The sequence below is a fragment of the Lygodium microphyllum genome, chromosome 4, assembly GCF_053477565.2.
Source record: "Lygodium microphyllum isolate KBCC chromosome 4, Lygodium_microphyllum_v1.1.10, whole genome shotgun sequence".
In the NCBI taxonomy this organism is placed as follows: domain Eukaryota; kingdom Viridiplantae; phylum Streptophyta; class Polypodiopsida; order Schizaeales; family Lygodiaceae; genus Lygodium; species Lygodium microphyllum.
The window spans coordinates 10,244,624-10,306,098 of record NC_141138.1 but is presented as its reverse complement, the minus strand read 5'-3'; the positions used below and the strand labels follow the sequence as shown (position 1 = coordinate 10,306,098).

Below are 61,475 nucleotides of genomic sequence, written 5' to 3'. Positions count from 1 at the left end.
AGGTGGCATACTAACTGAACCACGAACTAGAGTAGATAAGGATAGATGTCATGTAGCTATTATTCATGGGCGGTGTACCAACTGCATCTGCAACTAACAAGTCGGTGACATAAATGCACAACGGTCACCCTAGCATATCACGAGTGGAGCTCGATATCTCAACAGAGCCGATATTTTGCCCGTTTGGCTGTGCATGGTCTCCAAGACCGAATTCGGTCTTTTCCAAAAAGACGTAGGATGGCTCGCGTTTAAGAAGGCTCTTCGAGAATAATTTTTTCTTGAAGATTCTGGCCTTATGACAAAGAAAGTTTTCACTGAATGGGTCGAAAGGCCCAATAAGGGTCTAACCGCCACTGCTCTTCATCACGAATTTGAAGGCAAATTTGCTCAACTAGATCCTGACGATCAACAAGGTATGGAAAGCCAGAAGATTGAATTATTTCTAAAGGCTGCAGATCCTTTCCTTCAAGAGAAGCTAACTGATCGACTTGAAGATCCTGACTCTAAAACGAGATTGAAGACTGCTTGGAGTGATATCACTGAAGCAGTTAATATGATTACTCGAAGAGAGCGGTTGCGCCTAAGATGAGGATCAACCCTTGCAACAACTGAATCCATGAAGGAGCCTGTTCCTGTTTCTCGACCTCCTGTCTCTATGGCTGAGCAACCAAGAAATTCTGTTGTTCCATCTCCAAAGAAGGATGTCATGGATGAGCTAATTAAAAGCATGCGAGATCTCCATCTTAATCTAACGGAGATTAATTCCAAAGTGGAAAGGCTTGATGTGAAAGTGGAAGAAAGGGGACGATCAACTGCCCAAAGACCTGTACGAGAAGGCTTCAAAAGGCGTTGTATCTGGTGTGATAGCCTACAACATGACAAGAGGGAGTGCGGTGCATTCGGTGAAGCTGAAGCACAAAAATTAGTCTTTTGGAAGGATGGTAAAATTCATGCAACTGAAACCGGGCTTCCTCTTGAGCCAAATTTCGGCAACGATGGCATGAAGAAAAGATTGGAGGATTTGGCAACAAGAACAGCCTATGCAGCTGTTGATGCAGCAACCTATGGGCTGCAAATTGAGCCAACTAATGAAATTGTTAAAGCATGTAAAACTAATGCAAAATCTAAAGTGTGGATGCAGGCCTTAGATCGCATGGAGCAAGGCAAGGCAACCAAAGATGATTTAACTACTGCCAGTCAATGCATCCGAGGAAGAACCGGTTGGACCGAACCAGTTGATTCATTTTCAGCTTTTTCTCGATTAGCTGAAATTAATAATCATGAAGCCATGATAGAAGAAAAGAGAAAAAGAGATGAAGATGTTGCCGGTCCATCTTCTTCAGGGCCAACTAAATGCGTAACAAGAAGTAAACCAGACCAACAGAAGGCTGCTGAAAATCCTCCACTGCCAGAGCTTGATATGAGAGATGCCCCTCAAGCAAAGAAGGCAGAAGGAAAAAGAAAAAGCAAACATCCCAGTTACAAGTTGCAGTCTGACATAGAGACCACAACGGATCTTAAACGGATCCTAGAAGAAAGGATTCTTGGAAGTAGAATTGAATTTACATTAGGTGAAATTCTCGGAATTGCAAAATGAGGATTTCATGATGTAATAATTGATGTAATTAAATGAAAAAGATAATATGTTGGTGAGGAAACTGAAGAATCTATGCATGCTTTTTTGCAAGCACTTCATGTGTATTTGCAGGATGAAGAGAAGCTGAAAACTCAAGGGATTCGATTGGAGGCCATCAAATAATTGATTGCAGCCATAAAAGCCAAAGATGAAGACATCTATGAAGCAAAAACTGAAGAAGCTATTATGGTGGGACTTCTCAATCTAAAGTGCAACCCATGCTTAAGGAAGAAGCTCATCTTCACAACATGTAAGAAGAAAGTGGTGCTCACTCTATTCCTAGTAGTCACTACTCCCGTACCCATTGGGCAAGGGCAACCATTGAAACCATTGTTAAGATCGGAGAAAAAGAAACTCCATGCATTGCCCTTATAGACCATGGCTCGGAGATTAATGTCATGTCAAGAAGTCTCTACGAGAATGGTGGATGGCCCATTGATGTGGACCCAGGATGGCGCATGAAGGCAGCCAATAACTCTTCTGGAGATTTTTATGCGGCATGCCCTTACGTACAAGTTATTATTGGTAATGTAAAAGATGAATTTCATTTCTTTGTTCAAGATTCCTGCATCTATCCTATCATTCTTGGACAACCTTTTATTTCTGAGTCTCGTTTAGAGACAAAGGCCCTTGACGATGGTCCATCATATGCTCGGATAAGAAGCAAGGATAATGACAGAACTGTCCAATTCTTGACTGTATGTGTAAATCATCACCGGAATAGGGATCGATTGAGAGATCATCCTGTTCCTCCTAATGCCCGAGAATTTAAGGGTTTTTGGGTAGCGCTGCTATAAGTGGAGGCTATGGCAGTGCATCAGGTCATAAAAAATTGCCTCCACATATAAAGGAGGCAAGGTAAAAAGCTGACTTGCAGGTTTTTACAGCCAATAGTGTGGGTTGTTATAAACAGTTTTCAGCCATGAATAGGGCTGAAAGAAAGCATTTGTGTCATGTGGAACAAGAGCTTAAGCAAATTGATGTTTTACCTAAAGATGAAGAAATTTCAGGGCTATTTTATGGGCTGAATTATAATGATACAATGGCTAAAATATATGCAGTTGTTCATGCAGAAAATCAAGTTGAAAATCAGTCCATACAGGTATGTACATTAGATATGTATGACATAATTCAAGAATTTGCAGATCATGAAGCCTTTGGACAGCCAAACAAGGATGAAGTAAGAGTAGAAACAAAGTATAAAACAGTTGATAAAAAGGTCAAGCCGGTGGCTACTCCTCTACCACCCGAAAGCGAAGGACTAGCAGAAAGGGTATCCAAACAGCCAAGCCTTCGTGATCCCAAAGATATTGGTCACCAATTTACAGCAGAAAGTCTACAAGAGCTGAAAATTGGTGAAGACTCTTTTCTCTTGCCAGCTGAAAAGTAAATCTTCATGCAGATGTTAAAGAATCATGGCAAAGCTTTTTCATTTCAGCCACATGAAATTGACTGTGTGGATCCAAGCGTTGTGGCACCAATGGTGATTTTTACGGTCCCACATGTTTCTTGGAATCTTAAACCAATTCCGGTACCAAGGGCTCATTTGCCTAAGTTATTAGAACTTCTAAATGAAAAGATAAAAATGCGAATATTGGAGCCATCTTCAGCTCCATATTCCAACCGATGGTTTACCGTGCCTAAGAAGAATGGATCTTTGCAATTCATTCAAGATTTACAGCCTGTCAATAAAGTCACTATTAGAAGGGTTTGACTCATGCCTATGCTCATAAAGGAGTGTCCATGATCCGTAGTAGGATACAAGGACACTTTTACTCTCCATACGAGAGGTTATTTCCCCTAATCATGTTATTTTCTACTTTGTGTGTTTATTCAGTCACTTACTGTACTTTATACCTTTCGGATGTGAATGCACCTTAACAATCCTAAGTTCTGAGGATTGTACTTTGTACTTTCACTTATACACTTGAAAATTGCATTAGGTGTCATGTTGTGTCTTCACTCTTGCTCTCTCTACTGTCTACTATGTACTCTTAGCTGAGAGCTTCATCTCCGATCTCACATTTGGTATCAGAGCTCAAGCTCTATCAGCCCCAAGCTCATCATCTCCTGCATCTCGTCTAGGGGCAAGGGGCAACCTAACTACCCCAACAGCAACTGTCACCACCTCATCCCCAGCCCAGCCCACCATCTACAATGCTAACCTTGGTCTAGCACCACCATCATCAACAAAGCCAACATTACCTATGCTACTTGGCCACCAACATTGCTCACCCTAGTCTAGTCACGATGCAATAGCCCTTGTGCCACCTCCAACCTATGCTAGCTTTGCCTGGCCCTCCTATGCCGCCAGTGTAGCTAGCACCTCTAGTGCAATTGCCACCAACTATGCCACCACCATCCCATCGAGTCCCGCTAGCATCACCCCCTAGTCTGTGTCACCACCCCTATTTGCCAAGCCCACTAGCATCCACTTGATCCACCAAGTTGTCAACATCCTCTTGCCCCCACCAAGCCACCAACATTGAAGGTTAAAGAGACATTTAATTGGGATTTTGGATGTTTAGCAAACATTTGCACATGTACTGAAGATTCAGTTTGAAATAGAATGAAATTGTGCATTTTGGACAGCTAAATTTTGGGGCTTTTGCATTCGTTGTGTTGCTGAGCATTGTTTGTGCATGACACAACATGTACATTGGATAGTTGTGATCAAGTGTGACACAATTTTGCTAATTACAACTTGGTGTATGCTATAATCTCTAGAAATCTGCAGATTTTCATGTTGTTTCAGCTTTGGTTCTTACTCTTGTGTTTTTTGAAACAATAACATTTATCATGGCCAATCAAGGATAGAGTGATGTATTCACCTATGTATCCAAAGAGGGTAGATTGGACAACAATAACTATTCTCTTATAGTCCTTCGTGATGAAGAATGTGTTGATTGCAAAAATCTTTTGGACTATGTTAGTGGTGAAGAAGTTTGTCCTAGAGTTGTGGCTTTTACAACACCTCCCCAAGGAGGACGTGGTCAAAGGCCAGCTCCAACTCCAACCACTTTTCCAAAGATCAACCTGCACCCTTCTACAACAATTTACTAAAAGAAGAAATGGACAACAAATTCTACTTTATCCCTAGCACATATAATGCATCTAGTAAATGGAGAGTAGAGCCATCAATGGCTTTCAAGACAATCTCCCCAACACCTCTAATAGGGAAAGATGCATTGTTGGCACATTGCATAGATTTGCTAATAGGAACCTCAATAACAGAGAAAAACAAATCCTTGTTGTGGGATATAATGTGCTTAGAAGCACCATTGCCAATGGACCAAGTGCTAGCATCCTCAGTAGAGCTAAATGCTCTATCAGCCCAAGACGAATCATAACCGCAAGTGTAAAATTAGTAGTCACAATCAATAGATGTGGACTCTACAGTAGTAGAAGTTGCATCAAAACTAGACATCCTTGACTCCTTCTCCTTAGTAATGTGCTTTTTACATTCCATGATGTAGTGACCTAGCTTCTTTCAATAACGGGACTTGCCCTTCTTGGCTTGGGTGCCCCATATTTCTTGTTGCTTTGTGAAGTACCTGAACTTCCAGAACTCTATAGAGCACTTCTGGACTCTAGCTGTCATTGCCCTTTTGTCTTGCCATAAAGGCACGTTTAGAGGCTACAACATCCACCCCACTATTCTTTTTTGGTTGCTCCTCTTCTAGGAGCAAACTAACCAATTGAAGAAAGGTAAGTGGCTGCGAAGAAATTCTCATGGTGAGATTCAAGGATGTATGAAAGGCCAAATAAGAGGGTGGCAAGGAATTCAAAGTAGTAGAGATCATATGTGCATCAAGAGAATACTCATCTACATTCATTAACTACTCATGCAACCTCTTGAATTTTGTTAAGATGATCCTTCATGGCATCACCTTCATCCATCTTAGGAAGATTTGGTCACTCATTGAGATAGCTAGATATATGCTAAAAGTTAAGAATCTGTCACATGGCTTTTGGATGGAAGCAGTTATTTGTGCTTATCACATTTTGAACAGGTGCCCTACCAAGGCATTGAAAAATGTCACACCTTTTGAGGCTTGAAATAGCCAGAAACCTTCAGTTGGCCACTTTCATACTTTTCGGTGTCTTGTATATGCTCATATTCCCAAAGTGTTAAGAAAGAAGTTGGACAACAAGGCTATCAAGTGCATTTTTGTAGGGTACAACAGTGAGAGCAAAGGATATAGACTATATGGGGGAAGGGCAAAAAGTGAGTTTTTTGAGCGAGGTTTTGAGCAAGCTTTTTTGGGCAACCCCTCTATTCTTGTTCCACATAGTTCACTTATTCCACCCTTAGATGTACCCACCTCCAGTTCAAAACACATAACAATGCCATGTTGTCAAGACCTTGCAACATGACCCGACTCAATACAATCACATCTTACTTTGTGCAATTTTGATTGCTCATGACTTACCATATCCATTAGAACTAGAGAAACACCCTCTATTAGAGAATATTCTTCTTGAAGAAGGACTGCATGTCACAAGTTGACTGAAAGGCCCATCTATTATGTTAACTATACCATGACCTATATTTGCAAGCTCCCTTGCCAGCCTTTTAACTTGGACACACTTACTGAGATCTAGTATAGTCCCAATTTTTATGAATGATGGCTCCCCAAGGATGCCATGATACTATCCACTCCTAAACAACACATCCACTTTGTAAATATACAATAAAAAATTTTCATTATAAACATGCATACTTGAAAATTGAATGCTACAAATCTCTAGCTAGAAAGTTGTCTATTGCCATGGGGGGGATAACCAGAATAAACAACAAAATTACACCAAAAATTTCAAAAAATTAAAACTATAATAATTCATATTGATATCTTGTAACTGTGATAGAATAGGGACCATATCAAAGCAATCCTTCCAAGTACATTTGTTTTCACATAATTCTCACAGTACTTTACAATTGTAAATGTGAAAATGATAAGACTTCTAGCTCCATCGATGGTGATCATTGATATTGATTTACCTTCCCTAATTAATGACCATAGGAATACAAATAAGATTTTGTTGATTATGGTATAGTGTAGGGAGTATGACTTACAACCCACCAGTTGGGGCATAGGTGACCTCAAGCTTCGACTCTTGAGAAACTTTGAGGAACTAGTTAGTAAAACTAACATCGCCAAAAAGCTTGTAGAATGATGTGGGCTACAATTCTATGTTGAAATATACAACAAAATTGCTTATTTGACCACATTTTTGAACTTCATTCAAGACTATGAACTCAACTAAAAAACTAGCGTATTAGGCTATTGGGTAAGGGGAGAACAAAAGGTCCCAATAGTGACACTTACACCATTGTTAATATGTCTTGCCCTAGGAATCAAACAAAATGAGAAAACATAAGAGAGACTTGCACAAACACCCATAATCTCTCAAAAATAGAGAAAACCAACCAAAATGGACTATTGTTTAGTGTTAGGGTAAACAGTAATGGCCTACAACTGGATGAGTACCCCTTATATACATTTACATTGTACGTTGACATATAAGTGAGGATAACAAAGAATAAGGGTACCATTCATTTTGTACCCACATAACTATCTTGTGCTCTTCTCTCTCTCAACCCTTGTGCTCTCTCTCAACCCTCTTGCACTCCATCGTTTCTACTTTGCATGCCACCATTGCTTCTCTCTCAATTGCTATGAGAGTGACATTTGATGTTTGTGGGAGCTTGTGTTTGGAGCGAGGAGTGCAATGACTGAAGCTTTTCATGAAGGTTGAGGGTTCAAGCTTCCATTTTGACATTAATGCTTGTTGCTTATACATTTATAAAGGTACTACTCTCCTCATTGGGATCTAGATCTGAGTTAAGTAGATGCTTCAACCATTGAGGCTTGATTTGGGGCTACAATAGTTCATTATGGTACTAATTTAGCAGCTATTTGTGGTTAGGTTTGAAGAAAAATAGCTTGGCTCTAGATGCTTCAGAAGAGATCTTGGTATATGGTTTTGATATATGGGCTACTTAAGCATGTGGGCGACTTATTTTTTGGAAGCAAGGGGTCTACTTGGACCTAGTAGGGAGCCTTCTTAAGCTCAAGCATTTCTTGTTTTGAAGGAGGGGGACTTGCTTGTGTTTGTAACAAAGAAATAGAAAGAGAGAGAGACTTTTTTTGAAGGAGGGGATCTACTTGTTTTTGTAACAAAGAAATAGAAAGAGAGAGAGGACTTGATGATTTGTTGAGATAGTGATGTCTATGGGTTGTGCTACTAATCTAAATGCTCCATGAGGATGTTTATGATAAAGATGACATTTGTTTATGATTTTTGGTGATTTGATTTACTCACTACATTTTCACACATTTTTTAATTATTTGGAAGCTATATGGCATCAAATTTATCACAAAAACATTTTTCTAAGGTTTAAACATTAGTTGGTAGTGAATAGTTTACATAGGGAGGCTCGTGGATTACTCGCAGAACATCAATTTTATGTTGGCTTGATATTTGGATAGCTATTTCTTTGCATTATGGGGCACTTTCTTTGCATCCCATTGGCCTATTTTAAGCTTGTAGCAACTATGTATACCTTGTTGTTTTTGGTGTGCAGACATACTTTTAGTGTTATGGCTTCTTAATTGAGTTCAGAAAATGCATTATTCGATATTGATGAAAAGCTTGAGGGTACAAACTTTTCATATTGGAAAGAGCAAATATAGAATATATTAGTCCATTAGAAGTTGGTAAACTCCATCAAATGTAGTGGGATTAAGCTGCCAGAGGACATGGATGTCGATGTATGGGAGGAATTAGATGAGTTGGAATGTTCTATTATTATGTTAACACTCTAAAAGTTCATGCATTTTAATATGAAAGACGCAATAGATGCATATGATGTATGGAAAAATATTGGTGACTTGTATGAAAAAGAAAGTGTAACCTAATATATTTATTGGCTGAAAAACTCATTGATCTCTACGCGCATCAAGAGGCCTGAGAGGTGTCTGCGTCTCATAAAAGACAGCATCACGACTACATAGAACCTGCTGGGCATCTAAATCCCAAAACCTGTAAGCCGTAAAGTCACCATCTCCATAACCAAGGAGTATGCATCTGCATGACATAGGCTCATGTGGCATACTGACAGTGGCCTAGTAGCCAAATATCCTCAAGTGATCATAGGAGGGTCTCATGCCACTCCATGCCTCATGCGGTGTAATACCATCCAAAGTCAAGTACGACATCATGTTAACCAAGTAGACTGCCGTCATAAGGGCCTTAGCCCAAAAGCCATAAGACAATCCAACTATGGCAAGCATAGCAACAACCTTCACCTGTAAGGTCAGGCACATGCCATGAGCAATCCCATAATACCATGGGCATAAGAAGTGAATGCATATTGCTGACAATAGGACTGAAAGTTGGGAGAGAAAGCAGAACTCTCATAATCCATTTGCAAGCATCTAGGCCTACTACCAACGGAATCCATAAACCTGTCAAGCATGAAACTCCACCAAGTGACTGGGAAGGCATAGGTCCATATACTACGACATGGACAAGATCTAGAGGAGCATGCCTCACATGATTGCCATAAGCTAGAGAGGCTTTGCAAGGACCAAGAGTACAAGAAGAGCAAGCATCAAGATCTGCATGTGACATAGTAGGTAACAAAGTCCTACGAGACAGGATCTTCATCTCTCTGTGGTGCATATGGCCTAGGCGGTAATGCCATAACAATGCATGTGGTATCCGAATAACTTCAACCATAGAATCTCCCACATAAGAGATATGCACTGGGTAATGAGAACCATCTCTAGAACCTCTGCCCAAAACCAAGCAACCACGACAGATCTTCCATGACCTATCCTGAAGATAAATAGAGTAACCTACATCATGCAACTGACAGACGGAGATCAAGCTCTTACTGAGCATGGGAACATGTAAAATATCCCTAAGCATAAGAGAAGTCCCATCAGGCAAAGCAAGGTGTATGCCCCCTATACCAGCAATGGCATAAGAATGCTCAAGGCCCAAGTCAAGACATCGGTCAACCTCCCTGTAAGAAGAGAACCGTGCTCTGTGAGGGGTAACATGACGAGATTCCAAACAATCCAAAAGCCAAGCATAGACAAAGGCCTGATCACTGAGCAAGTAAGCTATAGGGAAACTAGATGATAGGAGTACATGCTCTACTGCATCATGATGGGTAATCTCATGTACCTCACCACTAGTAACAGTGGTAACACCCGCTGCATCTGTTGTATCTCTGACTCTCTACTCAATGCGAGTCCGTCTCTCTGCTCTCTAATCCATCCAAAGCATTTTCTTTTAACATGCCCAAGCTTCCCACAATGGAAGCAAACAACATCGGAAGAAGTAGAATCTATAGAAGACGATGAGGAATCCAAGTCATCAGGAATAGGGGTATCCATATCCATGAAACTCGAAGAATCTAGGGCTGTCCCAACATAAGGAACCTGCTCATCAAGAAGATTATGGGCATAAGCACAAGTGGCAGAAGCATGCTGCTGCAAGGTCTCATCCATCCGTAACGGAGAGGGGAACATAGAGGCATCAAGCAAAGATGCATAAGATACAAAAGCTCCCACATGAACAAGAGTCGTAGCCAAATGCATGACATAACCAGCCACAATAGTATAAAAGCCAAGACATCTATCAAAAGAGCATGTGGCTTGTAGCCATAAAATCAACCCATAACCATACGCATACGCATAGCTTTGTAGTACAATATGCCATCGAGGAACATCAAGTCAAACCAAGATCGGCAAGCGCCAAATCCTGCAAGAGCCAAGCTCCAGGAAAAGCCCAAACATCTATACGACAACATCCAAAGAAGCGGCTCTGAAAGGTATATGACAGTAGACCATGTGCATAGATGGGCAAGCATACATAACATCTACTCTCTAACATGCACAGGCAACAAGAGCCCAACTAGCATAGAGGCTAGGCAACAAAGGAGCATAAAAGCCATAACTGTAGCCCAAGCACTGGCAAGTCCATTGATCAACCAAGTAGCCTGCAAAAAATCCAAGAACCAAGTGAGCTATCAAAGCTCAAGATCCAACCACCAAGACAATGGAGCAATCACTACTCAAACATAAGTTTGCATCACCCAAACATCCAAGATCCAAGAAGATATCAATGGAGCATCATAAACCATATAGCATCCAAGTTGCATACGAAATAAGCCAACCAATGTCAAACTACTTAAGAGAATACTCAAATGAGTGTCAAGATGAGGCTCAAACAACTACCATCCACCACAGCCAGCCAAAAGCATTCACTAAGACATCATAACCCGCACTGGGTAGCCTAGGCATAAACCATGTCATGACAATGAAATGCCCGCTACAAGGAAGTGACAGTGAACTATAAAATCAAGCTCTAATCTTAGCTCAAAACAATTTCGGATCATAGAAGTACCATGTGGCATCATCCAAATGCGTGAATACATCAACCTAAGTCGCTGAGAGCACCTAGTATGCAATAGGCATAACCTGGCAAAGCATTAAATAGCTTCAGCCCTAAAGTTTCCAGCAGCATATAACTTTTGTAAACTGAGCAAAACAGTGTCAAATAAATCTCAAATCAATGGCCAAATCATAGGCATACATTCCCTGACATATAGGCACCATCCGAGCATGATCTGGCATCAAATGCCAAGACTTGTAAGCATAAAATCAAAGTAACAGGTGGCTGCCCTATTTTGGACAAATCTGGAACTATTCAAAATAGTCAATGGCTGAGCTAAATCAGCTCCAAATGCATCTCACATAAGAGGCATAACATTCACAAGTGATTCGGTACCAATAGACATCAACAGAAGCATCACATAAGATGTAGGCATACAAATACATGTTGTCTCAGACTTGAAATCTGTTGCAAAATATTCTGTCATCAGAATTTGGTGAATCCGACATCACCATCGTGTGCGAAGCATGCCAAAACCCCAACTTAGACTCTTACCTTGCCTGAATCGGGTTCCGAATGCCCGAGATATGATAAAAAGAGTGATTTTTGAGCCATTTTTGCAAACATGCGCAAATAAAACGTGAGCAAGGGCTGAATCAGGGTGGGTAGGGGCTAAGAAAGAGCCCAATGAAGGCCTACAATAGGCCTACACAAGCCTAGGACAAATCCAAGCAAGAGGTGAAGAGAACAAGCTTCAGTGATGGAAGCTATGGCTGCCTCTTCATGAAACCTTGCTATTCATGTCAAAGAATGGCTGAGAACAAGCTCATACCTCATGGGAAAGGTCGGAAAGAGACCAAAAAGCACTCCAACAATCAAGCTCTGATATCAATTGAAAGGGATGCAATGGCAATGGAGAAGGAGAAGTGGAAGATGCGGGAGAGAAGAGCACACACAATGTAGGTGCTGTCCAAACTATGTTATGACAGCTTTATTGCACTTTCATATATATATGAATAAAAAATATGGGCGGTCACTGTACAAGGGCAGGACCAAGGGCCTTTTACCCCAACACTTACTTGCCATGGATAATGGTATGTCTCAAATTTGGCTTATGGATTATCGAGCATCATTTCTCCACATAGGGAGTGGTTCTCTAATTATGATGCAAGAAAAGGAGGACGCATTCATCTTGGAAGCAACTATGCATGTAAGATTGTTAGCATTAGGGATATACACATGTCATTGCCAAATGGTTCTTCTTTTATCTTGCAAAATTTATGACATGTTCTACACTTGACAAAGAGTTTGATCAGTATAGGACAATTTGATGATTATGGTTCTTCTTTTATCTTGCTGAATATATGACATGTTCTAAACTTGACAAAGATTTTGATTAGTATAGGAAAACTTGATAATTGTGGTTAAAAAGTGATATTTGGTGATCATATGTGGAAGATTTGCAAGGGATCTCTTCTTGTGAAAGGGCCAAAATCTAGCACTTTGTATCCTTTGCATGTTTTTGGTGTTAAGAACCATATTGTAGCTACTATCGAATAGCCATCTATTTCTTTATGGCATCACCATTTGGGACATATGTCAGTCTCACTGGAATGGAAGCTTTATGTCATTTGAATTATCTTTCTTGTCTAAATTTTTCTAATCTTAGTTTTTGTGAGCATTGTCTCTTTGGAAAGTAAACAAAAACATCACATAATAGAGAAAGTGGGAGTAGAAGATTAAAGTGCCTTGATTTGGTTCATAACAATTTTTGTGAAACAATGCCCCTGGTTTCACTGGGCAAAACATTGTGCTTTGCCACTTTTATATATGATTTCGCAAGGAAGGTTTGGGTTTATCCTCTTTGTAAGAAGAGTGATGCATTGGATGCATTTCAAAAGTTATTGGCATTTGCAAAGAATAGATTAGGCAAGAAGCTTAAGTGCTTGAGGGTTGATAATGGTGGAGAGTACACCTTGTATGCCTTTATGAAGTTTTGTGTAAGCCATGGCATCAAGGGAGTGTTGACAACTCGTGAGAATCTTGGTCAAAAGGGTGTGGCTGAGAATATGAAAGGACCATTCAAGGAAGGGTCCCTAATATACTCTTGAATGCTCATTCCACTATTGGATTTTGGGTTGAAGTTGTAAAGACAACATTGCATTTGATCAATAGGCCTCCTAGCAAGCCAATGGATGGCAGGAGTTATGGTTTGGCAAAAAACCTAGTTAAAATCACTTGCATATTTTTAGCTGTGAGTTATTTATGCGTACACCTAGGGACAAGTGGAGTAAGCTTGATCGTAAGTCTAACAAATACAATTTTATTAGTTGTGGAGAGCTAGATAAAATGGGCTATTGCTTGTGGGATCTTAAATTTGGAAGGGTAGTATGTAGCCATAATGTCATCTTTAATGAGGATAATATACATAAGTAGCCTATCAAAATAGTTGAGATCTGCAAAGTGGTGAAAGGGATGCAGGAGATGCTGGAGAGAAGAGCACACACAATGTAGGCGTTGTCAACAATGTTATGACAACCTTATTGCACTTTCATATATATATGAATAAAGAATATGGGCGGTCACTATACACGGGCAGGCCCAAGGGTATTTTACCCCAACAACCTCCCACTAAAAGGCCAATGGGCCAGGGAGTGAAAAAACGAAACAAAAGAAAAGAGACAGGGCGAGGAATCATGACAGTTCACCCAATGCCCAATCGAAAAGCGAGGTGTGCAATAAGTAGTGGGAACCTCCTCACAAGAAGAGTCAAGCATCCCTGAGTCCATGACATCTAGGAGATAAGAGATCCCATAGCTCTAGACAATAGAGCAATCCATGATTGCTTCCCATGAAGCAAGCAACACAACTCATAAGTGCACAGATATAAAGCATTAGAGTGGCGCATAGCATTAGTGCAGCGCATAAAAGACAGTGGAGAGCATACAGACTCTCCAAGGTCAATCATCGAAAGAGGGACAACATCCCGAACAAACGGGGTCTCAAGACAGTATGCGGCCTCAGCAAAGCAAAAGACTAACATACAGTTGTACAATCAGCCATAAAGTGCACTGAGCGTGCATCAAGAGGCCTGAGAGGTGTGTGCATCTCATAAAGACAGCATGACAGCTGCGTAGAACAGGCTAGGCATCTAAATACCAAAACTTGTAAGCTGTAAAGTCACCATCTCCATAACCAAGGAGTATGCATCTACGTGACATAGGCTCATGTGGCATACTGATAGATGCTTGGCAGCCAAACATCCTCAAGTGATCATAGGAGGGTCTCATGCCACTCCATGCCTCATGCGGAGAAATAACATCCAAAGAGAAATAAGACATTCGATTAACCAAGTAGATTGTCGTCATAAGGGCCTCAGCCCAAAAGCCATAAGACAACCTAGTTGTGGTAAGCATAGAAGCAACCTTTGCCTGTAAAGTCGGGCACATGCCATGAGCAATCCCATAATATCGTGGGCATAAGAAATCAATGCCATATTGTTAACAAGAGATCTGTAAGTTGGGAGAGATAGCATGACTCTCATAATCCATCTGCAAGCATCTAGGCCTGCTACAAATAGAATCCATAAACATGTCAAGCATAGTAACAACATCCTCAATTCGTACCAAAGGGTAAGCCCAAACACGATGGGTAGCATGATCCATGAAGGTCACAAAATACGATGCTCCACCAAGTGACTGGGAAGGCATAGGTCCATATACTGCAACACGGACTAGATCTAGAGGAGCATGCCTCACAAGATCGCCATAAGCCAAAGAGGCTCTGCACAGACCATGAGTACAATGAGGGCAAGTAGCATGGGGAAGAGTAGGCAATAAGCCCATATCACATAAAGCATCCATCTCAGTGTGTCGTACATGGCCTAGGCGGCAATGCCATAACAATGTATGTGGTATTTGCATAACTGCAACCATAGAATCTCCCACATGAGAGACATGCACTACATAATCATTGCCATATCTAGCACCTCTGGCCAATACCAAGCAACCACAATGGATTTTCCATGAAGTATCCCCAAGAGAGACATAATATCTTGCACCATGCAACTGACTGACAAAGATCAAGCTCTTATTGAGCGTAGGTATATGCAAGACATCACGGAGCATAAGAGAAGACCCATTTGGCAAAGCCAAGTGTATATCCCATGTACCAATAACATGACAATCCTGCTCAAGGCCCAAAGAAATACATTTGTCAACCTCCCTACAAGAAGAGAACCAAGCTCTATGCGGAGTAACATGACAAGATGCCATACTGTCTGAAAGCCAATCAAAGGTATAGGCCATATCACTGAGCAAGTAATTTGTAGGGTAACACGATGCCAAGAGTCTAATCTCAGTTGCATCATCATGGGTAACTACATGCACCATACCACTATCAACAGTGGTCTCACCTACTGTATCACTAACTCTGCTCTCATGTCTAGTGCGGCACAATCTTTTCTACTCTCTAATCCACTTGAAGCATTTATGCTTCACATGCCTTGTCTTTCCACAATGAAAGCAAATAGAACCTGTAAAACCTGTAGAAGAGGACAATTGCTCTGTAATAGCATGACTAGGGTGTTCCAATACATCTAAGGAGCTCAAAGAATCAGGGGAACTCTCATAAGAGAGAACAGGCTCATCAAGAGGATTGTCTCCATGACTAGAAGAGCTGGAAGTCGTCATAGCATGCTGCAAAGGGGACTCATCCAAACCAGAAGGGGAGAACACAAAGGCATCAACCATTGGATGCAAAAGCTCCCACACGGACAAGCCTAGCAGACAAAAGCATGACATATCCAACCACTGTAGCTCACAGCCATAAAAGCACAAGCATGCCTCGGAGCCATAAATGCATAAGCATCCCCGAAACATAGGAGTATACATAACTTTCCAGTGTCTCATGCCATGTACTGACATACATGTCCAGCTAAGAACGGCAGGTGGAAAATAAACCTGCAAGAATCAAGCTACAATAAAATCCCAAATATCTGTGTGAAAGCATCCAGGTAAGAGGCTTTGTAAAATACATAGCAACAGACCATGTGCATACACGGGTGGCCATAAAGATCAACTGATTCCTGACATACACGGGCAATAGCAGCCCAAATAGCATAGATGCCATACAACAGAGAAGCAAGACGGCCATAACTGTAAATCCCAAGCACTATCCAAGTCCACTGATCAATAAGTATCCCACGTATCAAATGCAAACGAGCAATCATAGCTCCATAGGCAACTGCCAAAACAAGGGAGCAGTTCACTGCTCAATACTTGTAAGTGCATCCAAGTAATAGTCAAGATCCATAATCAAAGCATCAAATCCCATATAGCATCCAAGGTCGTAACGGAAAAAGCCAAGTCAATGTCCAACTGCTCAAGGGAATACTCAAATGAATGTCAAGACGAGCTCAAACAATTGCCATCCACAGCCAAAGCATAAAGCATTCACCAAGACATCATAACCCATTCTAGGTAGCCTAGGCATAAACCATGTCATAGATGAAATGCCAATTGCAAAGAAGTAGCAGTCAAACCCAAATTGATCTCTAATATCAGCTCAAAAGCATTCTGGAGCATAAAAAAGACATGTGGCATAGTCCAAATACATCATGACATCATACCGAGTAGCCAGGAGCACCCCATGACCAATAGGCATAACCCAACTGTAGCATAAATAGCTTCAGCCCTGAAGTTTCTAGCAGCAAATAACAGTCCAAAACTGAGTAAACTAATGCTCAAACCAAGCTCAAATCAAGTGCCAACTCATAGGCATACATTCCCAGACATGTAGGCACCAACCAGGCATAATCGGGCATCAAATGACCATGTAGCATGAGCATAAAATGTAATGACAGGGGGCTGCCCTGTTTTGGGCTGCCTGTGGACTATGTAAAATAGTCAATGGTTGAGCAAGATCAACTCCAAAACCATCTCACATGATAGGTAGACATTCCCACATCATTTGGGGAGCATTCGGGACCAACCGGGCGACCAATGTCAATGCCAATGTGGCCCAAACAAAAAATGCTAATGTAGCACTATTGTAAACTATTAGTGAACAGTCCTGGACTGAAGTAAATCAGCCCACAAATCAATGCCAAGTCAAATGCCAAGTGTCGGGGTCAAATGCCAAGTGCCGGGGGGTCCAATGGACCAAGATCAAGTGCCAATGAGTAGCCAAGTGTGTGGGGGAGCTGGAGAATGATCATGTGTTGTCCAGGACCTCCCAAAAAATGGTGCAAACTATCCTGAAGGGGGCTGATCATGTTTTTTATGAAGGGGGGGCTCAAGGGAGCCACAAGGGGGCTCAATAGGTGCCAATGAAGGCCCAAACAAAGCCTCAACAAGCCAAGCAAGGCGGGAAGCTTCAAGCTTCAAGGGGGAAGCTCATCAATGGCTGCCCCAACCTGTAAACCATGTTGTACCTGTGTGGACTGAAGAATGAGAGAGAACAAGTTCTCATACCTCGTGTAAATGCCGGGAAGAGCTTGCGAAGGAGTGGCTCTGATACCAGTTGAAAGGGATGCAGGAGACGCAGGAGAGAAGAGCACACACAATGTAGGTGCTATCAACAATGTTATGACAGCCTTATTGCACTTTCATATATATATGAATAAAGAATATGGGCAATCACTGTACACAGGCAAGCCCAAGGGCCTCTTACCCCAACAAGTGGTACTTCAGGAGAATGGATAACCAATATATGAGTAGATTGTACGATTTATTCCACATGATGCAAAGCTTGGACAGTGTACTACTGATGAGGTGGGAGTGCCATAAAATAGTCAACAACCTCATATCTTATAGAATAGATAGGTGGGACATCTAAAGGCTCGTGTTGAGCCAGCTATACATAGGTATATGAGGGGTTCTAGAGCATCAAATAGTTATGTTTTGTCTCTAGACTCTGTCATGGTCCACTGATTGTGGTGAGCCGTAAAGGGGATGCAATGCTAGTGGAGAAGGAGAAGAGGAAGATGCAGGAGAGAAGAGCACACACAATGTAGGTGTTGTCAAGAATGATATGACAACCTTATTGCACTATCTCATATATATGAATAAAGAATATGGGCGGTCAGTGTACAGGGGCAAGCCCAAGTGCCTTTTACCCCAACAACCTCCCACTAAAAGACCAATGGGTCAAGGAGTGAAAAAACAAAGAAAAAAGGAAAAGAGACAAGGTGAGGAATCATGACATCTCACCCAACACCCAATTGGAAAGTGAGATGTGCAATAAGCGGGAACCACTATGAAAGAAGAGTCAAGCATCCCGAGTCCATGACATCCAAGAGATAAGCGCCAAGAGATAAGCGATCCCGCAGCTCCATACAGTGGAGCAATCCAAGAATGCTTCTCATGAAGCAAGCACAACTCATGAGTGCAAGCTTGTAATGCATAAACATAAAAGTAGCACATAGCATTAGCATGGGGCATAGGAGACATCTGAGAGCACATAGACTCTCCAAAGTCAATCATAGAAGAAGGACCAGCATCCCGGAGATGGGGTGTCAAGATAGTATGTGGCCTCAGTGAAGCGGAAGACTAACATATACAGCTGTAGCATCAACCATAAAGCGCATTGAATGCGCATCAAGAGGCTTGAGAGATGTTTATGTCTCATAAAAGATAGCATGATGGCTATGTATAACCTGTTGGGCATCCAAATCCTATAACCTGTAAACCTGAAAGTCGTCGTCTCCATAACCAAGGAGGATACATCTGTGTGACATAGGCATATCTGGGATACATACAAATGCCTAGCAACCAAACATCCTCGAGTAATCATAGGAGGGTCTCATGCCACTCCATGCCTCGTGTGGTGTAATACCATCTAAAGTTAGACACGGCGTCCTATTAAGCAAGTAGACTGTCGTCATAAGGGCCTCGGCCCAAAAGCCATAAGATAACCTAGCTGCGGTAAGCATAGAAGCAACCTTTGCCTGTAGAGTCAAGCACATGCCATGAGCAATCCCGTAATACCCTGGGCATAGGAAATCAATGCCAGACTGCTGACAATAGGACTGAAAGTTGGGAGAGATAGCATGACTCTCATAATCCATCTGCAAGTACCTAGGCCTGTAGCCAGCAGAATCCATAAATTTATCAAGCATAACTACCGCATCCTCAATCCATACCAAGGGAAAAGCCCAAACACGGTGGGTAGCATGATCCACGAAGGTCATAAAGTATGATGCTCCACCAAGTGACTAGGAAGTCATAGGTCCATACACAATAGATAAGATCTAGAGGATCATGCCTCTCACAATCGTCATGAGCCAAATGGGCTTTGCAAGGACCATAAGTACAATCAGGGCAAGCATCAAGATCTGCATGTGATAAAGGAGGTAGCAATGAGTCTGAATGAGACAAGATCTCCATCTCTTTGTGGTGCATATGGCCTAGGCGATAATGCCATAACAATGCATGTGGTATCCGGATAACTGCAACCATAGAATCTCCCACATGAGATACATGCACTGGGTAATGAGAACCAACTCTAGAACCTCTGGTCAAAACCAAGCGACTACGACAAATCTTCCATGACCTATCTTGAAGAGAAAGAGAGTAACCTACATCATGCAACTTACTGACATAAATCAAGCTCTTATTGAGCATGGGAATATGTAAAACATCCCTCAGCATAAGAGAAGACCCATTAGGCAAAGCTAGGTGTATGTCCCGTGTACCATCAATAGCATAAGTCTACTTAAGGCCCAAACCAATACATCCGTCAACCTCCCTATAAGAAAAGAACCATGCTCTATGAGGGGTAACATGACAAGATGCCATAGAGTCCAAAATCCAATCAAAGGCATAGGCTTGATCATTGAGCAAGTAAGTTGTAGGGAAACAAGATGACAAGAGTACATGCTCTACTGCATCATCATGGGTAACCACATGTACCTCACCACTAGAAAGAGTGGTAATACCTAATGCATTGTTGACTCTCTGCTCATGTTGAGTCCGTCTCTGTCTCTGCTGCTCTCTAATCAATCTAAAACATTTTCTTTTAACATGCCCAAGCTTTCCACAATGGAAGCATACAACATCTATAAGTGAATAACCTCTAGAAGACGACAAGGAATCCAAGTCATCATGGATAGGGCTATCCATAGCATCCACGGAGCTCAAGGAGTTGAGGGCTGTCCCAATGGAGGGAACCTGCTCATAAAGACAATCATCTGCAAATACATCAGTGGTAGAAGTATGCTGCAAAGGCTCATGAAACCTCAACGGATGGGAGGACATAAAGGCATCAACCAAGAATGCAAAAGCCCTCACATGAAGAAGAGTCATAGCCAACTGCATGACATAACCAACCACAATATGGTAAAGCATAATACATCTGTCATAAGAGCATACATTATTCAGCCATAAAATCAGCCCATAACCATATACATAAGCATAGCTCTGTAGTACATAATGCCATCTAGGAAAAACCAAGTCAAGCCAAGACCGGCAAGAGGCAAAAAATCCTGCAAGAGTCAAGCTCCAGGAAAAGCTCAAGTATCTATACAACAACATCCAAATAAGTGGATCTATAAAGTACTTGACAGTAGACAAAATGCATAGCCAGGTAAGCTCAAGAGCAACTGCTCTCTGACCTGTATGGACAAAAGCAACCCAACTAGCATAGAAGCTAGGCAACACAGAAGTAACAAAGCCATAACTGCTAAACCCAAGCACTGTCAAGAAGTCCACAAATCAAACAGTAACCCGCAAAGAACCAAGCATCAATGAGTAATGAAAGCTCAATAATCAACTGCCAAGACAATGGAGCAAGCACTGCTAAAACATGTATCTACATCCAAGTAAATCCAAGATCCATAATCGGGGCATTAAGGGCCAAATAGCATCCAAGCTGCATAAGTGGTAAGCCGACAAAATGCAAACTGCTCCACAAAATTCTCAAATGCAAGTTGATTCAAGGCCAAACATCTGCCATACTGCATCCGAACCCAAAAGCATCCACATCAGACATCAGTCCCATAATGGCTAGCATGGGCCATAAACCTTGTCAAGTGAAATGCCAGGTACAAAGAAAATGATAGTGAACCAAGAATTGAGCTCTACTATTTGCTCAAAACACATCGGGGAGGATAAACATCAAAGTGACATCATCCAAATACATCAACATATCATCCCGAGTAGTCGAGAAAACCCCTAGACCATAGGCATAACCAAACTAGAGGTAAATAACTTATCAACCAAGGTAGCATAAATCCCAACCAACAATGAAGTGTCCACATCCAAATCAAGGCTTAATAGCTCTCAAATAGCATATTCAGTTATAAACCATGATGACTAAGCATCAATATATCTAACAGGACACCTAAATGTCAACAAAGAGCATTATGCACAAGCCATCCCTGATAAATCCTTGCTACCTAAACAATGTACAACAGTAAATCCTTGCATAAATCAAGCTATGGAAGCTCAAATCAAGTCCTAAAGCATCTCAAAAGCACATCAAATATCAAGCCTCGAGAGCATCACATAAGCTAAGATTGTGACATTTTCTTGCTGTAAATCAACTCAGATCTTGCCTAAATCGGGTTTCAGATGCCCGAGATATGAGAAAAAATGGGATTTTTGAGCCAAATTTTGAAACAAGAGCAAAAAAAAACACGAGCTGCTACTATGGGGCCTGCTGGTTATGCTAAGGATAAGGGGGCAAATGGGGGAATACAAGGTCCCCAATGAAGCTAAGGAACACCTGCAAAGAGCCTATGAGGGCCGAGGAAAGGCAGGAGATGAAATCTTACCTTGGGGGGAAGAAGCCATGGCTGGCATTGAAGCTCCAATCTCTAGGTCTTCAATCCGGGCTGAAGTAGGCTTATATATTCAACCAGGAGAAGAGGATTGACTTTAATGAGATATATTCTCCCCACTAGTCAAGATGACCACCTTTTGTATGATCCTTGCTTTGGTTGCTAGAGGGGATATAAGTTGGTTTAGATGGATGTAAATACCACTTACTTGCATGCAGATATTTATATGCCATAGCTTGAGGGGTTTGTTGTGGAAGTCAAGGAGCAATTGGTGTGTAAGATGCATAAGAGCTTATATGGTTTAAAATAAGCTCCCAGGATATGGTGTCATAAGTTCAATACCTTTATGCGGTCTCAGGGATACATTAGAATTGAGACCGATTACTACCTATACACGAGGAAGGATAAGGACGATAGTCTTATGATCTTGATTCTTTGTGTGAATAATGTGTTGATTGTTGGAAATTTAGTTATGGATATGGATGCTTTAAAGAAAAGATTCCATGAAACCTTTGGAATGAAGGACTTGGGAAATGTCAATATGTGCATTGTGCGAGATAGAGATGAAAAGATACTCAATTTATCTCAAAAGGAATACATTAGCAAGGTATTGGAGCATTTCAATGTGGAGAGATTAAGACTTTTGGTTCCATTGCCTCCACATTTGAAACTTAGCCAGGAGGACAACCCTCAGATGAGTAGAAGGCTGAAATGGCCAAGGTTCTGTATGCATCCATAGTTGGTAGCTTGATGTATGCCATGGTTGCTACATATCCAGACATTGCCTATGCAGTGGGAGTATAGAGTAGGTATATAGCAAACCTTGGCAAGAAGCATTGGGAGGTAGTAAAGATATCATGAGATACTTGAATGGAACTAGATCTATGTGCACATGCTTTAGAATGAAGGTTGGATTTGTTCTTGAATATATAGATGCTGATTTTATAGGGCATGTAGACTCTAGAAGGTCTACTACACGTTTTGTCTTTACTTTCACAGGTGATGCAATCTTTTGGGTCTCTTGATTCCATTTGTGTACGGCTTTATCTACCATTAAGACAGAGTATGTTATAGTCATTGAGGCTTGCAAGGTGGCTATATGGCTTACTCATCTAATGGAGACTTGGGCATTTTGGGCGATGTACCTACATTGCACTATGATAGTTTGAGTGCCATTTAGTTGGCATGTAACCCTCTTTTTCATGCAAGGACAAAGCACATTGCGTGAAGTATCATTTCATCAAGGAGGTGCTTAAGGGGAAGAGTATTAAGCTTATCAAGATCCATACATATAATAATCATGTAGATCTTCTTACAAAGAGTTTACCTTTTGAGTGCTTTGCATACTACACAGTACTGGTGGGCATTGGATAATATCTTCACTTTCTTCTTATACTCCCATAAAGGTGCATTGGCCGTTAAAGTGGAAGATTGTTGGGGTAAAGACTAATGTCCTTTAGACAAGTGGGTACCCCTTGTATACATACACAATATACAACGATATGTAAGTGATGAATATAACAAAGAATAAGGGTACCATTCATTTTGTACCCACATAACTGCCTTATGTTCTTCTCTTGCTCAACCCTCTTACACTTCATAGCTTCTACCCTGCATCCCACCATTGCTTCCCTCTCAGTTTAGTACCATTATGGAGGAAGAATTTTGTGTAACATCCCAAATCTTCTAGCACATGTTCACTTACACCAAGGTGACCTCTTTCACAACAATAATTCTTAAGAGATTTATGAAAGGCATACTAGTCGAGGAGATTGTGACTAGGAATTTACATGACCTATGGATAGAGGGAGTTTACAAGTCCATAGTCAAGGCCAAAAAGCAACACTCAAGATCCTATCGTGAGCTTTATGAAGCTAAAAGGGAGTGGTAGTCAATTTTGGGGGTTCACTCACTAAAGTAATCAACATACCACCAGGACTCTCCATAAAAGCACTATCACTTTGCGAACCATAAATCCTTTGATTAATGATGTTAAACCTTAGCTATTAACCTTAGAGCACCAAGTTTGTTTCCATGCATGATTCATTGCATTGCTAGATCCTCCAATAATCACACAATTTGTATAAAGACTTTAGTAGTCATCACATTGTCTTGAACTTGTTTAATCTTCCACCATAAACTAACAATAATTTAACCAAGATTAAATAGCACCCAAAGCAATGGAGAGATGAACATAAGAGAATTTGAGAAGCCAAGAGACAAGAGAGCATGACACACCATTGGGTATAATTTTCCCTTAAGCATGAGTGAGCACATCTATCATGTATGCACATAGTGTATTTCAATATTTTTTGTGCTCAAAATAGAATATTGCATCCATTTTATGCTCCTTTGTATGAATAGCCTTCCCTTTGCTAATAATTTCCTACTATCTAAATCAAATCCTAAAAGTCTAAATCATACATTGGTTTACAAAATAAATACCTATTTGTAGGACTACACATTACAAAAAATATTAAATTGTATTGTGCATAAGTATGCTCATAAATAACCATTTGCACAATAATAGTATCCAAAAATATTATTTGTAGGACTACACATAACAAAAAATATTAAATTGTCTTGTGCATAAGTATGCTCATAAATAACCATTTGCACAATAATAGTATCCAAAAATATTATTTGTATGTATCCGAGTGCCCTCTTGTTAAATATAAAAATAATGAAATCATTGCCTCTTAGATTACTAATGAATTGCTTACTAAAGACATGAAATATCTTAAATTCTCAGCTATCTATCTAGCACAATGCAACTGACATCACATGTTTGCACACATAACATGCCACCATTATGCAATGGATAAATAAAATAAATATCCACAATAAATCCAATAATTAGATCCACTTAGGTTAAATCACAATATAAAGCAAAAAATATTAAATTGTCTTGTGCATAAGTATGCTCATAAATAACAAATTGCACAATAATAGTATCCAAAAATATTATTTGTATGTATCGGAGTGCCCTCTTGTTAAATATAAAAATAATGAAATCTTTGCCTCTTAGATTACTAATGAATTGCTTACTAAAAGACATGAAACATCTTACATTCTCAGCTATCTATCTAGCACAATGCAACTGACATTACATGTTTACACACACAACATGCCACCATTATGCAACGGATAAATAAAATAAATATCCACAATAAATCCAATAATTAGATCCACTTAGGTTAAATCACAATATAAAGCAAAAAATATTAAATTGTCTTGTGCATAAGTATGCTCATAAATAACAAATTGCACAATAATAGTATCCAAAAATATTATTTGTATGTATCGGAGTGCCCTCTTGTTAAATATAAAAATAATGAAATCTTTGCCTCTTAGATTACTAATGAATTGCTTACTAAAAGACATGAAACATCTTAAATTCTCAGCTATCTATCTAGCACAATGCAATTGACATTACATGTTTACACACAACATGCCACCATTATGCAATGAATAAATAAAATAAATATCCACAATAAATCCAATAATTAGATCAACTTAGGTTAAATCACAATATAAAAATATTAAATTGTCTTGTGCATAAGTATTCTCATAAATAACAAATTGCACAATAATAGTATCCAAAAATATTATTTGTATGTATTGAAGTGACCTCTTGTTAAATATTAAAATAATGAAATCTTTGCCTCTTAGATTACTAATGATTTACTTACTAAAGACATGAAACATCTTAAATTCTTAGCTTTCTATCTAGCACAATGCAACCAACATTACATGTTTACACACACAACATGCCACCATTATGCAATGGATAAATAAAATAAATATCCACAATAAATCCAATAATTAGATCCACTTATGTTAAATCACAATACAAAACAAAATTCATTATCATAATACAACTACCCTAACTTCATGTCCTTGTTCAATTAATGGTCTGAAACTTTGCACTTAGAGCATTATTGAAGATTGATAGATGTGTTGAGTGTTGTAGATCATCAACTAACATATTTGATAGTTGCCAAGGCAAGCAAGTGAGCGGTTTCACCTTCATGGTTTATTGCTGGGTCAAGGCACATGTGTAAGTTGTTGCAAGAAGAGGTTAGGAGCATGGGTCGGCTGGTTAAGGCTCATGATTGTGGAGCATGGGTGTGTATGTTCAATTCCTAGTTCCTGAGAAAAATCGGGCTGTCCTCATTCTGCAAAAGGCATAACAAACACATGAAAAAGTTGTGGCAATAATCCAAAGTCGGGAAAACTAGACATTTCATAACGATGACATAAAATCTGAAGTGGCAAAAAACGAGCAATGCTCTAGCACGCGGGGGAATGAGTCGGGGTTGTCATGATCTTATTGCTCGAGTGTTTCATGAGAAGCATGTTGACATACATATATATGTGTGTGTGTAAATTTACTATATTTTTTAAAGGGATGTCATATAGCATGCAAAGCTTTTTTGGTACATGGGTCCAAAATTAATGTGGATATAATCCTGCGTCTGTAATATCATGCCAATATGGTGTAGTGGTCAATTTAACACTCTTGTGTTTGGAAAATTGGATGGAAACATCCTTCGTCTGTGTTGTTATGGTAATGTCGCCTAATGGTACTTTGCCGTGTAAACAGGCCTCAAAGGCAAAGTTTGCCCTAAAAGTGTAAACACCAGCTAAAATACTCAAGCCGTTCCTTAACAGATTTCTTTCGGTCGTCTGAGAGAGAAGGTAGGGTTTTGGCAAAGTTTGCCCCCCCTCTCCCTCGCCTGCAGGTGAGTCCTCGCTCCTTCCGTATCATCATCGATTCCTACGATCTGCTCTTCTCCTTTCTGCTCCTGACCGCTGTTCTTTCCCCCCCCGCAGAGATGAAGCATAACAATGTTGTTCCGAACGGCCATTTCAAGAAGGACTGGCAGAACTATGTCAGAACATGGTTCAATCAGCCTGCTCGCAAGAAGCGCAGACGTTTAGGTTGGTGTTCTTTGCCCCCGTGTTTTGGATAGCCATAGCTTGCGGATTTCTTACCATATGCCGGTATTTCCACTTGTTGATCGTAACTCTTCTGATATTCAATCTCAGTTCATGCTTTAATGATAGGATTTTAGATCATGACTTCATGTATGATTTTCCCCTTTTCAGCGAGGCAAAAGAAGGCCGTGAGAATATTCCCGCGACCTACCAGCGGGCCTCTCCGGCCTGTAGTGCACTCTCAGACTCTGAAGTACAACTCGAAGATCAGAGCTGGCCGTGGATTTACTTTGGAGGAACTTAAGGTGAGCCTCCATCTCCTGTGTGACTTGAACTGCAGTTTCATACGAACTACTGCTGCACACGGAGAATTCACTAATGCTTTATATTCGTAGTGGCCCTTAAAAGATTTTTGGACAGTTGCTCAGTATCATTTCCTTGAATATGTCGCACTTCTGTTCGTATGGCAGGCGATTCTGGTCAGCAAAATGTTAACTTTCGCTATGCAGTGCATGATGTGCCCTGCCAAGAGAGGGGTTTTGGTGTATATTTTGAAGAACTAGGGCAGTTGTTGTGCTGCATTCTATTCTTTTCTTGTTTTAGCGCTGCCTTTCATACAGTTAATGGACAGATAAATTTTCAAATCATTATTTGGATACTGACATAAGTGTTGGATGTGCTGACTGTTGTGCACAGTGAACTACATCCATTAATTCACCACTATGGAATCGTGTTATTGGGATTCACCACTATGGAATCGTGAATTTCACTATACCAAATGATTATTTATTTTAGTCGTTGAATTTTTGTTACTTTTTTGGATTTTATTTGAGGTCTATTGCTAGTCCTATAACTTTTGGGTGCAAACGTTACAATATGATAGCTGTAAGCTTGAACTTATTTGAAATCTTATACTATAAAGCTGTTTACCAGGATTGCTACAGAAAGACTGTGTTGATCTGCTTTTTGATGTTTGTCTATTGAAAAGTCTGATACAACTGTTCTAGACACTCTGATCTTGTTTATAGACAGAAGCTTTACAGTAGTTAGTATGGTTGAAACACATTAGAGATGTTACTTTTAAGTTTTTGTTTGCTGTTGTGAGGCTTCTCCTCATTGACCTCTATGTATGAACAGTCTGCAGGTATTTCAAAGAAACTTGCTCCAACTATCGGAATTGCTGTGGACCATCGCAGGAAGAACCGCTGCTTGGAAAGTCTTCAAGCCAATGTCCAGAGGTTGAATACATACAAGGCTAAATTGATTATTTTCCCAAGACGATCGCGCAAGATGAAGGTAATGATAGTCTTGGAGTTGTTGCCTGTTGCTGTCCTTTCTAGCTGCCATTACTGAATTTCTTTGATGGCTGCAGGCTGGAGATGCTAGCCCAGAAGATCTGGCTAATGCTATGCAAATTCAGGGTCCTGTTCTTCCTATTACAAGGGAGAAGGCACCTGTTGAGCTGGTAGCCTTGACAGATGAGTTGAAGGCAAACAAAGCTTACTCAAAACTTCGTCTTGAACGGATGAATGAGCGCATGATAGGAATCAGGAAGAAACGAGCTGCTGAGACAGAAAAAGATGAGAAAAAGTAGAAATGAGCTCTGCTGAGATAGATGAGCAAATAGTGGGAGGCTGTGATACTACTATTTTTGAGAATGTGTGCTTGGGTTTGAAGCCACAGGATTATGGCAAGAATTTTGTGTAGTTTACATTCTAGTGGATGTTTGACTTTTGGAATTACCATATTATGCAGCATGTGAATTGTTGCAGTGTCCCTCCTGTTGTCATGATAGTGGCGATTGCTACTGAAGTAAATGCCTCTTCTTATTTCTCAGGTCGTCTTTTTACCTGTTTGCAAAAAATATCCAAAGCAAGTTTTGTGGTCTAAATAAGCCGAAGGCTTATCAAACAACGGTTTTGGTCATATTGTATGTTTTGGATGTAGAGAGGTTGAAACCAATCTTTGATCGCCGCAGAAAGGGTTTGAGTTCTGTGTTCCTGTTACAAATTGGCATATTTGTTTGTTCTATTTTTATTAACCTTAAACTCGACGGTAAATTGTCTAGAGGGATTTGTCTTGTAATCTACACCATGTGCTTCATCATGCACGTCCTAGGGTTTGAATCACCTGGTATTTCTATCTGCAATACTGAACAATTCGTGGTGACAGACTACTCTTTTAAAGTAAATCTAAGTGCCTGCATGAGCTAGTGTTTGGCAGGATTTGCTGTGGGTTTTGTGATGGTTTATAATGAAAAGTGTGAACTTTCGAGTGTTACAGTCTGGAACTATCATTTCATCAAAGATTCTGTCAAAAGGAGTAGTACCAACTAGGAATTCAGAGGCCTGCAGAACTAGTTATCTTTCAAATTATGAGTGGAATTTACGTCTTGTATTTGCAAAGCTCTATCTTTGGAGGATTAATCTTGAGTAGGGCCTGCAGAATTAGTTATCTTTCTAATTATGAGTGGAATGTACGTTTTGTATGTGCAAAGCTCTATTTTTGGAGGATTAATCTTGAGTAGGGCCTGTAGTTGATGCACTCAAATGTTGCACGTCTGAAGCTTCAATAAATCTGGTGACCGGTTGGTTGTTAACTTGTCTTACTGAATAATTTGTGATGATAGATGCCTGCTTTAATCCGAAGTGCTAGAGTGCTGACACAAGCTTATGTTTGCCGAGTTTTGTGTTGGATTTTTTTTTCTTGATGGTAAGTTTCATATTCAACTGGCACAGTTTGTATCTTGCAAACAGTCAACTTGTTGAAGATCTTGTTGACTTAAAGTGGCAACGTCAAGTGGGCACTCAAAAACTTCCAGAATTAGGAAAGTTCCCCCCCAAAAATGACTTAAGAGTGATTTGTTATTGCAATGCTCACTCAAGGTGAAATTATACTAACTTGCTGGGTCCTAATGTATCTTGCAAACAGTCTTTAACTCATTGAAGATCTTGTTGAATAAAAGTAGCAATGCTAAGTGAGCATCCAGAACCTTGCAGAATCAGAAAAATTACGCCAAAAAATGAGTGCAGTGTAATCTGTTTTTGCAATGCTCACTCATGGTGAAAGTATACCGACTTGTTGGATGCTAATGCATCTTTTGCCTGGCATTCTGTACATATGCATTGCCGTTTTTGCACATGAAAGATCCTGGGAGTCGAATTTTCTCTGTTAACTAGCTATATATAGGTGAGCAATGCCAACCTGGAAAAAAGGGAAATCATTGAACTGAGCGTTTTGCAAAGAATAGTTACTATGCCGCAGATTGAGCAGCGGGAAAGTTGGTTATTTAGAATACCCACTACACATTGAATGTAAGAAACTAATGGAAATTGAAGTTGTAGGAATATGGAGAAATGAAGCTTTTTTTTAAAGGCAAGTCAAGCCTTTGGACTTTTAATTCAAGTTGAATGTACTTGAGCTGCCTTACAATATGCCATCTTCATCAGTTGTAAAATGCTTTGTTGCAAGGGGCTTTTCATCGATCTTTATCTAATGTCTACATGGATATGTTGTATTTATGCTGCTGCTCATGCAGTCCAGGTATATCATTAGAAGTTCTTGGCAAGTTGAATGTGTAGTATATACTTTGTGAATGCAGTCTTATGTGTTGTACAATTTCTTTTCTTTATTTATACATCAGCCTTGTGATTTTCCATATTGAGAGAGCTTTAGTGTTTAAGCTTTGAGCAAGGTATCCCTTGTGAGTAGTTAATCTATAAGTAAACCATTATGTATATGTGACTATCCTTTGTGATTTGCCAATGTATAAATAAACAATTAGGTAAATGTGATAACATCCTTTGAGATTTGTTAATTTGTAAATAAATTATTAGATGTTACATTGATTTTCTTGCACTTCATTAAACACATGCTTGTTTGGGAAAATTAAATTGTAGGAACCTTAATTTCCTACAACCTTCTACTTAAAGTTAAATGGCTCTAGTAAGGAGAGAACAAGAAAAAAGTAGAAGTATCGAATATACATAAGTACAAAAGGATAAGGAAAGATGTGAGATTATCTAACGTCCATTAACTTTCTAAGGCAAAATGTTTTGTTGAGGGACTCTTCATGAGCAGACTTGCAAGATTATGGTTAGTTGAGATCTTAACAAAGTCAACAAACTTGTTTTCATCTTAGCTAATTGGATAGCACTTGTAGAATTCAAGTGTAGTTTAAGGACCACATCAGTAATACCAAGGTTTGCCACTAGACAAACTAATGAGAGCCTCCTTGCAAGCGGAGTGACTACAACATACTTGGCCTCGAGAGTAGAGAGGGCGTGAAGCCATGTCCTTTATCACCATGTCCTTTATCTCAAAGCTCTTCTTGAGTTGAGTTTTCAAGGCATCCAACTCATCACGAGGTCTCCTAGCTATAAGTATATCATCTACATAAGAGTACCAAAACTATAAGGTTGCCATCACAAGCCTTCTTTGTGTATAAACACAAATCTATAGCATTACTGCTATATCATTTTGAATGTATGAAAGCATCAAACTTGTACCACTCCCTAGGTGCTTGCTAAAGGCCATAAATAAAGGCTCTTTCTCAACTTGCACACTAGGTATTTCTTAGCTTTTTCTTCAAAGTCCTCGTGCTGTTGCATATAGATCTCATCATGTAAGTTCTCATGTAAAAAAGTTATCTCTACATCCCTTTAGTAAAGGTTTAGATCTAGCTGGAGCAACCAATACTTATCGAAGTCAACACCATGTTCGTACTTGAAACCCTTAGTTACCAATGTGCGTTAGAAGTGGACTTGGGTCATCTAGGGATACTTTTTAGCTTGTATACCCACTTGCATGACAATGCCTTCTTACCACCAAGCAAAAGGAACCAAATACCATGTATGGTTAGTTTATAAGGAGCCAAACTTCGATTGCAAAGCCTTGTGCCATGAGTGGCTGTCATCTCTGTGTATGGTCTCATCATAAGTGAGAGGCTCTTTTGTATTTGTTACCATAACATAATCCATGGAGGATGTAAAGTGCTCCATGGATCAACAAACTGACGTCTAGCTCTAGTAGAGCGTTTCAAAACATGTTGATCTTGCACAAAAAGAGGGGCTTGGGCCATTGGAGCATTAGCTACTGAAGGTTGTCTAATTGGTTGTATGAGAGTAGGAGGCTCCTACTGAAAGGTCACCCTACATACTTCAACCACCTACTCAGGTTGCTTATGCATCTTTTCCTAATTGAAAATGATATCATGGTTACGGATAACCTTGCAAGCTTGTAGATCCCATAGGCGATAGCCCATCTCACTTGCATCCCCATAACCAAGAAAAATACATTTCTCGGACTTAGGATCCACCTTATTGCACTTGTCTTTGAAAACATGACAAAATGCCTCACAACCAAAGACGTGCAAATGAGCATATGATGCAGGTTTCCCAGTCTCTCGAGACTTCCTCTGTAACCTAGCAATCAATAGCAGTGCAAGGGGACTAGCTAAAGTGTATGATAGTAGTTAAGCATACTGTAGGCTCTCTTCGAAATCATCTTGTTCATGCATTTGACAATATCATTCGAAGGGGGGGGGGTAGGGGGTGGCGGTCAATTGATGCTTAATATCCCACTCATCACAAAATTACTCAAAAGGTTTTGAGACATACTCATCCACATTATTTGACCTTAGGCATTTTAACCTATGTCCACACTAGTTCTCAACAAGGCAAGCCAATGTTGAAAGGTAGACAAGATATCCGATTTCTGCTTCATGGGGAAAGCCTAGACCTTATGTGAGTAATCATCAATGAATGCGACACAGTACTTTGCACCACCTAGTGACTGACAAGGCATAATACCACATATATCCGAATGAACAAGTGCCAAAGTCTCATCCATGTGTTTTATGCTAGAACTTTTATGCATACTACATGTTTGCCTGCCATATAAAAAATGATCACAAGACTCAAAACACTTTGTATGGAGTAATTGGGTCAAGGGAAACGCAAGCAATCCATGAGAAGGGACTGGATACCATAAGCACAGTGGTGAGAAGTGCTACCTGCCAAAAGACTATAAAGCATTGTACTTATCTATCATTTGAATGCAAGGTCATTGTACTTTTTGTCCTTTCAGTTAGCGGCATTGTCTACACACACAAGATTGCGTTTATGAGTCCAGGCTTCCATCTTGGAACCTAATTCACTTGTGTGATAGCTATTGTCTCTAAGTTAATGTTATCATGAGTCTTCTTTCTCATCCATCCACCATAGCCATGCTCTAGATCCATGCATTTCAATAAAAACACAGTCAATTGACCTAGATACAAGCAAAGGATAGAGGGTATTAGACTTAGCACCATATCTAATAACAAGATTCCCATGGAAAATCTTCCATGAGGAATCACCAAAAGAGATAGTATAACCTGCATCATCCAAGGTGCCAACATAGATAAGGTTCTTCGTGAGAGCTGGTACATGATGCGCATCATGAAGAGTGAATATGATGCCTGAACCATGGACATTACCAATACCAACTATCTCCAATGCCATGTCATTACCCAATTGGGTAGATCCAATCATACTGTGATAGGAGTGAAATCACTGTCTATGAGGGGTCACATGAAATAAAGCCTCAGAGTCTATTAACCAACATTGAGTATATCCTAACAAAGCATTGGTCAGTTGTGAAGCATCGAAAGAAGAAGCTGCTAAGATAAGATCATTAGCTTGCTATTTGAAATCGTGCCTACAACTTGTCGTACGATTTGTTTTCCTTCCACGTAGTACAACTGATCTTGTGACCATAGGACAATTAAAGGTTGGTCCATGAGCTATCTCCCATCAAAGGATTCATCGAATGATTCATTCTACACATTATTGTGACCAAAAAACCAGGCCCCTATCTAATCCCTATCAGGGAAGCCATAGCCATTTCACTTGAAGCTCATTTTTCCCTTCATTTTCTCACTCCTGCCACTTGGACCAAGTCACTGTCACTTTGATTTGATTTACATTGAAGTTTCTAGCAAGTCTATACATCAAATCAGCAAAAGGAGGGGAGATTTGGAAGACCCAAGGAACAACATCAAATTTCAAACTAGTAACTTTTGATACTACACTGTCATTGCTTGTGTCTCTTGGCACATCCAAAGCTAGCTCATTACTACCCTAAACCTAAAAATTTTGGTGCTAATTTGCTACTGTTCTAATCGCGAAAAGACTCACTAACATGTCGCTTTAAAGGAGTTAGGTTTCGTACCCGACAAACACGGATAAAGCTTATTCTTATGAAGAAGGGCTTATGGGCGATCACCAGCGCTGGTGGTCATAAGAAGAAGAAGCCTCGAGATGCTGCTCTTGTAGCAGCTTGGCAGAAAAGCGACGATAAGGCTCAAGCCATCATAAAGCTTGAGTTAGATGATAGCTACATCCATCATGTGGATACTTGTGAAACCTCTCATGACACATGGGACCGACGGCTTGAAACCTTGTTTGGAACTCAATCCATATCCTCTAAATATGGGCTGTTAATTGAATTCTTTAGACTTGATATAAAGAGCACTACCTCTCTGGAAACTCACGCGAATTACATGGAAAGTCTTTTAACTTAGCTTGCAGGTATTAAACTTAAAATTGATGAAGATGTATGCATTGGTGTTTTGTTAAAAATTTTGCCTCCACATTATGATAATGTCTCCACCACCTTAATGAATATGCCAAATCTTAAATTGGTTGACATTAAGGTCTCTATGTTGGAAGAAGAAAAGAAGATCAAAAGCAAAGAAGAACCAAGTACTTCAAAGGAAGAACAAGTGTTGTATGTCAGTAATAACAAGTACAAAGGAAAAAAGGACCAGCTAGTTTATGACTTTTGCAAAAGGACTGGACATACTGAAAAGTTTTGTCATGCTAGAAAGAGGTCTCAGAAAGCCTACCTTGTAGTTGTGAAGGAAGAATAATGTTAAGAAGAAGAAGAAGATCATTAGGAGTAGAAATACAAGCCTCTAGTCCTTCTATTCGCACTACTTTGATCAACTTTTTTAGAGTCTTGTATGACCTTGCCTTAATGCTTCTATCATAAGCTTGTAAAAATCCTCATGTAGCCTATGCATAACATCCTCTACACACTTAGTGAGGCCTTGTAACAGCCCTTGGATGTTTGTCATGTTTGAGTGTACCCACACTTAGCAGGATGTTTTGTTTTCCATGAAATAGCCTCTGGATGCTTCACTTGTTTGTGGTATGCCCACACTTAGCAAGGTTCTACTCATGACAGCCTCTGTACACTAAGTGCTTTTTTTTAAAACGGATGTGATTGAGGAGGGGCATTGAGAGTTTGGCAATCACACCCGTTTGTATGCCTCTTTGTATGGAGTAGTGGGCAAGGGAAATGCAAGCAGTCTAGGAAGAGGTGCCTAAATCCCATAGGCACAGTGAAGGAAAAGGGAACTATCTTGCAAGTATAAAGCATTGTACTCGACTATCATTTTCAATTGAATGCTATTGTCCTTTGTCCTTTCCGTCAAGTGTTAGTGTCATTGTCCATATACACAAGATTGTGTTTATGAGTCCAAGTACTTAATCTTGGAACCTAATTTACTTGGTTGATAGTCATTGTTCTTGTCTATGTCTTAATGAGTTTAGTCTTTGTCTCTCAACCTCCATAGCCATTCTCTAGATCCATGTTTCTCAACATGAGAACCACTAGCCATAATGAGACCAAGCAAGTACAAAGAAGGGAAAGACAGGCTATTGTAATACCCTACAAATCAGCCCCAAAACCACTGCTAAATCAAGTAGGAGGCTAGAGATACTACCAAAGTAATGAGCTGTCCACAACGTGTAAGGAAAAGACTATCAAAGTCCAAGTGACCGCCCTTAAAAGGAAGAAGCTAGGAACAACCAGTGTACTCAAGACTATCACAACTGAACTGTGTTAGAAACCAGACATGCAATAGGTAGAAACATCATGCATAGGTATGTCTCAAGCATAAATAAAGAGAACTATTAGATGCATAACCCACTAAGTAAAAGCTCAATATATAACCACCCAGAAGCATATAAATACCATTGACAACATCGTGAAAAATATAAGTAACAGGTCCAAGCCAAGAGATCAAATCAGCCCATGATAGGGTAACTGCATCCAATAAATATCAAGAGAGCATGTACATGTCATAATAAGTCCCATTCTCTTATTGCTATAAGTTCAAGCCCAATTGTATAAACCAAATGCTTTGTAGTACATCCAAGTGTTAAAGTGGCTCAATACATAAAGTTGAATAGCTACCTTTGAAGTGAAAGTTGAATGCCAAATGAGCAAGCAAAGCTTCGAAAACTGTGAGAGTGCACAATGGAAGAAGGAACTCAAACATAGAGGAAGAGAGAGACAATCTACAAGAGAATAAGAAAAGGAACATGCACTGAATAAGGAACAAATGCTGAATACAAAAGGAGGAATGATCAGTCCCTAGATGCAGCCCACAATGTCAGTGTGAGGGCACCATATTAGGCTAATGAAAAATGACGGAAACATCGAAGATGGAGGAAAATGACGGAGTGAGAGTGTGCACCTGCCAAGGAAGGAGGGAAGATGATAATCTAACTGATTGCCAAGTGGGAAATGGCTATAAATAGGTGAAAAACCCAAAAATTAGTAGACCTTTGGGGTAAAAAAATGGTCGACTAGCATTTAATGTTGGTCCAAGCAGTATTTAGTGCTAGTAAAAATGCCAAAAATGCTCAAACAAGAATCCTGAAAAGGGTAGACAATGTCCAGCATGTGAGACAGACTGAATAATGTAGAAATTGCCCTGGGAAATGCACATAAAATCTCAATTGGAGGAGAAATGCATTGAAATGCAATAAACTAAGTGCTTTAGAATGAGCTACCTCCTCCGTCAAAACAAGTGTTAGATAGGTTAGAGCTCTTAAAGTTCTTGTCTGAATCAGACTAAGGCTCACAAAGGCAGGAGATGACAAGGCATGACAAACATGACTACTAACACCCCCTCTCAGATCCTGGATGAAATGGGCTACTTGGTGAAATCAACTTGGGTACCAAGCCTTGTAAGGCCGTAAATTGAGAGGAGTGGAAAGACCAAGTATAGAACATAAAGAGCCTATGAAAGGGAGCTCGACGCATGGTCGAGAAATAGAGGCAAATAACCAAGGCCACAAATAAAGACCAAGTATAGAATATAAAGAGCCTGTGAAAGGGAGCTCGATGCACGGTCGAGAAATAAAGGCAAAGAACCAAGGCCACAAATATGCATCGAAACAATGTCACCAACAATGATTGAACCCTTAGAAGAAAATAGATCCTGCGAAGGAAGATGACGGAGTTAGAGTGTGCACCTACCAAGGAAGGAGGGAAGATGATAATCTAATTGACTGCCAAGTGAAAAATGGTTATAAATAGCCAAAAAACCCAAAAACTGGTTGACTTGAAATTTGGGGCAAAAAAAATGGTAAACCAGCATTTGATGCTGGTAAAAATACAAAAAATGCTCCAAAAAATCCTAGAAAGTGTGGATAATGTTCAATAGGTGAGGAAGGCTTTGAAGAATGTAGAAATTGCCTCGGGAAATGCACATAAAATCTCGACTGGAGGAGAAAATGCACCAAAATACAATAAACAAAGTGCTCTAGAATGAGCTACCTCCTCCGTCAAAACAAGTGATAAACATATCAGAGCTCCTAAAGTCCTTATCTTAGGCTAAGGCTCACAGAGATGACAAGGCATGACAAACATGATTGCTAACAAGAATATCATGGTGATGACATCCAGACATCCAAGATCCATAGAGCATACATCCGGAAGCATAAACCCAATATATTCTTCAAGCTCATAAACTGCATAAGCTAGTGAAGCAACCAAGGCTTGAAACCATAGTCAAGATGAATATTGCCAATCTCAAAAGGACCCCATAGCATATTGGAGTGCATAGACCAATGCTGATGAGCATTAATACATGTATATGAAACTAATATTCAAGAGAAATAGGCATTTAGTGTTTCTTGAGAAAAGCTTACTATCCACTGTATCACAATAGTGAAATCTCTATTAAAATTGAGCCAATGCAAACTCAATCAAAGCCCAAAAGCATGCCAAGATATGTGTCAAGCATCCCCAAGTGTCAAATGAACATTCGAATATCAATACCAAGCTTGGAAAGCATCAAATGACAAGAGGAAAATGCTTTTCACAAAAAAATGACATTCAACCATGTTATTATAGCAATGAAATCTTTGAGAAAATTGAGCCAAATATGTGCTCAAATTAGCCCAAAAGTATACCCATACCATCTAGGCACCAAAATAGCATTCTTGAAGCATCAAACATGCATTATGGAATTTACTATTTGCTATATCCAAACTAGAATATTCTATTATATGTGAAACAAATAATGGAAAACTATTTAGAATCAACTCTATGAGTGCCTAGATTGGTAGCTCTCATTGCGCTCTTCGTTTTTGGCTATAGAATGCCTAAATCTGATATCGTATGCAAAAGTTATGGCCTAAATATGAAAGTGCTGTCAAGCTGCCATAGTGTCCATGACTTCTACAACATGCTCTATATCCACTCAAAATGGATAAAATGGCTCTGCCATGACACCTTGAGTTTAAGCTTTGAATCTAGGTTGAAGCAAAAGATAAAGAAGCTCTTTGAATGGTTTTCTCTAGCACCGGTTGAAGGAAGTGAGCCTAGAGTGGAAGCATGCAAGCAAAAGCAAGAGCTATGCTATGGTGGAAGGAGCAGGAGCAAGAGCAAAAGAGACACAAGATGTGGGAACTCTAACAGTCACAATGTGACTCGCCTTCCCTTTATTCAAATGCTATTGAAAGAATAAAGAATGAAGTGATAGTGATGGGTGCTCACCACTTGTAGTGTACAAGTGTGTGGGTACTGTAAGTGTAATATTACATGAGCGGCTAGGTATAGGCCCCTTTACCCCCAACATTAAGTGGTTGTATTGTCGAGATGGGTGACATCTCGAAAAGTTTTTCTTACAAGTGACCACTAGCTTCTTGTGTGCAGCCAATGGTGCCAATGAAGCCTTCGTAGCCCATTGGCAAGTATGCCAAGGCCAAGATGTTAAGGTTAATGCCTGGGTGGTTGTCTTGGTCATGAGCCTTGGTGGAATACTTTGCATTTGGCATTGCTTTTTTTTATAAAGTTTGTAAAAAGCTTTTCTTTTCTTTGAAGATGAAAAAAAAAGTGTTTAAAAAATGGACCCTTTAACCTTGACATTATTGATAATATCAATTGAAACTCTAAAGGTGAGCCTTCCCCTCTCCTCTCCTTTCCCCTCCCTCCCTCCCCTTTGGAGTAGTGTATAAATAGGGGTAGGGGTGTTATAAAACAGACAACTCTTGCAGGGATTCCATCTTGTTAGTGTGATAAAGTTGCTCACTTCTCCTCTCTCTTTTGCAATCATGCAAAAGTCATGTGGGAATCCTCTAAGATTTTTCTCTCTTTTTTTCTAGTACGTGGAAACTCTATTGAAATCCATTGAGCTTTTCTCTCTATTCCCCACATAGTATGGATGCTATGTTAGGTTTTGTCGTGTCTATTCCATGGCTCCCAAGAGACACAAAGATGCTGTGAGGGCTTCTGTCCATGACAAAGGGAACATTGGTGGTGAGATTCATTTAAAAGCTAAAGCACAACATGAAGTTGTTCTCAAATCCATTCAACTTGTAGAATTGGTCGTCACATTGCAACTCGAAATTGCGGTCATACCTCTCATAACAATGATGGTTGGCCCAAGGAGGATAATTAAGTTCGATGAAGGAAAAAAAGAAATATTTTTAAATATTTAAATTTTATCTCAAAGAATTTCATAAATTCTTTAATAAAATTATATGGTTATTTCATTATAATTTAAAAAAAGCTTGGATATTAAAAAAGCATGTAGGACAAGACTTTTGCTTCATAAATTGTATATGGTTAGAAGTACTTAAATTTACTAATAGGAAAAATGAAAAAATACTAAAACATATTTAAATAATATTTTTATGGATATATTTGATTTTGGATTTGAGAATGATGAGACGTATATCTTATGGATCTGTGCTTGTAACAGTTGGACATGTTATGGAATATGGTGGTTTAGGATGTTGGGATCCCCAGCCCAATGCTCCTTAGCACTTTGTGAAGTGTGGAAAACTCACTTGCACGTGGGGATCCTACACTCCCAACGGAGGTAGGTGTTTATTTTTTTCCCATCACTCGAGTACATAAGACGGCAAAGAGCTGAGCAATAAGCACCCCTATGATGTAAGATGGATCCTAAGGCACATGGAAACTTAGAGGGGATTTGAGCCATCAAATTCTATGTTGACTGCAAATGGAGTGCGATCACATACAACCCAATCTTGAGATTGGAAGGTCCCATCTTAGGTTGGACAATGTTTTTTGTGGAAAGGTGGTCTTATACGACTCTCAGAAGTAAATGCTTTGATTATTATTATGTAATAAACTATTTGATTTCTCAATTTTTTGTTATGTGCTAAAGATGGAGTTTAATGAACTCTATTTAATAGGGTAATAAAAGAAAGTTTATCTAATATGTTTCAAACACTGTGGTAGCATACTTTTCTAATAAAATAACTAAAGAAAATCCATTTGAGAAAAGTAGGAGACTTTGATCCCAATGATCTAATGCCTATGGCTAGGTGGACTCGATAAGTCGCTAACACTAGATAGAGTTGATTAGAACATAACCCCCCTAAATATTAATAGAACTAGTTTTGGGCCTAACAATATTTTAGGGGGGTTGGAGCTAAGATTTTACCATATGGATAGGAGGTAAAGTTACACCCTTGCCCATCTCTTACTCACAGTGTTAAGCTTGATCTTACCTCTAATTGATTATAAAGTGATTTAGGTGGGTACTAGATTGTTGTTAGGGGTGACTTGTCTGTGCTTCCCTTGCATGGTAGAATCGGGATTCTGATGTTTAACTAAGCTTGATGTTTTCTATGGAGAGATTGGATGACGTTGAGCATGGATATGAATTTCGGTTGCCTACTAGAGGACTCCTCTGGGCTTGATGGAGGAGGCACCTCACACACAATATTAGAGCCAAGGTTCAAAAGACCTAATGCTACATGATTAAGTAGTCAATAGATAAAAAGGATTAATGAAGTAACCACACCTATTTGAATGAATTGTTATTGGTTTGTTTTAAATTAACACACTAGCATAATGCTATGCCCACATGAAATTGGGGATGAGGAAGCTGCACGTTTGCGGGATATTTTTCCCTTAATGTATCAAATAGACTTAGGATCAAATAACTTTTCATATCATGAGACTATCCTTGAAATAATGGAAATTATGTACATTCCTCCAAATGTATTATGACCTCGTCCAAACTCATGGTACATGATAAAATTTTGGTCAAGGAATAGTCTGTTGGTAGGAACTTTTTTTTCCACTATGAATTATGGAGGATTCATTGCCCTAAGTAACTAAGATTAGTCAATATTTATATTTTGTTTGTAGCCTTTGGTGAATTGATTTTGGCTATTGAAAATGAGCGTGTACTTGTTGAGACATTATAGTCTGTTGACAAGTGCTACATATAGTACGACTTGAAAGAGTTACTATAGTGCCAAGAAGGCCTACTTTTGGAAGTAGAGGTTGGGGTTATTCTTAGGAACCATCAAAGTATGTTATCTATAATAAGAACCTTGAAGATATAAGGATACATATCTTGATAATTTCCTTGAGCAAATAATTCTTGAACTAATGCTTTGAATAACTATAATATAAACTTGAAGGGTTGGGAGTCCTTGTGGGGACTAAGACAACTTTGCAAAAGTTGGGATCCTTGAGCAAATAATTCATGAACTAATGCTTTGAATAACTATAATATAAACTTGAAGGGTTGGGAGTCCTTGTGGGGACTAAGACAACTTTGCAAAAGTTGGGATCCTTATGGGGATTGTAAGAAAGAGAACCCTTACTACTTTTATGAGAACTTGTGAGATGTAGTTGGATAGGTAACTGATGATTTCTTAGGACAGCTTGGATGGGAAGAATCAAGTGGATTGAGGAATTGAAGCTAAATTTGATGTTTCTTATTTGAAGGCCAAAGTGTTACTGATACTATAATGGTTAATGGTGTATGAATAAGTCATCCAAGTTATATCTCCTAATTGTATAGTAGTTCATGGGAGACAAGTCCATAGCAATCATGTTGTTATAGAATACTCTCCCTTACCTTTAGTTTATAGAGCCAGTTGCACAAAATCCATGATTGAAAAATCCATTGTTTTCCATGTTTTGTATTAATAAATATTACCTTAAATTCTAGGGTTGAATAAGAGAGAGGAGAGACTTTAACTCTAGAGGAATTAAATCTAACATTCAACTTGTGTGATAATCACAATTGCCAACCAATGTGAATTGATGATACATACAAGTAGAAGAATTTCTTCCCAAGTGGATACCACCACCCATGTTTAAAAATAAAGGGTCCAAGGTGGAAAAAGATGATGAAGCTTGGATCGAGGCTATGGATGATTATTTCCCAGTTGTCAGACAACAAATCAACCCATGACCACATGCCGTTATCTCACTGGTGAAGCTAAGCTTTAGTGGAAGTAGTTTTACCAAGATAAAGGGGTGACATAAGCCTCTCAAAATTAAGAGTAGATTAAGGAATCTATGAAAGGCTGCTATCTTTCCCAATCCTTTGAATCAATCAAAATCAATGAGTTTTATAGTTTTCATCAATTAAACCTAACCTTAGAAGGGTACTATTCCAAATTTGTGAGTTTGTGCAAATATGCACTGCCACTGATAGCATGTCAGTAGATTGCAAGGTTCTACCAAGGACTCAACCCGCCCTTGGATACTTGCCTTGAATCAATGAGATTAACAATTATCAAAGATGCCATGATGCAAGCAAAGCCCATAGGTAAGCAATTTCTCGGAATGGCCAAAGGAATTTCCCAATGGACAACAACTGTGGAAGAGATTATCAAAATCATACTGTCAAAATGGATAATGCCAAAGGGAATGGAATAGAAAATGCCATCACCAAAGGATTAAACAGGCTAGGCAATAGGCAAAGCTACTAGTGTGGAAGGATTGGACACATAAGGGACAATTGTTTGAACTATCCTCAAAACCCTAAGCCAAATCAGCTTGGTGGAAGAGACTGAGGAAATGGAAATGACAACCCAGGCCATGGACATGGAAGAGAAATCAGTGCCTGGGTGAACACCTTGATTGGGTAGATAGAGGAGTGCAGTTTAAGTGAAAAGATTGAAAGAGGATCCATTTATGTTGCTGTGGAAAAGAAAGGAGTTGATTGGCCAATGTTCAATGATCCAATCTCCAACTACTTACAACGATATGTCATTTAGAATCTTGATTCATTGTGGTAGCATTTGTTTCTTTCTTGCACAAAAAATAGTCAAAATATTGCACCTAAAATCCAAGGAGACAAGAAAAATGAAAGTTGAATCCACTAACAAGAAGGAAATTGCCTCAAGTAAAACTGTAGGAAAACTTTAATTGATTTAGATAGCCATATAATTGAAGTAGAATTTTGGATCCTACCATTGGGATGTTATGACTGGATTTTGAAAATGAACTAGCTCAAGAAGAACATGTAAAAATTACACGACACAACATGCAAAATTTGAGCAAGGAGTAGAGAATACACATCAAATATGAGAAGAATAAAAATTACTTTAATTTGAAATGAATTTATACAAAGATGGCTTTGTCTACTCGTGTGCTTCCACTATGAAGCTTAAATGGTGATCTAGATAGATGATAGGTGAAGAGCTTGAGACTAGTTGAAAGAACTTTGATTGGGTGAAAGATATATTGATGATGGCTTTGGAGGGGTCTTCCTTTTATAGCCTAGGAAGATAATATGGTCGGCTTTTTGACCATATTATGAACCCTCCCTAGTTAGCTAAAGAATATTCCAAGAAATATTCTATTTACAATTGTTAGTGGCAGTTAAAGGCCGTAAGTGCCTAGTTGCCTACATTTACTTGTATATAGACTCGCACACCATTACATTGTAGGTGATGGATCCCCATCAATGTCACTTTATTATTTATTCTTTTAGTGACAAATAAAATAAGGGAATGCGGGTCACACATTGTGACTATTGGAGTTCCCACACACACGTCTCTCTCCTCTTGCTTGAACCTTCAAAGATCCCGCTTCTTTCTTACTTTCACTTGTGCTTCCATTCTTGCTTCATATTTAAACTGGTATGGGTATTTGATAGGCTTACCAACATTGCATTTAGATTGGGAAGAAATCTTGACTTATAGCTTTCATGGCAACCCCATTTCAATTCATTTGTGGTATGCAGTGGCTTCCCTGCCTTCAACACTTATTCTAGTTCAGTTGAGGAGCTTTCTAGGGCTTAGGTAAGCCTTATTGAGTGCTTACTAAGCTTAGAAGCAGCCATTCTATCCATTTGAGTGGATACATAGCATGTTGTAGAAGTCATGGATAACTATGGTAGCTTGATAACACTTCTGTATTTTGGCCATAACTTTTGCATATGATAATAGATTTAGGTGTTCTATTGTTAAAAAAGAAGAGTGCGAGGAGAACTATGAGCACTCATAGAGTTGATTTTGTGTAGCTTTTAGTTGTTTGTTTTACATAGAGCAGAACAATTTTGGTTTGAATAGCAAGCTTACAAGCTATTGTCACGAACATGCTAGTGTATGGATTAATTATTGCTCATGCCATATGAATCCATACTCCATGCGAACACACCCTTAACGGGACATCCTCGAGCCAACCATGCGAACCTGCCTCGCCATGTCATCATAGAACTTGTTAGAAGATATGCCATATCATTGCTTGCATCATCGATGATGTCATCATGGAACATTCTAGAAGTTCTTTAGCCACCCTCCAACACCTATAAAAGGAGAGGCTCACCATGAAGCTCCTCAATCTTACCAATGCTAGTCTTGGGATCTCAAGGAGTTGAAACCTCCAAGTAAGTAACTTTGAGTTCTAGTTCTAGTTATTGTCTAGTTATGGTATCTAGTCTTGTCTTGTCTTTCATTATACTCCTGTTGTCTTGTCACTTTGTAATCTCCTAGTACAAGGTATTGTCTAATATTATCTTATATCTTGTTTGTTCCCATTGAGGGAGATCTTGTAATTTTGATATCTTGTATCCCTACCTACGGTCTTGGGTTGTGAATCCTTCATATCCTATCGAGTCCTGTTGTCTCTACCTATGGTCCCAGGGTGTGGGATTTTCCATATCTTGTAAAGTTATCATTGTACCTTGTGTCCCTATGTGGGATTATCTTGTAATCAAAATTCTTGTAACAAATCTTACATCTAGTCTAGTCTCTCAAGCATAGTCTAGTGGTCCCATAATGGTTTGGCAAGATTACTTTCTAGCCCTACTGAGTACCATGGAAGCGACACCTAAAAGAATTGTGGCCTCCTTTCAAAACCTAGAATAACAAATTCAAGACTTAAATGAATGACAAGCGCAACTTCAAATAGAACACCCTATGCATCTAGGCCCTGTGCTTCGAGAGATGCAAAACCACATCCGAGACTTGTAGAACAACAAGAGAACCCGAGATTAGCATGCCAGAGAAGTTCAATGGTGACTGTTTGAAGTTAACGAGAATCCTACAACAAGTAAAGCCCTATACCTGCATGCAACCAAACAAGTATCTAGATGATGCTTCCAAGGTGGTATTCATTCAAACTTTTCTTTGTGGTCAAAATTTATCATGGTTTTCCCCAATCTTGGAAAAGAATATGCCAATACTTCATAACTATGGGCCATTTCTTTGCGAGCTCACTTCCACATTTGGATATGTAGACATTGGTCGAGTAGTAGAAAAAAAAACTTTGGAAGCTACAACAAGGATACCAATAATGCATAAAATGCTTTATCAAGAAGATCCTACTTGGCGCCCAAGAAGGAAGAAGAAGCTTTTGATCAACAATGACCAATACTACTCAAGCTAGAGCACCTCTAGCTAGCAACCATCTCTCCTTGTCACCAAGATGACCACCCTACCTTGATCCAGTTAATCCACGAAGCCCTGCCACATGATGATTTAGCAAACAATGTCAAGAGAAAAAATCAAGAGGAAAAAGGAAACGAAGTTTGCAAGTTTCAAGAAACTAAAGGATTGTTATACTATAAGGATCTACTTTACATCCCTCCAAGAAAGTCGAGACTCTAGGTACTCCAACAATGACATGACACCCCAATAGTAGGACACTTTGGAGTTAATAAGACCTTAGAGCTTATTTCAAGAGATTTTTGGTGGCCCCAGATGTGAAAAGAAGTTAAGGAATATATAAAATCATGTGATACTTGCAAAATAGGGCCAAGGTACATTGTCACAAACCACATGGCCTCCTGCAACCCTGCCCATTCCAGCGTAAACTTGGTCTTCTCTACCCATGGATTTCATAATAGATCTTTCCAAATCAAAAAAATATGACTCTATTCTTATTGTGTCAGATAGGTTCACAAAAATGGTACATTTCATCCCTACCACCAAGACCATCACATGCGTAGTTACTGCTAGACTCTTCTCAGATACATTTTCAAATTAAATGGACTCCTATATGACATCATTAGTGATTGGGGTTCCCAATTCATATCTAGTTTTTGGAAGATCCTTTGCAACCTCCTTGGAGTCCAAGTTAAGTTATCCATAGCAAATCATCCATTTGCAAAGTTTGCTTATAATAATTGTATCCATGCATCTACTAAGAAAACTCATTTCTTTGCAAACTATCGCTAGCATCCAAGGATGGATATACATCTCTCCAATTGTCAGGACCTAAAATGGGCCCAACATTGGCTATAGGCACTAGTTGGGTCTCTCTAACACTCACAAGAAAACCCCACATGGCCTCGTGGCCAAGAGCGTCTAAGGGCATGCTGCCCTAATTGCTACTGTAGATATTGCATTTGTAGTAGAACATAGTTCAACGATTGTCCTTCCCTACTCCTCAAAGGGAGATCCCATACATCTTGGTTTAATATACCAATGTAGTACAAACATAGGAGGCAACCCCTTGGCTGAATGCCTTGGCTCCATTGTAGCTCTCCTACATTGAGAGGATTGGCCCCTCGATGCGCTGCTCTAACATAAAGAACGTACGAGCAATCTCCACTCTTATATCTTTTGAAGGATCCAAGAGATTTGATCTTTCCTTACCAAGCTTGCCCCAAGAAACTGTTCATCTACCCTACAACTCGGGTTTCCTTACACACACCACATAGATCAATGTTTGGAAAGCAATCGCAACACGTCCAGGTGTGATACCATGTTATGCTCAATGCAAGTGTGGATGACCATTGTGCTCAAGCATTTTATTATTAGAAACCAGCTAGGTGAAGTGCAAAACCAACCCTTCAATGACTTTCCAACTAATAGTACGTGCTGTGTTGATAGAGACTAGCATCATGCATAGACCAATATATTAGAATTTGAATCACTTTCAACAATTAACCACTCTCACAAACCCTCTTCCCTCCTACCGTTTAGGTTTTGCATTCGTTGGGTAGGTATAGGGTTCATTTTTATGTATTTTTTCATGTAAAAATTGATAAAAATATAATATAATATAAAAACAAGGCCGATTGATTCTTATGCTCTAGCCTTGTTATACGCTCACAAACATGAAATTTATTTTTCCTAATTTTTTAGGTGAGAAACTAATTTTTTTCTATTTTTCCATTTATTTCTTCATAAAAAATGAGACATTTTAGAATTATGAGTTCTCACTAATCAAGGACACTCAATATCATTTTCATATCCATTTCTATCCCATATGACCCCCAAACATTCAACGAAAACCCCAAATTCCATTATTTTTATCAAAACCGTAACTTGCGGGTTTTGCGAAAAATTATTATATCATTGCATTTTTTGGTTTTCTTTCATATTTCAGAGAGAATACAACATGGAAAATCAAGAACAAACAAAATCAAGCACTTTCTTCAACCATTTTTTCCATAAAACAAAAGAACCACTCACTTACACATAGAAACTGTGATTCCGAGGCTCATACCTCATAAATGCAAGGCTGTTGACGCTTCTTCTTTGCCATTGATGCACTCTCTCAGCCCAAACTACGTCCTCCATCGCTCCAGCATCATCATTTGCTTCGGATTCTTCATCACAACCATCCCCCCTTCTCTTGAATTGATGCATACGAACATCCACAAAGAGGAGAGAGGAGAGAGGAGAGAGAAAGACTAAAAAATCAGATTTCTTAATCCTCCATGAAAATGATCAAGATTACAACCACCTCCTTTCTCTCTCTACCCTGATATTAGGAAAATCACACACACACACACACACACACACTCTCTCTCTCTCTCTCTCTTTCTCTTTATAGAATATTGACAATTGAAGCGTCATCGGGCAATCGGCAGATTTAGAGAGGGCACAAAAAAAAGCATCCCCCCTGTCGTTACTTTTTTTCAGTTTTGAGATTTGATTATTAAGCCTAAGGTTAATAGCATTTAAAATAACCGGTTCACCTTTTGTGTTCACACTGTCTCGCAAGTGGATATTTTGATTTCGGATGGGTAAACGGACTCTGATCCGAGATTTGTCTAGACAAGTGGCTTCGCAATATCGAAATCCATCAACTTGGCCTTCATCACACACTTTCCGACTCTCGAATCTAGTAGCTTCTTTATAACGCCAAACCTTGTGGCGAGGATTAAATGGGGGGTCAAACGACCTCCTATCGATAAACCAAGACTTGCTTGGATTCCTGACATCGAAATGCGTCTAGGAAATCCATCCACCACCATTTGATTTTTCATGAAAATTTGGTATTTGGAACTTCCCGGGAACTTCTTGCTCCAAAAATAGTCTCAAATGCTTCAAGCACAGCTCAAAATCAACTCCTAAAATCCAACTCTCATTGGTGACTATGAGATAGGGCGACTCCGCCCGTCGAATCCCACGAACTGATCTGGACATGCATAACCACAAAGAGCATCAAGCTGATACCAGAAATAAATAAAAAAACAAATCACAACTTTCACCCTACCCCTTACAAAATCAAGGCAGGAAATTTACTAGGGATAGGCCCACCAGCATAATCTGACAGAAATCCAGAGTGAGTCTCTAACCAGCTGCTCTAACAGGAACTGACTAAAAAACCCATCAAAGAGGTCATCCAAGTGGTGGTCTAAACTACCTACCTAACTTAGGAAAATTGGACTAGGACCTCCTACTAGGCGAGGAGTCCTATAGCCTAGTCATCATATTTTTCTTGTAACACATTTTCCATTCAGAGTTTCCATACTCGGGTGTGTAAAAAGGAGGGAGCTAAGCTTAGAGTGACCCAAGGAGAATAAGGCATCGGCCTCAGGTCTTATCTTGATACCCAAGAATCTACCAAGCTCTTGCGAGGCGACACGTAATCCTTTTATAATGCTCACTTTTATTTTCGCTCCAACCTTCCTTTCTTTTCTTTTCAACTAGCTGCTACCCTTAGGAAGACAAGGCATCAGCCCCAGGTCTGTGACTCATCCCCAGGAACCTACCAGGGCCTTCGCAAGGCGATGATCAACTGCTTATAGGAACTTCCTTGTTTTTCTTTTTCTTTTCATATTGAGGGGTTAGAACCCCTTTTTACATACCTCTATAATTTTATTTCTTTAGATATACTCATAACTTATTACTCTTTCTTTTAATATTTTGGCAGGCTTCACTAACTGCCTCACACTAGTAGGGACTCCTAGAACAGTTGCCTAGCATGTCAGTAGAATATGGTCACTAGGACTACCCTCAATCACAGGTTCTTATCACCCAACAATGTCCTAATAGGAGGTAGGAAACTACTAAAATCTCCCCCAAATATACCTAACCAAACCCTAGGACTTCATGCCTCGATTGTTGGTCCCCAGCAAATGAAAATAAATTTAACCCTACATACACATATAACATTATCTACTTAAGGGAAAAACTCAAAAAGGGGATGATACCAACTAGAAAAGCCACAAGAAGCTCCTCCGTAGTAGCGAAGGCTCCCTCCAGTGACTTTGTCAACTTGTGTGATGCAATCACTAAAACAGAAAACCATTAAATGTACCTGCACCAATACATATGGCCCTCTGGATTTAAGGAAAGATCACAATGCATACCTAACAAAACTGGCCCTCTTGTCTGAAGGAAATAAAGCATTTAAACTCAATAAAAATTAGCCCTCTTGGCCTAAGGAAATCAAGTATTAAAACCCTAAAAAGAAATGGCCCTCTCGGCCTAATGGAATAACACAAAATAGCTTGTATAGATCCCCCCTTGTAAAATCTTACTAATATGCTCCATCCTAAGGAGGAAATATGGCTCGTGCCCTAGACTAAATGTGTTAGATTGTGACCCATGCCTCCTACATATGTAGCAAGATGTGTACGCATAACATGTCATCTAACCAACCTACGGGTCCAAGTTAACAAAGGCAAATGGGTCTCGGCCACTCTTTGCATCACCCATCCTGCTACATATATAGCAAGAGGTGTATGCATAACATGTCGCCTAACCAACCTATGGGTCTAAGATAACAAAGGCAAATAGGACTAACCATCACCTGCCATATAAGGCATGTTCTGACAAAAGGCCCCATAATCAACCGGGTCCTATCTCATCATTAATAGAGATCTCCAACCTAGGACCATAGTTGAAGAAAATGTCTTCTTCATAAGAAAAGTTTGCTAACGAGTCTGCAATCTGATTCCAATAACGTGGAACCAACTGAAGAGACACACTCTCAAACAATCCCTTGAGCATGGTTGTAGCGCCAGTGTGATAATACATAGAAAGAACGGGATTTCGTACTGTGTGTAAGTCCCATTTAGCTGGTTCAATATCAATTAGGAATCCCCCTTTACTAACAACTGACTGTGGATACCGCCCTTCTGAGCAATATTCAGGCCCATGATTAAAGCTTTATATTCTGCCATGTTATTGGTAAATCCAACCCCGAGATAAACAACTAATTTCATCACGATTATACATCGAGGGTCTCTAATAACTACCCCTATACTCCCTTTCTTGTTGGGACCCTTGGATGCTCCATCAAAGTACAATGTGTACATCCACAAGGGGTTAACACAGCTAGCCATCGTCACCTCTACTCATAATTATTTTAGTCAAAATTTAGCATATTCAGAGGATGTACTGAAGGCTCCATCCCACCTTCTTCATTGAATATAGTAGGGAAGCTTGTCAGAATTTGTAAGCAGTGATGATAGAAGACTACTTTGGTTTCCCAGACAAATGATTTGTCCTCTTGCTCAATTGCTTTATATCCTTTACTCCACCAAATAAGCTTCCCCCGATGATATCTCTACTCCAAGTATGTGTCAGGATTGTGGGAGAGAAGGAAGGAGTCTCGCTTGAAGCTTTCTTGCTTGCACAATGGGGGAAGACACACAAGGGTGGAGGCTGAAAACAGTTTTCCTCTTCTTAGTTGTGTAAGCCAAAAAGAACTCAAGTACAAAGAAATAGAAGAACCCTATATATGGGTCTCAAACCAAACTCAACTAACTAAGGTGGCATACTAACTGAGCCACGAACTAGAGTAGATAAGGATAGCTATCATGTAGCTATTATTCATGGGCGGTGTACCAACCGCGTCTGCAACTGACAAGTCGGTGACATAAATATACAACGGTCACGCTGGCGTATCACGAGTGGAGCTCGATATCTCAACACTCCCCCTCGAGCTCAATCCCAATTCCTGCACACCAAGCAGGTCTCTGAACTTGCGCAGCTTCTCTGCGCCCAATGCCTTCGTGAATATGTCAGCTAGCTGATCCTCTGTGCTGACATAAACTAGATCAATAAGACCTAGTAAAACCCTCTCTCGCACATAGTGATAATGCACCTCAATGTGCTTTGTTCTAGCATGATAGACTGGGTTATTTGCCAAGTGTATACTACTCATGTTGTCACAATAAATGACAACTGGCCCATCTGTAGACTGATGCATATCATAAAGTAGCTTATGCAACCAAGCTACCTCACATGCAACCATTGCTGCACCCCTGTACTCAGCCTCTGTGCTCGACAAGGCAACTGTAGGCTGTTTCTTGCTGCTCCAAGTGACTGCAGCACTCCCAAAAGAGAATACATATCCACTGGTAGATCGTCTATCAGAAATACTACCAGCCCAATCAGCATCAGTGTATCCATGCAACTGTATCTGAACCCCAGTCTCATAAAATAGTCCATACTGCAATGTGGACTTCACATACCTAAGTATGCGTCTAGCCGCATCCAAATGTGGTTTCCTTGGAGCCTGCATAAACTGACTTACCAATCCAACAGCATAGCTCAAATCTGGCCTGGTAATAGTCATATAAATCAAACTTCCTACTATGCGTCTGTACATAGTAGGGTCTTCTAGAAGCTCACCTGCATCTGTGCTCAGCTTCACATTTTGCTCCAAAGGAACTGAAATAGGCTTACAGCCTGTCATCCCATATTTGGACAGCATGTCCAATCCATACTGCCTCTGCAAGAGCTGTATCCCACTTGGTGATCTAATCACCTCAATGCCCAAGAAATAACGCAGCTCTCCCAAATCCTTCATCTCAAACTTCTGCTTCAATAGCATTTTCACATGAAGGATATCTTCATCACTGTCACCTGTCATAATCAAATCATCAACATAAATGACAAGCAGCATAATACCTTTCTCTGTTTTTCTCACATAAAGTGAGAAATCTGCCTTGGAAATCTGAAAGCCAATAGTGACAAGATACTGTCCTATCTTGTCAGACCATGCTCTAGGTGCTTGCTTCAAGCCATACAAGGCTTTCTTCAACCTGCAAACAAACTCAGGATGAACAGCATGCACATAACCTGGTGGCTGCTCCATATAGACCTCTTCTTGCAAATCACCATGCAAGAAGGCATTCTTTACATCCATCTGATGTAAAGACCATCCCTTTGATGCAGCCATAGCAATGACTACTCTTACGGTTGCCATCCTTGCAACCGGACTAAATGTTTCTTCATAGTCAATGCCATATGTTTGTGCATACCCCTTGACTACTAATCTTGCCTTGTATCTGTTCACAGAACCATCAGCATTGTGCTTCACCTTATAAACCCACTTACAGCCAATTGCATTCTTACCTTTAGGCAAAGGTACTAACTCCCATGTAGAATTTGCTTCCAAGGCATCCATTTCTTCATCCATGGCTTTCTCCCATTTTTCTTTTCCCATGGCTTGCTCAAAAGATGTGGGTTCTGGTTCCTGTATCACTTTGACCATATATGCATAGTGAATGGCTGTAAATCCATCATATTTCAGCCTATCCACAGGATACCTAGCTCTTGTAGACCTGCGCAAAGTAGGTTCACTCCCAGGTGCTCTCAAAACATCCCTGGTCTTCCTTACTCCAGGTGTAACAATAGAAGGAATACCCAACTCATCATCAATGCTCTGTTCTGAGCCACTGGATTCACCATCCACATAAGAGTGACCTGCATTCACATCAAACATGGGCTGATCAACCTTCTCTTTTCCTTTTCGTGATACCTGCATACCACTATCTGCATTGCTTTGAGAAGATTCTCCTGATCTCAATCTGCCTGTCCATGGCGAAAAATGTGAACCACTGCTAGAGGATGCTCCAGGTCCACTAATATTTTGTGACTGCTGCTGTGAATTCTGTGCAGCATTACCATTTTGTGCATCTATATCATCAATCACATTTACTGGTTTATACCAGCTACTCATCTCATCAAAAACAACATCTCTGCTCACTGTAAACTTACGAGTAGAAGGGTTATAGCATCTATACCCTTTTTGCTGCAGAGAGTAACCAATAAAGATGCACTTCTCAGCTTTTGGATCCAACTTGGATCTCAGCTCATCTGGCACATGTACATAGGCAATGCAACCAAAAATTTTCAAATGAGAAATATCTGGTTTCCTACCAGTATACCTCTCCTCTGGAGTCATTCCATGTATTGCTGCAGTGGGAGTCCTGTTCATTATGTAGACTGCTGTAGAAACTGCTTCAGCCCAATAAAAATCTGGCAAGTCTTTTTCATTGAGCATGGCACGAGATACCTCTCCAATATGCCTGTTTTTCCTTTCTGCAATTCCATTTTGTTGTGGGGTATGACTGCATGAATATTGCTGCTTTATGCCATGCTCCTGCAGGAACCTTGCAAACTCATTTGAGAGGTACTCTCCCCCTCCATCTGACCTTAGGCATTTTACTTGCAGACCTGTTTCTTTTTCAACCATAGCTTTAAAAGTTTTGAAATGCCCAAAAACTTCACTTTTCTTTTTCATAAAATACACCCAAATTTTTCTGCTATAGTCATCAATAAAACTGACAAAATAATGACAGCCTCCAAGAGATGTAGCTTTAGTAGTCCACACATCAGAGTGGATTAATTCCAATGGCTTCTTACTCTCTTGAACATGTCTAGGAAATGGTTTCCTTGCCTGTTTTCCAAACTGACAGGCTTCACATACCTTATGCATTTCTGCAACCTTGAATTTGGGCAATCCTGCAACAATATTTTGGGCCTGCATTGATTTAAGTCGCTGTACATTAACATGACCAATGTGTTTATGCCAGATATCAATATCTGCAACTACACCGGTCCCATGTGCAAACATTGCTGCACTCAATTCAGACATGTCTGCATCCAATGTAAACATTCTGCCCTTCTTCTTTCCTTTTGCTATCAAGCGACCTTTATTTTTCATATCCTCAACAAAGCATCCATGAGGATTAAATCTGACCTGCAAGCCCTGTTCAACCATTTGACCAACTGAAACCAGATTCTTGGTAATATTCGGGACATGAAATACATCGGACAGGTATTTCTTTTTCCCACCCTGCATAGACAAGGGAATTTTTCCAATCTGCACAATAGGATGTGCAGTATCATCACCAGTCTCCACAAATCCTGGTTTTTCCATTTTCCTTGCATCCTCCATCCATTCTGCATGACCTGTCATGTGGTTTGATGCACCTGAGTCAACATACCATACATCATTGCTTTCTTCTGCACTTGTCATAGAATTGTTCATGTGCTGCACCATGAACAAATGCTCATTTCTGTCATCACCCTGTCTACTAGAAGATGCATAATTCCCTTGTTGCAGTTTTCCATTCATGATGTCATTCTGCTTTTTATAGCAGTCTTTAGCCATATGACCCATTTTACCACAGTAGTAGCATTCAACATTACTGTTTGCATTTTGGCCTCTTTGCCATCCACCACGACCTCTTTGGCTCCCCCTGCCTCTAGAGTTACCACGTCCTCCTCCATAGGACTGGTTTTCTTGAGTTTGCTGCATATTCTGATTTCTGCCACGGCCTCCAAATCGGCCTCCTCTACCTCTGCCTCTACCTCTTCCAGCATTTGAGTAGAAGACAGCTTCTTTTGAAGTTCCTCCTGAAGAAGATGCACCACCATTTCTCTGTTCCTCAGAAATTAGAAGAGCAATCAACTCCTCAAAATCAGGAAATCTTTCACGAACTGAAATGGATGTCCGAAACTGTGCATAATCCTTTCCTAGACCATTCAAGGTCACAGAAACTAAATCATCATCTTCCACTGGTGACCCAATGGAAGCAAGTGCATCTGCAATCTTCTTCACCTTCATATGGTAGTCGTTGATGCTCATATTTTCTCTTTGCACATTGTGCAACTCTTGCTTGAGCTGCATTTTCCTGGCTTGCGTATTTGTGCTATACATCTTTGACAGAGTATCCCATGCCTCCTTTGGCGTACTTGCATCCTGAATATGCACAATCATAGAGTCTGAAATGCTGATAGACAGCCAGTACATAACTTTCCTGGCTCTCTCATGCCATGCTTTGAATGCCTGCATTTGCTGTTGATTGGGAACATCAGGAAGAACTGGTTCTTCTTCATTTCCTGCAACAAATTCCCAATATCCTTTTCCCATAAGGAAATTCGTCATTCTAAACTTCCATGCTTGGAAGTTGTTCTTGTCAAGCTTTTCAGTGACAATCTGTGAAAGAGAATCAGATGCCATTACAGAAGAGTGCAAAAAATTCTGTCACTGCAAAAAACTCTGCTTCACCCTCACAAGGGCAAATCTGCAAAACTGGCGAAAGTGGTATTTGACCACACAGTCACTTCCTAGTGACGATTTTGCATCAACAGGCAACAGGGATGATTCTGTAACTCCCAATGTCTCTGCGCACAAGCATACAATGCAAATTTTACAGTAACTATTCACCGACCTGTAGAACAGTGGCTGCACAGCATAAAACTGGGCCTTTTTCTGAGTGCGTGCAGAAAACTTCCGCCTCCAAAACAGGCCCCGAAATGGCCTCAAATCAAAAAAACAAGGTCGCCAAGGGCTAAAGCCCTTGCCCGCAGCATATACTGCCCTCTTGCTTCACCGCGAAGGGCGTCTCGACCTGAGACAATGCACTCCTGCAATTTCCGGCTGTGCTACCTGCAGAGATCTGCTCCCAAAACAGGAAATGAAAGCAACACTGCTCCTCTTACCAGACCACCGCGAGCTTGGCTTGCTTTCTTGAGCTCCTTACCACGAACAAGGCTCTGATACCATGTCAGGATTGTGGGAGAGAAGGAAGGAGTCTCGCTTGAAGCTTTCTTGCTTGCACAATGGGGGAAGACACACAAGGGTGGAGGCTGAAAACAGTTTTCCTCTTCTTAGTTGTGTAAGCCAAAAAGAACTCAAGTACAAAGAAATAGAAGAACCCTATATATGGGTCTCAAACCAAACTCAACTAACTAAGGTGGCATACTAACTGAGCCACGAACTAGAGTAGATAAGGATAGCTATCATGTAGCTATTATTCATGGGCGGTGTACCAACCGCGTCTGCAACTGACAAGTCGGTGACATAAATATACAACGGTCACGCTGGCGTATCACGAGTGGAGCTCGATATCTCAACAGTATGGGTGTTCCAAGTAAGGAATAAGCCACCCCATCAACCAATATTTTCTCTTGCAAGTTCCTGATCAGCCCCGCATTGACATGCAAGGTATTTATTTCGTTAGTGCATTTAGAGATAATAAGGTTTAATCTTATTAAGATTAACCTTATTTTCAAACTCCACTCCCTCAAGATCTACCAGTAATGCCATGGACTTATTTTTCCCAATCCTCATGATCTTGTAGGGACCGTCCCATTTGGGCTTAAGTTTTCTTGGAAACAGCTCTCTACGTGCATCATAATATAGAACTAGTTGTTCCTTCTTAATGTTGAAACTTCAAGCTCTTGTGTGTGATCGACAATGTCTTAGCTGTATCTAGCTGTATCAGCATGTGTGGGACATTTAATAAGTCGAGTTAGTCGGTGTGACCTAGTTAAAACCTTGTGTATGACTTATACTTGAGTAATGGAATAATGAATAGAAGGATGAGAGCATGACTGAGCTCTCTCTTTGTTTTTCTCTATTTGTCTCTCTCTGTTTCTCTTAACATGGTATTAGAACCATCTTGGATGGGCTCTCTACAGTTTTCAAAGTGAAGAAGACTTGAAGATTGATGAGATAGGATCTTTGTGAAGAGGAGCAGGTTGCCATTGTTCATGCTAAGTAAGTGTCATGTCATTTATGTTTCTCTTTGCTATTGGAGTGTGTCTGGGTCTTGTTTGGAGCATTTGGAGGCTTCATTAACCACATTAGAAAGAGCATTGATCATCAGTGTGCTGACAATTTATTGGAATACACCCCAGGCTGCATCACGTGATTGTGCCTATTGTTATAGGAGATCTCCATGGCTGCTAATCAATAAAATAATCACTATTTGAGTGATTTATAGCTTGCATACAGCTTTGGAAGGTACTTTGATGATCTAACATGCAAATGCTTGACTTAGATCTACAAGTACATAGATCTAGAACAGAGAATGAATTGCTATAAACAGTGAATATACAGCATACACTGGATCTTGGTTGAAGCATTGAGCTACCTGACATGCATTCTTGGCTCTATTGAAGTGTAGATACATCCTGGAAGACATATGTATTGTGTCTTATGAATTTGAGTTGCAATTTTTTGAAGAAAATACTTAGATCTGGAAGTATATGACAGGTTGAAAACTGTCATAAAATTGTGGACAACAAGCACTCATTGGTCCTGAAAAGCATTACATAACATTGGTTAGCTTCTGTCAAATGTATGACATGGAATATGTCTGCTGAATGTTTGGAGGGCTGAGATGAGCATTGAATCCTCATGAAAGCTAAAGTTTGAAGCTGAAAACAAATGCAATGATATTATCTTGGCTGGTTACAAACAGGGAATGCATTCTATGACATTGTCTATTGAAGACCCAGTCTCTATGGTTGTTTGTATGGTCATGTATTGACCCCCTACATTTGTTAGCACATGTATGAAGTAATTTGAGGACATTTTGGAGCTGGATAAACCTGGTTTGACTAAGTATTGACTAATTGCAACCTGCAAGCAAGGTATTTAACACTTGTACTTGATGTATATGCACCGAACTGTGCCGCATGATCATGCATGGACTCCTACATGTACTAGCAGATGTCTAAGAGTTTTTGGAGCATGTATGACATGTATACATCTTAGTTTTGGCCTTGAAAGAGCTACTGGTCATTGACAATCTGCAAATTTTAGACTGCATATTTGGTTGATTGCAGTAAGGTTGCATGATACTACAGAGTTACCTCAACTACATGGTCTATGTGTTGACTGATGTATCTATAGGTTATGCCACATGTTTGTGGATGGGTTTGAGATGTTAATGGGCTGAAATATCGTGATTACAGTAGACAATTAATTGCAAAAAATTGTCATAAATAGTCAAAGATTGCAGTAGGTCAGTTAGACTTGTTGGCTTGCACGAAGTCACTTTGCAGGAAGTCAGGCATAGACTAGCCATTGTTTGTTACAATATGGCAAATGTAGACATGACCGAAAACATAACCCAGATAGTGGGGGAATAACTTGATAGCAATAGTTATGCCATATGGAAGTTTCACATGGATAACTTCTTGATAGGTAAAGGATATTGGGACTTGGTGACAAGTGTTGAAGTTGAACATGAAATCCCAGAGAGGAATCCTATAGTTGCGCACTGAGCTTGGTTGGAAAGAGCTCGCAGGGTGCTACACTGGGTATCTTTATGTATCTCAGATGCTATGGTAATGCTGATCATGAACTACAAGTCACCAGCATAGCAGATGCATGGAACATATTGATCTTAGGTATTATGGCACAACTACTAGTGCCAGGAAGATATAGGTAAAGCATAAATTCAATAATGTGGAGAAAAAGGGCAGATCTATACAGGATTATGTCACAGAGATTAAGACTATTGTGGATGAATTGGCATCCATTGGCACACAAGTTGAGGATGAAGACATGGTTGCAGTGACATTAAATGGCTTAGGATTTGAATATAAGTCATTTGATACTTCCATATCTGTGCAGGATGAAATGCCAGATTTCAATGAGCTAGTTGCATTGATTATTCATGAAGAAGTTTAACTTGGCTTGGCTATAGGAGGCTCTAGCAGCTCCAAGAGCAAGCATACTATTTTTTATTTGCATCAATATGGCTATGGAAGTCATGGTAGAGGTTATGGTTCTGGCAGAGGAGGCCAGAAAAATGTATCTTATGGCAATAATAACTAGTAGGGTTCGAATGCAAGGGGAGATCTAGCCCTAGAGGTAGAGGCTCCTGGCAGCAGTAGTGTCCATCTGAAAATCCTAATAAAGATAAGGATTGTCATTACTGTGGAAAGTACGATCATATTACCAAGGATTGTTGGAAGAAGCATGGCAATCAAAAGGGCAAGTAGCATGGACATTATGCATTGTCCAATCAGACAAATGATGCTTCTGAGGATAGACTATTTGCCATGATATATGTGAAACTGTCGGCTACTGAGAAGTCTACTGAGGATGCTGTTTGGTATATTGATTCGAAGTCATCGAGTCATATGATCCCTCATTGGTGTGACTAGTTTATTGACATGGTGCTTGAGAGGAATGGCTTTTATGCACAGGGGATGACATGCATCATAGCATTGAACATAAATGTAAAGTGCCTTTAGTAATCCATGATGGCAAGAAGAAGAACTTACATGATGTATTGTATGTCCTGTCAATTACTAAAAACTTGTTGTCTGTGGGCTAGATGATTGAATAGAATTTGTAGGTTAGGTTTAATAAGCAAAGTTGCTTCATTGAGGAATTTGGTAATGGTTGCAAATTGATTGCTAATGGCTATAGGAATGGCAATATATTTACTCTTGATGCCACTTTGCCACAGTTGAAATCAACCACGTTGCCCATGGCTGTGGCATAGTTAGAGATTTAGAAATATGGCATAAAAGACTGGGGCATGTTAATCTTTAGCGGCTGCAAATGATGCAGAAAAAATAGATTGTTACAGGTCTACCCAAGTTTGCTTACACGGATATTGGTCATGTCTGTGATGCTTGGCAATTTGGTAAACAATTAAGGTTGCCATTTTTCAAGCATGTAAGAAATAGTAAGTGACCGTTGTAGTTGGTTCACTCTGATGTGTGGGGCCAACCCATAATGCATCTATGGGAGGCTCTAGTTTTTATGTGACATTCATTAGTGACTTTAGTCTTGCTATACTTGGGTTTATATACTGAAAACAAAGGATGAGGTGTTTGCTATTTTTCAACAGCCGATATGTTCTTGGGATCAATGAAAATTTCAAAGCTTGTTATCTAATTTTCCTAACCCGGCTCTGTTTGCTATTCATTGTCATGAACTGGGTGCATTGCATAAACCAAAGGCCATTAGATGGTGCGCAAAGGTACCAAAGACAGTGATGAAAGTTGTTTTTAGCTTATCTTCATCTGGTTATACCCCACAAAGGAATCCATAAATGAATATATTTCCCTACCGGCTAATTGGTCCAAAATCTGGTCAATAAAGGGCAACGGGTAGTAGTCCTTAATTGTCTGCTTATTTAGCCCTCTAAAGTCTATGCAAAACCGGATTTGATTATTTTTCTTCTTCCTGATAACAATAGGTGAACACCATTCAGTGTGCTGAACATGGAAGATCAAACTAGCTTGTCACAATTTCTGTAACTCCTCGAACAGCCCATCCCTCAATTTGAAAGGGATACGCCTTACTTTCTGACACACAAGATGACTACCTTATCATTACTCCATGCAAAAATGTCGCGAAACTCTTGGATAAGGGACACAGAGTCCTCCCTTTCTTCCACATTGATCATGGACTAATTTAATTGGCAGCGGATCATTTGGCGTACCAAGATCCAGCTCAATCACATCCGCATCTCTTATTTGATCTTGAGCTTCTATTGGCGAATCTAATGACCCTAAAGTCCATAGTGCAATCGACACTCACAATGGTCACAAAGGACTTTGGTAATATGACCTTCAGGTTATCTTAAACTATCATCAACCATTCACAAAATTGTGGAGGCATCCTTTGGGATTGCTAAACCTAGCCTCTCCCCATCAATTCTGAACTCATGATGTTAATAGATGATCATGTATCTATGCTAGCATGATCCACTAGTATTCCATCAATGTAGGATGCAACCCTTGGGCAATGTCTTTCAGCATGCTCCCACCAATCATCTCCTACTCGCGCTATGCCCAAAGGTTCCATAATATACCCAGTACGCAGAAACTTTTTAAATTCCTTGCACACTCCTGGAGACAGTTTAATCAGCTACAAGAGATTCACGTCTGGTTTAACTTC

General features: G+C 39.9%; 1 protein-coding gene across 1 annotated transcript; it reads left to right on the top strand.

Moving 5' to 3' along the window:
• Positions 1–26,417: 26,417 nt before the first annotated feature.
• Positions 26,418–28,604, top strand: LOC148036789 (large ribosomal subunit protein eL13z-like). Its single transcript, XM_087675678.1, has 5 exons — positions 26,418–26,572; positions 26,664–26,771; positions 26,940–27,073; positions 27,906–28,064; positions 28,141–28,604. The coding sequence occupies exons 2-5, from the start codon at positions 26,666–26,668 to the stop codon at positions 28,360–28,362; spliced, it is 621 nt and encodes a 206-aa protein (XP_087531804.1). The 5' UTR covers positions 26,418–26,572; positions 26,664–26,665; the 3' UTR covers positions 28,363–28,604.
• Positions 28,605–61,475: the final 32,871 nt, after the last annotated feature.

Bases quoted from the DNA above. Each gene is read 5' to 3' on its own strand.
- LOC148036789 (XM_087675678.1), top strand. From the start codon at position 26,666: ATGAAGCATAACAATGTTGTTCCGAACGGCCATTTCAAGAAGGACTGG. The intron at 26,772-26,939 runs GTTGGTGTTCTT...TCCCCTTTTCAG, and splicing joins CAAGAAGCGCAGACGTTTAG to CGAGGCAAAAGAAGGCCGTG. The intron at 28,065-28,140 runs GTAATGATAGTC...TGATGGCTGCAG, and splicing joins GACGATCGCGCAAGATGAAG to GCTGGAGATGCTAGCCCAGA.